Source organism: Sceloporus occidentalis, unplaced genomic scaffold, assembly GCF_023333645.1.
Source record: "Sceloporus occidentalis isolate IW3139 unplaced genomic scaffold, rSceOcc1.0.p SCAF_1, whole genome shotgun sequence".
Classification (NCBI taxonomy): domain Eukaryota; kingdom Metazoa; phylum Chordata; class Lepidosauria; order Squamata; family Phrynosomatidae; genus Sceloporus; species Sceloporus occidentalis.
This window is the reverse complement of record NW_028316981.1, coordinates 154,683,126-154,755,214: the sequence shown is the minus strand read 5'-3', so window position 1 is coordinate 154,755,214 and position 72,089 is coordinate 154,683,126. Positions and strand designations below refer to the sequence as shown.

At 42.1% G+C, this 72,089-nt stretch overlaps 2 protein-coding genes across 6 annotated transcripts in view; one reads left to right on the top strand and one right to left on the bottom strand.

Annotated features, from left to right (window-relative positions):
• Positions 1–4,883, bottom strand: part of TMEM100 (transmembrane protein 100) — a 16,754-nt gene extending 11,871 nt beyond the window's left edge. The window contains exons 1-3 of one of the 4 annotated variants that reach the window (XM_089478314.1): positions 4,863–4,880; positions 3,425–3,476; positions 2,774–2,881 (exon numbers count right to left, since the gene is read on the bottom strand). The gene's annotated coding sequence lies outside the window, so the exon portion shown is untranslated. Of the gene's footprint in view, positions 1–1,284; positions 2,296–2,773; positions 3,477–4,862 lie in introns of those variants that run through there. The other 3 variants (XM_089478304.1, XM_089478331.1, XM_089478321.1) reach the window with 3 other exon arrangements.
• Positions 4,884–17,780: 12,897 nt separating this feature from the next.
• On the top strand, positions 17,781–47,839 carry LOC149322473 (phosphatidylcholine transfer protein-like). 2 transcript variants are annotated; one of them, XM_089478289.1, is made up of 6 exons: positions 17,784–18,132; positions 30,185–30,302; positions 41,012–41,091; positions 41,380–41,551; positions 43,639–43,706; positions 47,612–47,839. In XM_089478289.1, exons 1-6 carry the CDS (start codon positions 17,833–17,835, stop codon positions 47,687–47,689), a joined length of 816 nt encoding a protein of 271 aa, XP_089334415.1. In that variant the 5' UTR covers positions 17,784–17,832; the 3' UTR covers positions 47,690–47,839. The 2 variants fall into 2 exon arrangements, with proteins under 2 accessions (XP_089334406.1, XP_089334415.1); XM_089478280.1 differs by lacking the exons at positions 41,012–41,091; positions 41,380–41,551 and having other exon boundaries at positions 17,781–18,132.
• Positions 47,840–72,089: the final 24,250 nt, after the last annotated feature.

The following is a 72,089-nucleotide window of genomic DNA, read 5'->3' as shown; positions in this document are numbered from 1 at the left end:
CAGCCAGCAGTGAAAGACGATGGAAGTGTAATGAAATCTGGAAAACCCAAATTGCCCATGCCTAGTATTTGGAATATAGCTGTGTCCTCACTTAAGAAGCCAGCTACATTCCTGACACATTCTTAAGGAATATTCAAATACTACTTCAGGATTTGATTTCTAGCTTCATAAACTGATTCCTGAATGAAGTGAACTTATGAGCAGTAAATTTTATGCCTGGCACACATGCACATGTATACTGCAACTTTGAGTCCTCACAACAAATGAGCAGCAGCTCAGAAAAGCTTGGCCCTGGTCAACCCGTATTTTACCACCAAGAGCAGGCATTTCTGCTCATCTGTGCCATTTAGGTTTAAATCCCTACTCAGCCATGCAATACATTAAGCTAACTACTTTGGGCCTGTCACTATCTTTCAGCTTAACATATGGCATGGGCCTATTTTAAAGACAAAGCCTGCATCTGCATTGCAGAAATAATGCAGCTTGACACCATTTTAACTGCCATAGCTCAATGGAATCGTGAGATGTGTAGTTTGTGGTGGGACCAGAACTCTCTGACAGAAAAGGCTAAGTATTTCACAGAACTACAAATACCAGAATTCCATAGCATTGAGCCATGGCAGTTAAACTGGATTATTTCTGCAGCCAAAGTGATAGGGAGGAGGTATTGCTCAGAAAGGAACCATGCACACCATTGAAGTGGAAAGGAGGAAGGGTGGGATTTTTAAAATATGTAAGAATAAATGTCTTGCAATATGGGGATAATAATAATAATTTCTTATCTGCCTTTCCCCATGGATCAAGGTGGGGAACAACAACAAATCAACAATGCAAACATCAGTTAAAACACATTAATTAAAACATGCAACAGTTTAAAAGGACAAATAAGACATTTTTGTATTTGACCATCAGCAATGTAATCTTCAGGCAGAGGTTCTTAATGCTGAGGGATCCATGGATGGGCTTCAGAGAGGTCTGTAAACCAGATGCAAAAAAAGCAAACAAAGCAAAGAAAAAGACTCTTTTTGATTGCTGGGGATACATAGCCATTACAGCGGAATCTCAAGTAAGGCTAGGCAAAGAATCCTGCCTCACGCTCTTCAGTTATTGCTGGCAGTCAGACTTGACCAGTGGTATGACTTCAGTATGCATAAGGCAGTTTCCTATGCTTCCATGAAACCAAACAGCTTAAACACAAAGTATGGAAATGCAAACGGACCATTTCATCTCACCAAGCAATCCAGAATACCCCAGCATAAGAGTGACTACACACACGAAACTTACATGAAACTTTCTTGCTGATGTGTGCCTTCAAGTCGTTTCCAACTTATGGCAACCCTATCAAGTTTCAGCAGAGAGGCTGTGCCATTGCCATCTTCTGGGAGAGAGGGTGACTTGCCCGAGGTCACTCAGTGGATTTACATAGCTCAGTTGGGATTTGAACCTTGGTCTCCAGAGTCGTAGTCCAATGCTCAAATCACTACACCATGGTGGCTCTCACATGCCCCCAAAGCTAAACTTTTACTCTAGTTGGGCCTAGAAGTGAATGGTCTCAGAGCAGGCACTGGTCTCTCACATTCCTTCCACTAAGTCAGGGAAGGTGACAGGGCATATGTTTAGCCTGGAAAAGGTCCCAGCTTCAATCCTCACCATCTCTAGGTAGAGCTAGAAAAGAGACCAAAGTGAAACACTGGAGAGTGCCTATGCCAGTCAGTGTAGGTCATACTGAGCTAGATTCAGGTGGGAATCATGCAGTTTTACACATGTTGCTCGGCTGCAGCTTCTATATGCCATATCCAGCATAGCCAATAGAGTGAAATGCTGGAAGCTGTAGTCCAGAAGTATTTGGAAGTCTACATAATTCCCATCCTGAGCTAGATGGTCAGGCTCAGGATAAGGAAGATAAGAATAAATCAAACTTTCATTAACAAGTGGATTTCGCTGACATGTTTTGTAGTATTTTAAAGACGTACTAGACTTCCTTAACTAGAGATGAGAGAGGAAAATGTCCCTGGGTCTTTCATACTATACCATTATGACTATGGAATCCTGGGATTTGTAGTTTGGTGAGAGGCACGAGAGGAATCTAAATGGCACTCTCTAAACTGCAAACTCTAGGATTCTATAGCATGTTGTCATGGCAGCTAAGGTGGAATCGTTGTGCTACAAGTGTGAAAGAGCCCCTAGTTAGGACACAGATCTTAATTACGTATGCTTGTCTATGCTGACTCTCCTTTGAACTTCCACAATGAAAAAAAATACTGTAGTCTTCAGCTCATTTCTAGATCTATCCAGTTTATTAATCTACTATTTCCTTGTTTTCTCTGACCCATCCTCAGATACTACACATTCAGTAACGTAAGTTATTGTATGTATACTGTGGTGAGCTATATTTTAAAAATCTTTTAATCTTTAAATGAATTAAACTGTAAATATGTTTTAAGGGTTTTTAATTGTTTACCCACATTTTTATAACACTGTTATTTAATTCTCTTTTAACTTCTCTAATCAATGTTTTAGCTGATACTGTTTTTTAAACTATCTATCGTAACTCTCCTTGGATCCCGTTCTGAGAGAAAGGCAGGATATAAGTGCAATAAATAAATAAATATTCACAAGTGCTCTCCTATTATGCTTCATTTATCTGCCTGAATTAAACTACAAATCTCCCAAGCTCTTATGTATCTCACACAATGTCTTTATGGGCCCAGAGCTAACAATGTTAAACAGTATGAATAAAAGCAATAGAGGCTTAACATGTGCTATGACTCACCAGGACTCAGTTCCAAAACTTTGTTTTCAGGCTTTCAGTATTGAAGTAGTGAGTACAACAAGAGTGCCACTGAACATATGGAGACTTAACAATGCTCTCCATAAGTAACTACAATGAGACAATGCAAAAGGGCTTTAAAAAGTGCATCGTGTGATTTCTGAACGTACTTCTGTCCTGGCCCTTCTTTAAAGACACTAGCTGTCAGCAGCAATACTGAGAAGTCAAGGTTTGGAAACCCTTGCTGGCTGCAAAGTTTGTCAGCAGTTATAAAAGGCTAATCTTTAGCATGCTACTCTGCTGTAATCCCCCTTTGGGTTTAACTGAACTGACTTCCAAGTCAACATGTAGAGGCTTGCAGCCTTAATTCTCAATAAGAATAATATTATTTGTGTACATGGGCATGGGAGGGAAGGACGGCAAATCGCTTGTCCACTGATCTCTCCATCCTGTCTGAATTAAAGATATAAAGTATATATCCACATAACTGAACATGTTATATTCAAAGCAGACCTTTTGTAATGGGCACACAGAAGCCAACCCATCATAATCATCCCCATGGTCACATACGCTTATCTGTTATCAAGAGACATGATCTTGTGTGCACATGACAAGGTAGAGGCGTTTTCTGCATCCTGAACACAAAACGTTCACCTGATGTCCTGTTGGACCGTTTTAGATTTGTAAGCCGCCTTGAGTCCCTGTACTGGGAGGAAGGCGGGATATAAATAAACATAAACATAAACATAATAATAATAATAATAATAATGATGATGATGCTTCTCTCCCCCTCAAATTCTTCTCAGTTTTGAAATATCTATATTCAGATATGTATTAGGTAAGAGTCCAGAACCTGATGAAAACTAGCAAACAGGCTCGCCTTTCACCTTCAGAGCAGGAAAACACTATCAGAACACTATTAGAATCTACTTACAGTGTTTCTCAAAGCAACAGACACTTGGGTTAAAGAATAATCAATCAATCAATGGATCGATTGATTGCGAACAAGATTTCTGTGGGAATCCGCCAGAAGTGGTGCCTTGCATTTGGCCATTTTTTCTGGAAGGAACAGGGATTTCTTAGAAGGGCCTCTCTGGACAATTACTGTCAGATCATTCCCTTGCGAAGTTAAGGAACAATATTTCCAACTGCAATAAAGGTTGCGGGCATATGTGTGCAGTCCAAGGCTATACTGGTATATTAAGAAGCAAGCCGAGTGCAGTGCAGTGCAGTGGTTTGAGTGCCGGATTCTGGTGACCAGGGTTCAAATTCCTACTTAGCCCTAGAAACCCATCAGGGGACCTTGGGCGAGTCACACTCTCTCAGCCTCAGAGGGATGGCAATGGCAAACCCCGTCTGAAGAAACCTGCCATGATAGGGTTGCTTTAGGGTCGTCATAAATCAAAAATGACTTGGAGACCCCCAACAAGAAAACCCCTTTAAGTTCAACGGGACTTGCTCTTAAGGAAATCCACAGAGAGAACTGGAGCCCAGTGAAAAGGCTTTGGGAATCAAGCTAATTCATAAGCAGGGATTGACAAGGTCCTCCCATTCAGGCTTGAAGCACACAGACCTCTGTCCCAAATGCTCTGCTTTCATTTAGAAAACATCCATTGAAATTTCCCCCCTCTTCCAAGGGTCAGAGTGCAGCTGATCGCAAAGGATCCTTTTAATGGAAAGGAATCCAAAAAAGCTATAGCCTGGAAAATCTGGTAAATTTCCCAAAGGTGGGACAAGATCCCTGCGCACCTTCATTCCAAGGAGCCCTGGGAAGCAGAGAAGATTTGGTACTTAAAAATAAAACAACAACAATAATAACAATAACAATAATCTAAACCAGGCTTGTCCTTTGTGCTCAACTCCTAGGGGAAAAAAAAGACCCACTTGGAAAGTTGGGGTTTCCCTGTTCCCATTGAGCACAGCAGGCTCAAAGAGTCCACTTTGGGGACTTTGGATCAATTGCTCCCTGATCAAAGCTCCCTATTCCTGTCTTTTCTTTTTCTTCCTATGTCTCTCTCTCTTTCTCTCTCCAAACCCCCGACCATCCCTCTCCGGGAAGCTTCCCCCCAGCTCTCCCTCTCGCCTTGCTTACCTCTCCTGGTCCAGAATGGGACTGAACTGAGCAGACACTTGCTGGGAGAAGCAAAAGCAGAAGCAGAGACCAAGGGGCCGTCTGCAAACTCCCCAACCATTCAGCTGCCGGTCAGGGACCGTGGGCAATTTCGCCACGTCCAAAGGGCGTTGTCGTTTGTTGGGCATCAGAGCTTTGCTCTGGCATCACACACACTAGAGATCCACAAGAAGGCTACTCTTTGGGGAGAGATGTTTGAGGCCACTTTGCAGCTCATGAAAAATCCAGTTCCTTGGAAGAAATGAGTGTGCAGACTGCTACATATGTTGTTGTTGTTGTTGTTGTTTGCGTCAAAGTCAAAATATTCTTTGTTGGATAAGTTGGATAAGTCTCCGGTCCAGACCATTTCAACATGGCCAAAGCAAGCAAATAATAAAATCCACCAGGACAAATGATCACAAAAAAGGTTGTTGTGGTGGTGGTGGTGTGCCTTGAGGTGGTTTCAGGGTGACCAGAGGTCTTCCTTTTCCAGTATTTTACCGTCTCTCCAGGAGGAATTCTAAAATGTCCTCCGTGACTAAGAAGTGTGGGTTAATATTTACAGTAATGTTTTAGCTTTTATTTTCATAATAATATGATTTATTTATATTCTGGTTTTCCCTAGAGGAATCAAGGCGGATTACAACAGAAATGATGATAAAACAATGAACAATATTACAACAAAGAATAAAAATACAAAATACAAAGTCATACATTGCTCTTGAATGTGCTATGTTTTATGGCGCCCTTGCGGTTGTGACGTCTGGTCACCCAGAGCCTCAGAGGGAGCCGATGGCAAACAACAAATCAGGCCAAGGAAACTTTGTAATAGGTTCACCAGACTGGAGTTTATCACACAAAGGAGATCAGGAGTTTATCCTGTGAAAGTGGTGTGTTTATGTGAAACGATTTCATACAACATTGCACAAAACCCGCCATTAAAGTGGTCACAAAGGAGCATTAACACACATCTTTTTACTTCCAGGATTTCAGTGACAATGCATTTCCAACATCACTTTATTTGTGCAATTGCCTGTGATAATTATTGGCACAATTACACGCCTTATTTGCGAGATGCTTTAAATGTGCTTTTATCTCTCTTTAATGCCAAAGTTATCCCCAGTGTGATAAACTCACCACGTCAGGAACAATATGAAAGCACACAATGAAACATGCAAAGGGATGAGCTAGAGTGCTCATTTCTTGTCCAGGGCTCTGAGCAGCTTCCATGGGTCTTCTAAGCAGGTACAGAGCCAGATTTTCCTTAAGTGTGTGGGGTGGGGGCAGCATTTTTTTCTGCCAAGAAACACCTTCCCTCAGACAATCTCTCCTGGCCCATGGACCTCAGGCTGGACAAGGCAGGGCCCAAAGGAGAAAGTGTCCACACCTTCCTCCCTCTTTCCCTCTTTCTTTCTGCTTCTCTATTTTCTCCTCCTCTTTCCCGGTTAGTCTCAGAAAGAGGGCTGCTTACATAAGTGTTGCATGGTGCTTGTACCCATGGCCTACAATGCTGGAAGGAGGGAACAGATCTATTTCTCACTGAGGAAGAATACCGCTTGCATATTTTCCCTTTTATCATCACTCCCTCTAATAGCAAACTCAGGTGGTGAGTGGTGACAGAAAGGGAGCCTAAAATAAGAGCGAGGTATCGGCAGGGCAAGGAGAAACATGGGCTTGGCAAAATTAAAAACAAAACCTGAAACAGAAAAAAAAAAAAAATCTGATAGTCCCACAAAATGGCTCAGTGAGGACTGACCAGGCACTGTGGCCACAGAACGATGATGCAGACTGCAAAAAGAAAGACGGGAACATGGCTGAACAGGAACACTCCTGTTCGGTGGTGGTGAGATTACACTTCACAGTGTATAGCATGTCCCACTTCCTAAGTAAATGGCTTAGAGCCCTGAGGGTTCTTCTTTATTTTTGTTTTCTTTCTTTTTAAATAAAAACCATGAGTAAAAGGAGGGAACTCTGAGGGGACCAGACACCTTCTCCTTCTCTCTGCCTTGGTACAAGTTTCTTCTCTTTGGTGACAGGTGAAATGGCACCTAACTCATGGCAATTAACAACTGCATGCAGAAACAATGAAACATCTTTAAAATACCATATAGACCATAGGGTCTAAACACTCTAAGGCATCTGATCCTATCTGATCTTGGAAGCTAAGCGGGGTCAGAGCTGATTAGCACTTAGATGGGACACCACCAATGAACGGCAGGTACTTTCGGCTATATTTCAGAGGGGAGAACTGGCAAACCCACCTCTGAGTCTTCCTTGCCTAAGAAAACCCTTTGAAAGTCATGGGGTGACCATAAGTCCACAGGTGACTTGAAGGCATATACATACACAAAGTCACAAGTCTAAAATATGAATGCAAAGAGATCTTGTAGCACCTTTGAGATTAAATGAAAGATCGTGGTAGCATAAGCTTCTGTAGCCCTAAGTCTGATTTTATTGTACTTTGCTATATGGCAAACACAAATATCCCTGGATATGCTTCCTGAATAAAAGCAGTAGCCAGTAGTAGTTTGGCATTCTCACAATCGAGCAGTGACACCAGAGATGCTTCAATCTGAGAAAGAACCACTTCCTCACAGCAACACATGTGAATTCCAATAGCACAGACACTCCTCATTTCAGCCATAATATCATCCTCTGAGGGAGAGTCCCATCTCCAAAGTGCAGCAGGTTTCTGAATCATAGAATCATAGAATCATAGAGTTGGAAGAGACCACTAGGGCCATCCAGTCCAACCCCCTGCCATGCAGGAAATCCAAATCAAAGCAACCCTGACAGATGGCCATCCAGCCTCTGTTTAAAGACCTCCAAGGAAGGAGACTCTATCACCTTCCGAGGAAGTGCATTCCACTGTCGAACAGCCCTTACTGTCAGGAAGTTCCTCCTAATGTTCAGGTGGAATCTCTTTTCCTGTAGCTTGCATCCATTGTTCCGGGTCCTGTTCTCTGGAGCAGCAGAAAACAAGCTTGCTCCCTCCTCAATATGACATCCTTTCAAATATTTAAACAGGGCTATCATATCACCTCTTAACCTTCTTTTCTCCAGGCTAAACATCCCCAGCTCCCTAAGTCGTTCCTCATAGGGCATGGTTTCCAGACCCTTCACCATTTTTGTCGCCCTCCTTTGGACACGCTCCAGTTTCTCAATGTCCTTTCTGAATTGTGGCGCCCAGAACTGGACACAATATTCTAGGTGGGGCCTGACCAAAGCAGAATACAGTGGCACTATTACTTCTCTTGATCTAGACACTATACTTCTATTGATGCAGCCTAAAATAGCATTGGCCTTTTTAGCTGCCGCATCACACTGTTCACTCATGTTCAACTTGTGGTCTACTTGGACTCCTAGATCCCTTTCACACGTAGTTTCATTCAGCCAGGTGTCACCCATCCTATATCTGTGCATTTTATTTTTCCGCCCTAAGTGTAATACCTTACATTTCTCTGTGTTGAATTTCATTTTGTTAGCTTTGGCCCAGCTTTCTAGTCTATCAAAATGAAATTCAACACAGAGAAGTTAATATCATGTTCTCTATGGCTTTTAGCTTGACAATAACAGCAGTAATCTAAATACCATGGAAAGGAATTGGCCAGGTAGCAGGATTAGCTATGCAAGTTAATGTTGTTGTTGTTGTTATCTGCCTTTGACTTGGCTTTGACACATGGCGACCCTGTGAATGAGGCACCTCCTCCAAGACCCCTGTCCTCAACTGCTTGGCTCTGCTCAGATCCTGCAGGTTCTGGCCTACGACCTTCCTGATTGAGTCCAGCCATCTGGCTTGAGGTCTTCCTCTCTATCTACTACCTTCTTTCTTTCCCACCATTATTGCCTTTTCTCATAAGTTGTGCCTTCTCATGATGTGGACAACAGCCTCAATTTAGTCATCTTGGTTTCCAGAAGGAGTTCAGGCTTGATCTGTTCTAGAACCAATTTGTCTTCATGGCAATCCATGGTATCCTCATCACTTTTATCCAGCACGTCTCAAGAGTTGATTTTCATTTTATCTCCTTTCTTCACTGTCCAGCTCTCACATCTGTACATGGTGATGGGGAATACCATGGCTTGTAAATGTAAGCTAATGACTGGTTTACAAGTTTAGGAAAAGATGCCCTCTTGCTAGATGGACTCATGTGTGCCCTTTCTGTGCTCCTGGTAGTAAAGTGTAAAACATACCTTTGTGTACAAATATAGGAGTTTTACTTTATGACCAGAAAATGAAGGAAAATGTCTTGGAAAGTGTAGGTATAGGAGAAAATAGCCAGTCCTCATTTTTGCTTCTCTTCCTCAAATTTTTGGTTGGATAGTATTCATTGAAAACAAAATACTAAGTGATGGGACATTTTATTCTCACTCAGGATGACAGTTCTTTTATTCTCACTCAGGATGACAGATGATAGCATTCATTGGAGACAAAATACTAAATGAAGGGACATTTTATTCTCATTCAGGATGACAAGATAGTTTATTAGCTCATGGTAGAAGTAAATCAAGAGATTTTTTTCGTGTTGATCCAGTCAGTGGTGGCACTACCCACCCACTAACCAATTTGTCTGTGGCAATAATGGTGGGGAGAATTCCAGAAAAATAGGAGTAAACACTGTGGACTTGGGGGTAGGACTTTGTGATCCTCTGTGGCTGCATCTACACTGCAGAATTAATGTGGCTTGACAACTCATTAACTGCCATGGCTCAGTGCTACAGAATTCTGGGATCCGCAGTTTTGTGAGAGATTTAGCCTTCTCTGTCAGAGCGCTCTGGTGCCACCATAAACTATAAATGCCAGGATTCTATAGGATGGAGCCATGGCAGTTAAAGTAATATCCAACTTCATTAATTCTGCACTGTAGCAGTAGCCAGTGTGACTTGCAGCCATTTTTATTTTCCAAAAATCCTGTAGGTAGATTTTTACCTTGTAGCAATTTATTGTCACTCCCACAGGACTTGTCTGCTACACAACAAACTGCAGTCTCAGACTTACAAAGATCTGGAGTCAATTTGGGAAGACCTTTCTCCCTGTCCCTGCCTCTCTTTTTTTAAAAAAATCCAAGCTAAAACATCATGATAATGTTTGGTTCAGTTAAGAAGGTTCTTTCAGACAGGGCACCTTCATTGGGCCCCTTTAAAAGATGGGCTAGGCTATATGAGAAATCATCAAACAGTGCCTCTAGACTTTTTTTGGCTTCAATGAGAATGGTGGAGATTTTGAGACAACAGCCACTTTGCTGGTTTGGAGCCCCTGGCAATTACCTGACCTTGCTAAAATCTCAAGCTGACCCTACATATTATGTGGCTTCTGGACCAGCGAAGACTGATCAGCACTTTTGTGAAGGGTGCTTCTGTCGGCAGGGCTGGAGGGATCATGACTCCACAAAACGGATGAGCAAATCCTTATAGCAACCAACCTGGAAAAGGGAAGTATTTGTTCTTCCACAAGCAGCATAGTGATGTTCAGAGTGGGAAACTAACAGCAGGGTCCAAGAGGCAGAATAAGGAGGTCTCTGTGTAAAAGCAGGGAGCAAGTCTTTAATTTCTCAAGACACTGTTTGCCAGATCTAATAAAGTCAGTGCCTGGATTTAATAAACTCCCTTTTCTTTAAAAAAGAGCTCTTTTCCTGGAGAACTGACTACTCCGAAAAGAGGGTGTAACTTTTCATAATTATGATTTGTTTTGAGTTTGTATGCCAAAAAGAAAAGACCTTTCAAACTCCAAATATGTTCTAATTATGCAGATGTAAAGAGAATGGAACCAACAAGCTGACACTGCATTGAAATGGTACTTTTGAATTCTTTTTAATCTTTTGCTTAATCTGTTTTTATGAAATTGAATCTTTTTGTTTTAAACAGTATGTCCAGGCTTTTTTCCACAGCAGTTTCATACACAGTAGAAAGCCCCAGAGAAGGAATCAAACTGCCACTCTAGTTATGGCAGAAGCAGAGTCCCTGCAGATACTGCTAGTTAGCGCAAATCAATACCAACATCTCAATCCCAGATTTCACTTCTTCCACTGTTCTTACTCCATTGGTGCCCCATAGTCTATGGGCTCCACACCAGAGGGCATCATAGTGTACATAATTGAAAAATTGTCACCTATTTATATCTTTACTCTCAAAGTGAGAAAAAAAAATAAGAAGTTTCTTCCCTCAGATGCAGATATTCCTCCACAAGTTGGGTAGGGAAAGAAATTGGAACTGACTGACTTGAAAGGTGATCAGACATCCCCTTCCCACACACACACCTGTGGTTTCACAGGTTCTATTAAGGATAAATTTTTAATAATAAACCCTGAGTAGTATTTTACTCCTGGAGTAAAGCTATACAGAAGAGCACTAAAGTTAGAATCGTTCAGTCCATTTATTCCTCATTACCATGTATGGATATGAGAGCTGGACAGAGAAGGAAGCTAATAGAAAAAAAATCATTTGAGATGTGGTGCTGGAAAAGAGTGTTGAGGATACCATGGATAGTCAAAAAGATGTGGCCACATTTAGTCCCAGAGCAGGCACTGGTCTCTCACATTCCTGCCACTAAGTCAGGGATGGTGACAGAGCACATGCTTAGCCTGGAAAAGGTCCCAGGTTCAATCCTCACCATCAATCAAGACAATCAAATGTGTCCTTGAACAAACCAAACCTGAACTCTCTGAAAGCCAAGAGATCATACTGAGGCTGTTGTACTTTGGCCCCATAATGAGAAGGCTTGAATCACTGGAAAACATAATAAATGCTGGGAAGGATGCAGAGAAGTAGAAAAAGAGGAAGACCGCATGCCAGATGGACAGACTCAATCAGGAAGGTCACAGGCCTGAATCTACAGGACCTAAGCAAAGATGTTGACAATAGGAGGTCTTGGAGATGTCTCACCCATAGGGTCACTATGAGTTAGGATCAGCTTGAGGGCAGTTAACAAGTATTTTAATGTCTTTATTTGTACTTTGCCAAGAAACCTTTTTGAAAATATGAAGGTAGGATATACCACACTAGAGCAGTTCGATCTGATCTGAGCACATACAATGACAAATTATGAGGCATTTTGTAGGTCTTTACGTTAAATGTTTTGGAAAAGGCTATGGCTGGGTGGAACCAGAGCTTAGAAAAGATTATTGGACTCATTGTCCCCCCACAAAGTAACCTAGCTCTGGCTGAAACATTAAACTACTGCATTCATACTGCAGCACTTAGATGGTGTTCCCAACTGTATTATATTATTATATACAGTACTCTGTAAGTATTTAGGTGACCAATACAAGGAGAAACCATGTTCCTTCCAGTAACTACTAGAGAAATTTTCTGCTTCCCAGAAAGTTCTGGTAAAGTTTTAAGGAATTACTGGTGCATGTGCACAAAAGAAAGACTAGCAGAAATATTTAATTTCAGTATTGGTTCCATGCATTTAATAGGTATACATTTTCAAATGTATGTGGTAGAGGATGCTGCATGACTGAAGATTTTGGAGTATACCTCCATATCTGTATCAGAATCCTATTTAATTACAAATCAGTCTGTTTTCACTGTTTCAGTAACCAATTAGTATGAATGCTTGTTCAGGAAATTAGTGCATCACAACATTCTGGTAATCCAAGTTTCCACACTAGTCAACGTGCCAATTTCATCATAAAAAGTACAGAATGATAGAATCATTGAGTTGGGAGAAACCACAAGGGCCATCCAGTCCAACCCCGTCATGCAGGAAGGCACAATCGAAGCATTCCTGACAGATGGCCATCCAGCCTGTTTTAAAAAGTCCAAAGAGACTCCACCACACTTTGAGGCAGCATGTTCCCTTCAAACAGCTGTTACTGTCAGCAAATTCTTCCTAATGTATAAGGCTGAATCTTTTTCCCCCTGTAGTTTAAATCCATTGTTCCATGTCCTACTCTCTGGAGCAGCAGAAAACAAGCTTGCTCCATCTTCAATGACATCCTTTCCAATATTTAAACAAGGCTATCATGTCACCTCTTAACATTCTCTTCCCTGGGCAAGCTTGCTCTTCCTTAAGATGCTCTTGTTGAAATTGATTTTGTTAGTTTTAGCCCAGTTTTCTAATCCTTTAAGGTTATTCTGAAATCTGATATTGTCCTCTGGGGTACTGGCTACCCCTCCTAAATTGGTGTCATCTGCAAATTTGATAAGGTAGCCTTGTGTTCTACCATCCAAGTCACTGATAAAGATGTTGAATAGCACTGGTCCCAGGACAAGACCCTGTGGCATTCCCACTAATCGGTACTCTTCAGGATGAAAAGGAGCCACTATGGGTTCAGTCAACCAACCACAAATTCACCCAACAATAGCAGTTAGTCCACATTTAACTAACTTGTATTCAAGAATATCATGGAAAACCTGTCAAAGGCTTCTCCACCCCCCCACCCCCCTCCCGAAGATGGGGACAACATTTGCCCTCCTCCAGTCTGCTGGGACTTCTCCTGTTCTCCAGGAATTTTCAAAGATTATTGCCAGTGGTATTGAGAATATTTCTTCCCATTCTTTTCATACCTCTGGATAGAGTTCATCTGTACCTGGACACATGAATTTATTTAGAACAGCCAGATATTCTTGTACTACATTTTAACCTATTCTGCATTTTTCCTATTGCATCATCTGCTCCATTTTTCCCAGGTTGAGTTTTACTTTTGGGAGAAGACTGAGGCAAAGGTCGTCGAGTAGTGCTTTTTCTCTGTCCCGTTAGCATTTTGTCATCTTCATGCAGTCACCCTACCATTTCCTTCTTCTTCCTTTTTCTACAGAAATAACCAAAAAAGCCCTTTTCAAAATTGTTTTTAACCTCTCTAGGAACTCTGAGCTGGTTCTCTGCTTTAGCATTTTTTTTACTTTCTCCCTACACAAGCTGGTTATTTGTTTAAATTCCTCTTTGGTGATTTTCTCCCATTTTCCATTTCTTTTGCATGTTGCCTTTGAGTCTTAGTTCAGTTGAAAGTTCTTCAGTTATCATAGGGCCTGAACAGACAGGCCAAAATAAAGCTGCTTCGGGTCACTTTGGAGGTATGCTGTTTAAATGATGCATGTGTCCTTAGAGTCTGAAAGCTGTGCCAAAGCCATGCTGCAGTCTTAAGAATTGGAGCACAGCTTTGGTGGAGCTTTTGGCCTCTTAAGACACACATGTCATTTAAATAGCATACCTCCGTGATCCGAAGCAGCTTTATTTTGGCCTGCCTGTTTGGGTCCTTAGTTTGTTTAGACATCTCCCATTTTTCATCCTTGTTGGAACTGGTTGAAATTATGTCTTCAATATTCCACCTTTAAGAAACTCTCACCCATCTTTAATTCTCCTTTCCTTTAGTATTCCTGACCACAGGAATCACATCCAGTATTGAAATCAGCTTTCTTAAAGTCTAGAATGCATGTCTGACTATACTTGGCTTCACTTCTGCTGAATAATAAACTCATGGAGAACATGGTCACTCCCGCCTAAGGATCCTGCCACTAGCACCCCATTGTTGGTTAGGATCACATCTAAAATAGCTGATTTCCTTGTTGCCTCTTCCATCTTCTGGACAATTAAACTGTCTGCAAGGCATGTGAGAAATTTGTTGGACCTTATATTCTTGGCAGAGTTTGACTTCCAACTAATATCAAGATAGCCGAAATCTGCCAGTACTACTACATCCTCAGTCTGGCTTTGAGGTCTGTAGCAGATCCCCACAATGACATCATTGTTATACTCTCCTTTTCATTTTTATCCAGATGCTCTTGATGTGTGGCTTCCAGGATTTAAGTCATGTATCTCTTCACAGGTGTAAACATAACTGACATATAACACTAGTCCTGTTTGGTTTATTTCTTTGACATAGGCATACCCCTCTATTACTACATTCCAGTCATGAGACTCATCTAATCAGATTTCAGTTATGCCTATTATATCGTATTTGCTTTTCTGATGTCCAAAACACACGGCAGAAATAATCCAGTTTGAGAACACATTAACTGCCCTGGCTCAATGCTAGGGAATTCTGGGAACTGTAGCTTTGTGAGATTTACTGGAATTGGAATTTATGGACAAAGTGGGAATTCCAATTCACCCAAAAGCTGTTGAGAACAGAGAACAAGATGGTGGCATTCAATTCTTAATTTTAATCAGTATGCAGTTAAACAGCCAATGTAGTGTAGTGGTTTGGGTGTTGCCCTAGCACTCTGGAGAACAGGGTTCAAATCCTCACTTGGCCATGGAAATCCACTGGGTGATCTTGGGCAATCACACTCACTCACTGTCTTGCCAAGAAAACTTCACGACAGGTTTGCCTTAGGGTTGTCATAAATCACAGCTTTAAGGCACACAATAATAACAATGTGATTCAATTTTGTTACACATAAGGAATAAAAATGAATGGTGGATATGGGAGTGGGTTGTGAAAAATCTTCCAGCAATGAGAGAAAAGGCACTCCTGAAATTATCATGGACACTTTCTTCTGTATTGGATTGCTCTGTCTGGAAATCACTTTTTTAAAAAAGCCCTGAGGCTAATACATAGGTCAAACGATGCCCAAACATAGCGTGAAAGAAAGCACTCAACATACTTTTTCCTTTTAAAAAAAATCTTCCGCAACATGTATTATTTATTTTTATTTATGTAAGATCCTTAGCTTTCAAAAATAGGTAATGTGACTAATGTCCCTGGTTTAAATTAAAATAGACCTCATCTCCTGCAGAAGTAACAGGCAGCTGCGTTATGTTCAGTGGCATTCTAATTTGATTACATTTTGGAGGAAAAAAGATGAAAAATGTAATGAAATCAGAATATGCCACTGAAGAAAAGCAGATATCATCTCTCTTCTCCCACCTGTTTTAATGGTAGTAGTTGAAGTCTAGTTTTAATTTAATTGGGTTCTCAACCCTCCACTGTTTTGTGCTTACACTAGCACCTCTCCCCCATGCGGGTTTAACTTGGGGTACCATGGCCTGAAGATTAAGGAGGAAAGTGCCAAAGTAGGCTTACTACTGAGCGTTAAGAAAAGAAAAATGACTGTGGAAGAGCTGCAAGAATTCATCCTAGATAACCACTCAGAGTTCCCATACCTTTGATCAAAAATTGATCAGAATGCACACTGCAATCAAGCTATCAGGAGACTAGGACTGGGAAGGGAAGCTATGAAAGAACTGGACAAGATCCTAAAGTGTAAAGATGCAACTTGGAACAATAATGTTTTAACTTTTGTATATTTTTATATGATTTTATATTTTATGTAGATTTTAATTGTTCTGAATTTTACTGAAGTTTTAGTTTGTGAGCCTCCTTGAGTCCCTACGGGGAGAAAGGTAGCATACAAATGAAATAAATAAAACAAAAGTAAGGATAGTCCAAGCCATTGTATTCCCCATCACCATGTTCAGATGCTAGAACTGGAGAGTGAAAAAAGCTGACAGGAAGAAAATCAACTCATTTGGGATGTGGTGCTTGAGAAGAGTGATGAGGATGCTATGGATGGCAAGTCAAATAAATGGGTCCTTGAACAGGCCTGAACTCTCCATCAGAGCCAGGATTACTAAACTGAGGCTGTTGTACTTTGGCCACATCAGAAGAAGACATGACTCATTAGAAAAGGCAATGATGCTGGGAAGGATGGAGGGTAGTAGAAAGAGAGGAAGACCACACATTAGATGGTTAGACTCAATCAGGAAGGTCAGCAGGCTGAGCCTGTAGGATCTGAGCAGAACAGTTGAGGACAGGAGGTCTTGGAGGTGTCTCATCTAGAGTTGTAGACGCTGACTAGAGGGCAATTAACAGCAGCAGCAACAAACCATGGCCTCAGAAAACCCTATGAAGTTCATGGGGTCGCTGTGCAAATTGATAGGCAAGTTGAAGCCATGCACACGCACACACACACATACAGCAGGGCTGAGTGTAGAGCCTAAATACTCTAGGCACCAGATCCTGTTTGATCTTGGAAACTAAGCAGGGTCATCCCTGGTTAGTCCTTAGATGGGAGACTGCCAATGAATCCTTGGTGCTGCAGGTAGGGAGATCAGATCAGGACACACCCTACATTTCAACCTTCTGCCCAGGAGGGCATTCCAAAATATCCTCCATTTTGAGCACGACTAAGACATATGGATTTATATTCCTATGAGTGTTTGTAGCTTTCATTTGGTCACGGTTTCCATTTTGCTTGGATGTGCTACATTTTGTGGTGCCTTGTCCTCCTAGCATTTAGGGCATTTGGTCATCCTGGCAATAGGCTCTATTTCAGAGGAACTGACAAAACCGCCTCTTGAGTCTTCTTTGTCTAAGAAAGCCAAATGAAATCAAAGTCTTTCATGGCCGGTATCCATAATTTTTTGTGGGTTTTTGGGGGGCTATGTGACCATGTTCTATAAGAGTTTATTCCTGACGTTTTGCCTGCATCTGTGGCTGGCATCTTCAGAGAAGGCCTCTTTCTCTGAAGATGCCAGCCACAACTGCTGGTGAAACACCAGGAACAAAGGGCCCGAACAGACAGGCCAAAATGAAGCTGCTTCTGGTCACTTTGGAGGCATGCTGTTTAAATGACGCGTGAGTCCTAAGAGGCCGGAAGCCGCGGCTAAGCCACACTCCTAGAGCGCAACTTTGGCGCAGCTTCCGGACTCAGGATGCATGTGCCATGTAAACAGCATACCTCCAAAGTGACCAGAAGCAGCTTTATCTTGGCCTGTCTCCCAGAACACAGCCTCATAGCCTGAAAAACCCACAGAGAACCCTAAGCCCTATAAAGCCCATACTTGGCAACCGTGGCCCCTGAGTGTCTTGAAGGCACATAGACCCGCACAGGGGACGGCTGCGCCCGGCCCTGGCCACTGCGCCTGAGGGGCCTGCTGCTGACGGCTGAGGCAGGCGCTGGCGCTCCAGCCGCCCTTCCTGGCGTTGCTCGGGCGTTCCACGGCGGCGGCAGCGGCGGCGGCTCCTGGCCCCTCCTCGTCCCCGCATCCCCGAGGCCCGGTCTATGCATGTGCGCCCCGGAGGCCCTCCGCGAGCTCTTCCGCAGGCTCCCGGAGCTCCAGCTGTGGGCCAGGGCGGGGGCGGCGGGGGGAAGGCGCCTGGCCTGGGCCGTGCTCGGCATGCTCCCTTCCACCGCCTCCGCCCACCGCCCGGAGCAGCAGCCGCCGCCGCCTCCGCCGAAGGCCTTCCCCGAGGAGCAGTTTGTGGCCGTTTGCCAGGAGTTGGGCCGCTCCAGCGAGGGCCCCGAGGCCTCCTGGCAGCTCATGGCCGAGTCCCTGGGCTTCAGCATCTACCGCCTCCGAGACGAGGTGCGCCCCGGCACCCTTCCGCCCGCAATGGAGGCTGGCCTTGGCCTAGTTGCGAGGGAGGGAAGGAGGCCGCCTCAGGAACAAAATGGAGGCCGCCCTCTCTCCCTCGCTGCCTGGTTGCCATGGCGACCGCTGCCCTAGAGAGGGCCTTGTTTTGGTTGAGTGCCTTCAAGTCGTTCCTTGAGCCTATCCCCTGGGCTGCATCCACACTGGAGAAATAACCCGGTTTGGCACCGCTTTAACTGCATTAATGGCGCAAGGCTATGGAATTCTGGGAGTTGGAGTTTGTTGTGGGCCCCACAACAAACTCCAAATCCCAGAATTCCATAGCCTTGCGCCATTAATGCAGTTAAAGCGGTGCCAAACTGGGTTATTTCTCCAGTGTGGATGCAGCCCAGGTTTCCTTGGCATTTTTCCTCAGAGGGGGCTTGCCACGGCCCTCCTCTGAGGCTGAGAGAGTGTGACTCATTCAACCCATTGGGCTTCCACAGCCAAGGAAGGATTCAAACCCAGAGCTGTAGTCCACAACACTCCAACCACTAAGGTCCAAAACACACACTGCAGAAATAATCCAGTTCCAGCCTGCTTTAGTGCTAGGGAAGCCTGGGGGAACTGTAGTTTATGGTGGCACCAGAGCTATCTCTGACAGAGAAGGCTAAATGTCTCACAAAACTACAGTTCCCAGAGTTCCATAGCATTTACCAAGGACAGACAAAGTGATCTCAAACTGGATTGTTTCTGCAGTGTGTTCAGACCTAAGCCATGCTGGCTCCCCTTGGTTTGTTGTAGGACCCATTTATTTGTAGCTGCTCACTCACACACACCACCACAAAGTTGTGAGTTCAATTCCAGGCAGGGGCTCCAGGATCGACTCAGCCTGGCGTCCTTTCGTAGGACGCTAAAATGATTACCCAGCTTTTTTGGGACAATTAGCTTACACATTGTAAACTGCTTAGGGAGTGCTTAAAGTGCACTGATAAGCAGTATAGAAATGTACTTGATATTATTATTGCTATTGCAATTTTTAATTGTCCACAGAGGTAGGATTCAGCCATGTTAGTCTGTAGAATCAATACATCGAGAGGTCTTGTAGCACATTTGAGACTAACCGAAATAAAGAAATTGCATGAGCTTTCATAGACTTCAGTCTACTTCCTCAGATGCATCTAAGGAACTCAAATTCTACTTCCCAAATGCATCTGTGGAAGTAGACTGAAGTCTACAAAAGCTCATGCTGCCAATTTCTTTCTTTCAGTTAGTCTCAGGTGTTACAAGAGCTCTGTACTTTAGTTGTCCAGAGTATCTGCAGAACTCTTACAGTATTTGTTTCTTACTGTCCAGCTTTAGCAGCCATAATTAGACAGGCTTTGATTGGGTCTTCCTGCAAGGCAAGGGGTTGGACTGGATGGCCCCTGTGAGCTATTTCAGCTCCATGACTGTTATGAGGCACGGCCCCACTTTTTTGCTCCAAGGAACTCAGGGGTGTAACCTCCCTGATTCCTCATACTGACAATCCTGTAAGGTGATTGCCCCAAGACGTCACCCACAATGACAGCTTTGTGGGTCAGAGGAGCATTTGATACCCAAGTCTTCCTCAGATTCAAGTCCAGTACTTTAGCCACTTTTGTACAGAGATCTCATAGCACCTTTGAGACTAACTATGGACCCGAACAGACAGGCCAAAATAAAGCTGCTTTGGGTCACTTTGGAGGTATGCTTTTTAAATGATGCATGTGTCATAAGAGGCTGGAAGCCATGCCCAAGCCATGGTCCAATCCTAAGGACTGGAGCACAGCTTTGGTGCAGCTTCTGGCCTCTTAAGATGCAGGTGTCATTTAAACAGCATACTTCCAAAGTGCTCCGAAGCAGCTTTATTTTGGCTCATCTGTTCGGGCCCTAAATAAAGAAGTTGGCAGCATGAGGTTTCCTAGACTTCAGTCTACTTCCTCAGAAACCAAGGTCTCTCTAGATACTGATTCTACAGACTAACATGGCTATATCTTGAATTAGCCACTTTTATCGTTTATGAGATAAGATGGAGATAGAATAAGGTTGCCAACAACTTCTGCCAAAGATGTAGTCTATGTTGAAAAAATGGTCCTGCAGGCACTTTTGATGGGTAACTCCATCACATACAGTGGGACCTTTGTTTTTGCTGGGATTTGGTTCCAGGACACCCCCCTCCCCCGTGGATAACAAAATCCGTAGATGCTCAAGACCCATTAAATAGAATGACATTAGTAAAATAGTATCCCTTATCTAAAATGGCAAAATCAAGGTTTACTTTTTGGAATATACTGTATATACCTTTAAAAATTTTCAAACTGGATGCTTGAATCCATGGATAAAAAAAAATCAGTGGATACAGTGGACTGACTGTACAACTTTTAAAAAGAAAATTCTTTTACAGGTACACCTGTAGCACTAGAAACACAAGGCACAATTCCAGACACTACACATTCCTTGTCTGTTCTCCTAGGAAGGTTCCTGTGTGTGAAAGGAGGAGACTCAACAGTTTTCCCTGACTGATAAGGCAGTGATAAGGGACCCTTTCTAGGAAAACAGAGTCTTGGCAAAGGGCCATGAGATGGGCTTAAGTTGCCAAAGAGAGAGGCATACCCTCTTGTAACTTCAGACTATTAGATATGATGTTAACCTGGGGCAATAGAGAATAAGCCTATGCTCTCCTCTCTTTGCCAAATGTGGTGTATTTAAAGAATGTCTTTTCTTCACCAAGCTGAACATGCCCAGCTCCTTCAACCTCTCCTCACATGTTTTATTCTCCATACCTCTTATCATCCTTGTTGTCATTCTCTGAATTTGCTCCAACCTGTCTATATCCTTAAAATAAGGCACCCAGAACTGAATGCAGTACTCCAGATCAGGGCTGACCAACACAGAATATAGTGGGACTATTACTTCCTTCAGTTTGGAAACCAGGCTAAAATAGAACTCCCCCACTTTCTTTGTTGCAGCATAAAATTGCTGGTTCATATTCAATTTATGATCAGTAGTAATCCCAAGGTCTTTTTTGTGTGTAAGACTGTTCCAATCCTAGAAGTGTGCATTTGGGTTTTTTTGGCCTAAATGCAGAATTTTGCAATTTTTTCTATGTGGGCTTGAGTGAATAGCCTCCTATCTCATGAACATTCTGCTTCTGTCCTCCCGTCTTTGAAGACCTTGGGGACCCTGTGAACTTGCAGTTTCTATTTTCCTTTACTTTTCCGCTTCCCAGACCTGAGATGAGATGAGATGAGAGAGCGCTCTAACAGCTGCACTTTGTCTTGCCTCATGGGGATGCACAACAGATGTCTGTTTTTCTTTCCACTTCTCTCTACTTTTAGGGAAGTTCACTAGGGTGTTTATCACACAGACAAAGTTTAAGAACCTGAGTAGATGGCAAATTGAATCCTTGTTTCAAGGTTTGGCTTTTTTTTGTAAGAGAGGAGGTCGGGAGAGCAGGATGTCCAGAGAGTAGCCATAGGGATTTTTTTTTTCTGTTTCTTGCTGTGCTGTAAGTTTTTTTAAAAAAACTTTCATTCGGTCCTCTCTTTAATGGCTCACATAGCCTATTGAAAAAGTGCAGGGAGTGGTGTGGACTTGAGAGTAAGAAGATTCAAAATACCCATTCTTAAAAAACCTCTCTTCCCCTCTGCCAAAGGGGCTTTGGTTGCTTGAAAACAAAATCTCAGAAACATGAAAAGCTTTTGCCTTTTTGTAAACAAAGCACAGAAAACCAAGACCAACATTCTTCACAAAACTCTTTTACTTTTGCACCAACCATCTCAGTCTCTCTAGGCTCTCTCCCACCTAGATATTTTCATTCCAGTTACTCTTTTAACTCTGTGCCATATCAGACAAATTTTATCTGCAGTCCAGTCTTCTCTCAGGGATAGCTTTACACAAGCCCATTCACTAGTCCAAAGTGGGAATCAAGGGGGTCTTTCATGTTGCTGAACTGCAAGTCCCAGCAGCAAACGTTAGCTTAGCTGATGACAAGGAATGCTGGGAGCTCAACAACATCTGGAGGGCTACATGGTTCCCACCCCAGTACTAGTATCTGGCAAACAGTAGTGTCCATGGTCATCCCCATTCTGTTGAATCATTGCATGCTCTCCTCTGACTTCATAGAATCATAGAATCATAGAGTTGGAAGAGACCGCAAGGGCCATCCAGTCCAACCCCCTGCCATGCAGGAAATCCAAATCAAAGCATCCCCAGCAGACAGCCATCTAGCCTCTGCTTAAAGACCTCCAGGGAAGGAGACTCCACTACACTCCGAGGGAGTGTGTTCCACTGTCGAACAGCCCTTACTGTCAGGAAGTTCTTCCTAATGTTGAGGTGGAATCTCTTTTCCTGTAGCTTGCATCCATTGTTCCGGGTCCTGTTCTCTGGAGCAGCAGAAAACAAGCTTGCTCCCTCCTCAATATGACATCCTTTCAAATATTTAAACAGGGCTATCATATCACCTCTTAACCTTCTCTTCTCCAGGCTAAACATCCCCAGCTCCCTGAGTCGTTCCTCATAGGGCAAGGTTTCCAGACCTTTCACCATTTTAGTCTCCCTCCTCTGGACACTCTCCAGTTTCTCAATGTCATTTTTGAATTCTGGTGCCCAGAACTGGACACAATATTCCAGGTGGGGCCTGACCAGAGCAGAATACAGTGGCACTATTACTTCTCTTGATCTAGACACTATACTTTTATTGATGCAGCCTAAAATTGCATTGGCCTTGTTAGCTGCCGCATCGCACTGTTCACTCATATTCAACTTGTGGTCTACTTGGACTCCCAGATCACTTTCACATGTAGTTTCATTCAGCCAGGTGTCCCCCATCCTATATCTGTGCATTTCATTTTTCCGCCCTAAGTGCAGTACCTCTGTGTTGAATTTCATTTTGTTAGCTTTGGCCCAGCTTTCTAGTCTATTCAGATCATTTTGAATGTTGATTCTGTCCTCTGGAGTATTAGCTATTCCTCCTAATTTGTTGTCATCTGCAAATCTGATAAGTATGCTCCCAATTCTGTCATCCAGGTCATTGAAAAAGATGTTGAATAACATTGGGCCCAGGACAGAGCCCCGTGGGTCCCCACTGGTCACTTCTCTCCAGGCTGAAAAAGAGCCATTGTTGAGCACCCTTTGGGTTCCGCCGGTCAGAACCCTCTTCTCAAATAAAATCAGCCCATAGGTCTATGCCTCCGACTCTCATTAAAAAGTGTTTCTATCTTATTTCTGATGGATTTTATCAGGTATCTTTGATCCTTATCTTTATTCAGCTCTGCCTTTTGCATATTTAGTTATATTTAATGGCACTTACTCCCTGAAAGCTGTGTTTAGATTTCAGGCTTCATTGCTGCACTTCCCTGCAAAATGAAGGTGTCAGTAAAAAGTCACTGCTGATGACTTTAAAATCAGAATTGTCTTCACTTGGCTGGCCATGGTTTTAGCATTTGCTGGTATTATCATAAATATTTGTAGTTGGGGCTTAAGCCATCATGTCCGGGATGGGAATCCTGCGGCTTTCCAGATGCTGTTGGAGTGCAGATGTCAGCAGCCCTAGCCAATATAGCCAAAGGTTACAAATGGTAGGGTAGGTATAGTTTAACCTCAGGAAGGCTATATGATATCCACCTTTACATTATGGTGTAAGCCATTATGGTGTAAGCTTAATTTGATAAGCCATTTAACTGTGAGCAGCTTTCTGTTACGTTATTCAGTTTCTCTTGTTTTTGAAAAGATCGCTATCCAAAGTAAAGGTCCCAATGTCCTTCCTAATCTTAGGGTGTCAGAAAGTCCCTCCTCTGGCCACCACTATTACTGTGGTAGGAATAATTCATTTATGCTTTATAGGTTTATTGCCTTGTACCAAAGGACAGCATTCTGGTACCTTGTTCTTGAGAAACAGAACTGAGTTAAGGGAAATAAGCTCATCTTACATTTCTTCTACTACTAGAAAAAATAATTGAGTGCGAAGACTTTGGGAAGTCCATCATCACATTTCAGAAATCTCAGGGGGCTCTCCTCTCCCAGTTCTCTGGAGTTAATGGGCAATGAGACTCTTTTTGATGGTGAAATGGGTCTGCCTATTTGCTCCTAAATGGCTCTCAAGAGAAAGGGGGATGGGTTTCAAGAACAAGCATACTCTAATCTCAGGCTCTGCCATTTCCTCATAAATTTTCATGGATTTAGAGTACTGGTGGTGTAGTGGTTTGAGTATTGGATTAGGACTCAGGGAGACCAGGGTTCAAATCTCAGTTCAACCATGGAAACCCACTTGATGACTTTGGGCAAGTCACACTCTCAGCCTCAGAGGATAGCAATGACAAACAAAGAAACTTGCCATGAAAACCCCCATGATAGGTTCATTGCCTTAGAGTCGCCACAAGTCAGAAACAACTTGAAGACATACAACAACAGAGAAAGAGTACTAAATATTACTTATCCTCCACCCAAAGACCAAGAAACAAAGACAATTCTGTATAATGAACGGGTGAGCAATCATGGCAGGTCCAAGGGTCAACATCAGCCCCTGGGCTCTTCTTGGAGTCTCACAGACTGCCAAAAGTGCAGAAAAAAGGAAAACAAACTCAAAACCTGGAAGTGACTAACAATCTCTTCCTCATTTTGAAAAGAAAGCCTTTAAAAATACTAAACAGTGGAGTGAAAGGTGCAACCCATTGTCTTTCCTGGAGACTTCCAAGCAAGGCAATTCACCCCTTTTAGCCAGACAAAGGGGCGAAACAGCGGGTAAGGAGCGGCTTTGCCGCAGCAGTGGTGTTCACAGACAAAAGGCTAGCAATATGCTCCCCACCTCCGAACCAAGCACCGTTATCCAGAACCTCTTCCGTTACAAAATATTTGCAATTAATAAGGGGAGATATTTTGAACAGTATGAATGAGACAGTTTCCTTCTTTCACAGGCTTTCCTTTATCTTGGATGGCTGCATTTTATTCAAATGTTTCCAAAACTGGTGCCTCCCCAGTGTTTTGGACTACCACTCTTCCAGGCCCAAACAATATGGCCAACATTCAGGGAAGATGTAGTGTAAAACATCTGGGAAGGTACTCCTTAGAGCAATCTGTGGCCCGGTACAGATGGGCTCTTTGCGGCGCGCCCATGACGTTCTCGGGTTGCTCGGGGGCGGGGCGTGCACACGCCCTGCAACCCTAGCACGTCATGGGTGTGCCGCAGCTGCACAACACCATCCAGATGGTACATGCAGCGATGACGTGCCAGCAGCGCAGCCTCCAAACAGGGCTGCGCCTCTGGCACGTTTCCGCACTGTTGTTGGCACTTTGAGGTGGCGGAAGTGCACTGCAAAAAAGGAGCTGCTTCTGCACACTCCTTTCTTGCTGTGCAGCACCGCTGCGCAATTTGGTTGCTGTGGTGCTGCTGTGGAGCAATGAGTGGTGCTGGGGAGGTGCCTCTTTTTGTCGCTCTGTACCGTGCCTGTGACTCCTTAGTGCCCAAGTGGGGGCATGTAGTTCCTGAGTCTTCACGTTACCATCTTTGCTACCCTTAACAATTATTCTGTCTTATTCCAGAAACCCATATTCCCATCACTGGCATCAGGCTTCATTTTCACAATGAGAGGAGAATAGGTGAATAACATCACCGAAGCAGAAAAACTATCCAGGGTGACAACAGGCTGACATTAAATAGATGAGGCTGTTGCTACAGTATCTACTATCTCTTTCTTATTTAACATCCTATCAGTGGCCAGGTTGCCAGGATAATAGTAGGGATGTTAAAAATATTTGTTAATATTCATGTTGTTAGGGAAAGGGACAGCAACCATGAGCTTCTTTGCATTTCAGAACTTGATTAGAGAAAATTTATTTGTGCAAAAAGACATGAGGTTTTCCTGGGCAGAAAACATATTTTATGGCAGAAAAGTGTGTATTTTGTACAAAATCCACGCATACCTGTTCAAAATTATTAATTTAATTTATTTTTTGTGCAGAATACATGTATGGGAAAATTATGTGTTGTTTTTCCTATGCAGGAATCTGTTTATTTGTAAAAACCATGAAATTTGCACAAATACACAGATTCCTTTGCAGAAAAAAACATGTATTATTTTTACAAGTAGTACCAGGGGTGTATCTATACTGTAGAAATAATGGAGTTGAAGCCATGTTTAAGTGCTGTAGCACCATCCTATGGAATCCTGGGATTTATAGTTTTACAAGGTCTTTTAGCCTTCACTGACAAAGAGTGCTGGTGCATCATCAAACTACAAATCCTGCAGGATGGAATCATGGCAGTTAAAGTTGTGTCAAACAGCATTATTTCTACACCCATATTTAGATGCACCCAGGTAAAAGTTTGCTATCACAGGGCTCAGAGGGCTTCCCATGGCTACTCCATCTCTCTGCTCGTAGAATCCATTGTCCTACTGGAAGTAGCTTGTGGTGAGGCAATGTTCGAACTGGGGTGTGATGTCTTCTGGAAAAAATTGTTGAATGAGTGGAATGGTGTCCATTGTGGGGACTTTGGTGAACAAGGAGACTACATCAAAGCTGATAAGTATGTCTCTGGGTTTGAGTTCAAGGTTTTTGAATTTTTCTATGAAGTGAGCTGAGTCCTTGATGTATTAGGAGTGGGGGGGTTGCCCTATATGGGTTTGTAATTGTGTGGCCAGAAACTTGGTCGAGCCATATGTGGGGGATCCAGTGGCACTCACTATGGGTCGGAGTGGAATGGAATCCTTGTGGATCTTGGGAAGTACACACAGTCTTGGTGGAAGAGCATCAGATTTACATAAATTTTGGTGTATGGTTGGCGGAATTGAGGAGTTTTTCATCAAGGTGTTCATTTTCCTGGTGATTTTGTTGGTCGGGTCTTGTTTCAGTTTTTGTATATTGCAGGATCCAGGAGTTGGAGGTACTGTTTCACAGTGGCCGCATTCCTTCCAGCAAACGCAGAAGATTGTGTTGGGGACACCTGTTCAGCCCCTGGCCATTGACCTGTGGGTTCCTTTTAGTTCCCCATGCTATTTAACATATACATGAAGCTGCTGAGAGAGGCCATCTGGAGTTGTGGGGTGCAATGCGACCAATATGCTGATGAGACCCTACTCTGCTATTCCTTTCCACCACAATCCAAGGAGGCTGCCCTGATCCTTCATCTGCATTTGTCCTCAATAATGGACTGGATGAGGGCAAACAAATTGAAACTTAATTCAGACAACACAGGTTCGCCTGGTCAGTTGGAAGGCAGATCAGGGAATAGGGGTTCATTCTGTGTTAGATGAGGTCACACTCCCCCTGAAGACACAGGTTCACAGTTTGGGTGTACTACTGGACTTAGCTTTGACCCTGGAGACCCAGGTTTCTGTAGTGGCCAGGGGTGCTTTTGCACATTTAAAGCTTGTACGCCAACTATGCCCATTCCTTGAGATGACGGATTTAGGCATGGTGCTACATGTCTTAGTTACATCCTGTTAGTATTGTAATACTCTTTGTTGGGCTGCCTTTGAAGGGTGTTCAGAAACTTCAGCTGGTCCAAAGAGCCGCAGCCATGCTGTTAACTGGAGCAGGTTACAGTGAACATACAATACCTCTGTTGAAACAGTTCTATTGGCTGCCAGTTTGTTTCCAGGCTCAATTCGAAGTCCTAAGCCCTTATCAGATGAGTCTGGAACTGGGGGTCTTCAGCACTGGGCGGTTCGAATTCACGTTATTTCGCACAATACCATCATACCAGCATTCGAATGGCCCAATCCGAACTCACGTGAATGCGCGAGATGCCGAACTGAATGCGTACTGGCTCCTCTTTTTGGAGCGTGTTGGCCAGTGCGCTGATAAGGGGATTGGCAATATCCTGGATTGGGGCTCTGTTCGATCTCAGTGCGAATGGCTCTGGTGTGACTACCCAATCCTGAATTCCATCGCAAGACCCCCGTTCCGGCAGCCTCCTCCTCCTCCTCCTGGCTTGGGAGCCAGCATAGGCTGCATCCCAAGAAGGGAAGAGGCGCGGGGGCCGCTGGAATGGCGGCGATCGCCGCGATTCTAGCGGCCCCGCGCCTGTTCCCTTCTTGGGATGCAGCTTATGCTGGCTCCCAAGCCGGGAGGAGGAGGAGGAAAAAAGCATCCCCATTTACTTAGATGGCCATCCAGCCTCTTTGACAGCCGCTGGAACTGGTCCTCCCCCCCCCCCCCCCCCCCAGAATACATATTCACACACTCACACACACACACGTAGAACCGGGCATTGCTAATTTGTTGCAAGGGAAGGTCATGGTAACGTTAAAACCAAGCAGGAATGTAGAGAGGAAACAGAGAGGAATGTAGAGAGGGCACGTTGTATCGCGATTGTTAATGTGCATGAGCCGGCTCTCCAGCTGTTTACCGGGCTGTCATGACGGGACCTCCCCTTTCACCCCGGAAGCGTTTAAGGTCGCAACCCATGCAGGGCACCACTGAGCATGTGCGAGGGGGCCGATACGAATCGGCCAATCCTCATGTTGAGCACCGGTGTGACCAAACATTCTGCACTGAACGCACTTCGTGCGAATGCGTATTGGCCAATTTGAATCCTGCCAATTCGGAGGGGCTCCAAGGTATGATGGTATTGTGCGAAATAACGTGAATTCGAACCGCCCAGTGCTGAAGACCCCCAGTTCCAGACTCATCTGATAAGGGCCCTAGTTATAACCTATAAAGCCCTATATGGCTCAAGTCCAAACTGTTTGACAGATCTCGCCCTCCATGAGCTGGGCCAAGCTTTGAGATCATCATCAGAGGCCTTCTCTCAGTCTCACCACCATCACATGCATGGTTGGGGACATGAGAGAGGGCCTCCTTGGTTTCTGTCCCTAGTCTATGGAACTCCCCAGAATGGCCTCCTCCTTGTTCTTCTGTCAGCAGGCTAAAACCTTTTTATTCAGAGAGTCTTTTTCATACAAAAGTTTTTTAAAGAATGGATTATGGGTGCTGTATCCTTTTATCTGTACTGTACTGTACTATTTTTAACAGAATTTTATCTTTTTAACTGTATTTTATTTCTTTAAACTAGAGTGTGAATTGTTTTAATATTATAAAGAGTTTAATGCTATTTTAAGGTGCATTTTTGTATGTTTTTAATTGTATTGTGAAGTTGAAGGCTTTCTTGACCGGCATCCATAGTTTTTTGTGGGGTTTTCGGACTATGGCCACATAGCCCGAAAAACCCACAAAAAACTTTAATTGTATTGTTCTTTTAAATTGTGAGCTGCTTTGAACATTTATGGGGGATTTAGAGGGAAGAGTGGGATATAAATATTTGATGATGATGATGATGGGGATGTGTGTTGATTGTATCCACTCTTCCATCTGCCAGTATAATAGACATCACTTAAGGAATTAATTCCTTATGCAGAAGCTTGCATATCTCTGCCTTCTTTGTTTCTTTCTTTAGAAATTGAATAAAACCTCATATTTTTTAAAGGAGAGTTATTTCACAAACCTGCAGTCAAGTTCTTTATGCAATGGGCTAATATACTTCTGTAGGATAAACATCACAATCACTTTTTATATTTTTGAGCTTATTGTTGATAGAAACATATTTTAAGTGGCACGAATGCAGAATGGTATAAAGAAACAATGGTGCTTTACAGAGCGCCCAAAAAGGGCGCTCTGCTGGCGCCCATGATTGCTGCGCGAAGGAGCCGCAGCAAATGAACCTCACGGCTCCTTTGCGCAGCAAAAAGAAGCCGCAAAAAGTGGCTTCTTTTTGCGGCATGGAAATGGTGCCGCAAAGCGCCAATGGTGCACTCATGGCATCATTTCCGCCATGCAACGCGCGGACGCTAGGCGTCCGTGACATCAAAATGGCGGCACCTGTGTAGAACGGGTGTCACCATTTTGTACACCCTCGGCGCGTACTAGGGTTAGGGGCGTCCGGAAAGGACGGCCCTTTCTAACCCTAGTACATGCATGGCACGTACTTTCCACCCATGCGGAACAGGCCTATGTTAGCCATTGTTAGTGTTCACAAGCATTTGAAGAAAAGCACTGCACTTCTGATTCTCCCACTGTTTCTTTCTGCCTTCTCTGTTTCATTCTCCAGAAATCTGGACTATATGAATATAAAGTCTATGGAACGCTTGATGATTGTCCCCCAGAGTTATGCGCTGATGTTTACATGGATTTAGACTACAGAATAAATTGGGACCAGTTTCTTAAAGGTTAGTAAATAACTCAAAGGTGTCATTAGAAAGGATAAATACCATTTTCATTGTTCACATTTTTCTCTTGTTCCTCCACCAACCATAATAATTTCTAAGATTCTTGCACAGAATTAGTTCTGGTGCATTCCCCCTCAAAATAAAATGAACAGACCAGGAGGATCTGCTTCAGAACTGCATATCTTGTTTATGGAGTATCTGAAAGAATTGCCATTTATTTGTGTCAGGTGTCTTGAAAGACTGATATGAAACTATAGATGTGTTTGCAAAGCATGGAAAACCAGGGATCCATGAAAGCCGAGTCTTGTCATGAACAAGCAAAATGCTGTTGCATGCTGCTTGATCCCTGGACTTTACTCCACATTTGTTTTATAATGTCATCTGGCAGCAGGCTGCTTTCATTCTTTGGTTTATTCTTTCTCCAAATCAAAACAAAAGATTTTGTTTTGACTTGTTTTTCAATGATTAAGCAGTATACACCAGCATGCTGCTTACTCACAATGAACCTGAGTTCCCATGAATCCTTCACTTGCTGTATCTTCCAAATTACTCCCTGTGTGTGTCAGTTTTTCTGAACAGCCACTTCTTGTTTCAGCACTGTCCTTGTTGGTTTATAAAGAAATCAGACATCAGCACTTGAAGTACTTTCTTCTCCATAGATGTTACATCCAGGGAATGGCAGACCTAGTGTTTATACTCTCATATTTTTAGTTTATTAGATTGCTAGATAATGTCTAGCTGTTAACCATATTATCAAGGATCTTTTCTCATTTTTGTCCAGTTGAATTAACGTAATTAGAGTACGTTGCAGTACTGTATAAGGAAGGCAACAAATACCAGGTGGTGTAGGCTGTATTTTAGAGGAAGGAACTGGCAAAATCACCTCTGAGTAGGCTTGCCATTTCACGGCTCCAGGCGGGACCTGCCTGGTTTTTTGACCTTGGGGAAGGTCCCATCCCATCTCTGCATTCTGTCCCGGGGACAGCTGGACTCCTGGTTCTTGCCTCTCTGTCTCAGCCTCCCCTTCCCAAAGCAGCCTCCATTTGTGTTGGAGAGGCTGCAGCCAGGCTCCCAGCTCCTGCATCCCTATTGGCCAGGCAGGGAGGAGGAGGAGCTTTTCAGAGCAGAGACTACAGAGAGCTGAGGAGGCAGGCAGAAGGCATGGTTTTTGCAAGGCCCGGTAGGCTTCTCTCTGGAGGGGGAGCACAGGGGAAGGAAGGGATTCCCCAGGGCTTTGCAAAGATTTCTTCAGAGAGGGGGTGCCATTGCATCCTCTGAGGTTGAGAGAGGCTGATTTTCCCCAGGGGTTTTGCAAGGTTTCTTCAGAGAGGGGTTGCCATTGCCATCCCCAGAGGCTGAGAAAGTATGATTTAGTCCAGTGAGGTATTTCTATACCCAAGCAACAGATTGAACCCTGGTCCTTCTCTACCACTGCCTCCTAATGTCCCTTAATTCTGTTGTTGTTGTTGTTGTTGTTGTTGTTGTTATTATTATTATTATTAACTGAAAGAGTCTGCATTTTCAGATGTATTTAGTCTCAGAGGTGCTCCAAAATCTACATGTCCCTTAATTCTATTATTATTAGTATTATTGGCACATTCCAGACGCGCCAATAGTATGTGCTCGGCATGTACTAGGGTTATGAAAGGGCGTCCTTTCCGGACGCCCTAACCCTAGTACGTGCTGAGCATGTACAAAATGGTGGTGCCCATTCTACATGGGCACCGCCATTGTGACGTAGAGGACGCTTAGTGTCCACATGTTACAGCGTGGAAATGATGCCGCAAGTGCACCATTAGCACCTCGTGGTGTCATTACCGTGCCGCAAAAAGAACCCGCTTTTTGCGGGTTCTTTTTGCTGCGCCAAGGAATCGCACGGTTTGTCCGCTGCGGTTCCCTGGCGCAGCAAACATCGGCGCTGGCAGACCACCCTTTTGGGTGGTCTGTAAAGCGCTGTTATTATTTGAGTCTGCTTCCTCAAATGCATTTAGTCTCAGAGATGCTCCAAAATCTACATGTCCCTTAATTCTATTATTATTATTATTATTATTACTATTATTATTAACTGAAAGAGTCTGCTTCTTCACATGCATTTGGTCTCAGAGGTGCAACAAGATCTCTATGATATAAGGATTTATATTAATGTGTTTTTAATAGGGTTGCGTCCTCCATTTTTTGAATGTCCTACATTTTGGGCTAAATTTTGTCCTACAATTTGTCCTACATTTTATCTTTGATTTTGTCCTACATTTTTCTATGTTTTGTCCCAGTTTGCTGGTAGTTAATTATGGCAACCCTATCTCCGAGTATTCCTTGCCTAAGAAAATTCTGGTCCAAAACACACTGCAGAAACCATCCAGTTTGTAACCACTTTAATTGCCCTGGCTCAATGGTAGGGAATTCTGGTAACTGTAGTTTTGTGAGACATTTAGCCTTCTCTGTCAGAGAGTTCTGGTGCCACAATATACTACAAATCGCAGCATCCCCTAGCATTGAGACAGGCAGTTAAAGAAATCTCAAACTGGATTATTTCTGCAGTGTGTTTTGGACCTCTATGAAATCAGTGCGGTCACTGTAAATCAACAGGCAACTTGAAGGCCCACACAAACAAGGGAATGAAGTTCATCCAAATTACGGATTTAGGAGCACTAAGACCCACCAAATTCAAATTCTTCCAATTCTTGTCAGAATTCTCCATGTGTTTTGCTTGATCTCAAGCCCAGTATCATTTTAGGTGAAATTAAATGGCAATTTAGATGTGTGAAATGGAGAAATATATCAAATTCTTCTGGAACTTACTTTGGTTCTGTTGGAATTCCTCCATGGTTTAAATGAGCAGGAGTTGGTTATTTGCCTCATTACATTTTAGATTAAATTAACCTAAAACTGATAAGGATAAAGGTTCACTGCTGTTATGCCACAGTTTTTGTGTGTGTCAGGGGTGGGAGTTAGGAGGCCCTCCAGATGTTGTTTGACTGCAAATCCCAACAGCCTTAGTCAGCATAGTAAATGATGAACAATGCTGAGAGATGCATTCAACGCTATTTAGAAGTCCCCATGAATCCCATTTTAGCTGTGCATGTTGAAGTTATGGTTCTTTGAGGAGTCACTGCACACTTCATTTGGTCCAGAACACAGCTGTAAGAATGTTGGTGGTGTGTACTCATGGGATCATAAGCTGCTTCGGGTCACTTTGGAGGTATGCTGTTTAAATGATGCATGCGTCCTAAGAGTCCAGAAGCCGCGCCAAAGCCATGCCCCAGTCCTAAGCACCGAAGCAGCTTTATTTTGGCCTGTCTGTATGGGCCCATGGTTAGCTTTAGAGTCTTAAATGGTCTGTCCCCAGGCTTCTTGACAATATGCCTCCTACCTTACTCACTCCCTAAGAGGCCCTCCCTAAGAAGCCCCTTCTCTGTGTCACACCTTGAATGGAGACATTTTGATGGCAATGAGATTGGGCCTTCTCAGTGGCTGCTAGTGTTACAGAGCACATTATTCATCAAACATGAATGAGCTGCTTCCTGGTGGACTTTTTCAGTTGATCAAGATATCTTTTTCTTCCAGCAGACCTTAGTGTTGTAAATATTATGTTAAAATTATTTATGCTTTTGTTGTGCTTTTAATAGTCCTTCATTGTAATTTATGATATCATGATTTTAAAGCATAATAAGCTTCTGAGGATGGTACATACATATCAGAAGGACGGAATCTTATTTTAATAGAAATTATTGCCTATATAGTTATCCTGAATTTTGTAGAAATGGTCTATCCCACGCTTTCAGCTTTTTTAAAAGTGCCAACTTACTCCGTATAAATAGCACTACAGTTGGAACCACACCCATTTATTCAGTGTTTCGTGGGTACATATGCATTGATGTAATACAGAAGGCTCAGGTATTACACAAGGGATGTTCCACAACTCTTCACATAATATGATTTTCACATAAATCTGGAACCCTATTTCTGGAACCTGAAATAAATTATACAGTGTTCTTTCTAGGTATTTTCTATGTCCACCAGCATGATTCTATGGTAACCTTCTGCCAGACATTGACCATAGAATTGTGTTGGAGGACTGACAAATACCTAGAGAAATGTTCTCTCTAGAAATCTGTAGCTCCTCCAGCACGACTTTCAAACCACTATTCCACACTGGCTCCCTACAATAGTATATATCAAAATAAATATTTTTTGGTGTATTTGCGGGATGTCACACAGATTTTGAAATATGGTAAGATCAAGCAAGGAACATTTGTTCTGTTTCAGATTATTTGTATTGGGAGGCCATTCTCACACCTGTATTTACCACTGTTTCAGTGTGTATTATGTGTCCATTGTTGTTTAAGCAAGACCTTTTTAGAAAGGTAAATACTGACATGTTTCCAGTGTACATCTTAATTCCAAAGACTGGACTTTTTCATAAAACAACAAAATATTTATTTTGATATATACTATTATAGGGAGCCAGCATGGCTTAGTGGTTTGAGTGTGGGACTACGATTCGATAGACCAGGGCTTGAATCCCCACTTGGCCATGAAATCTATTGAGTGACCTTGGGCAAGTCACATACTCTCAGCCTTGGGGAAGGCAATGGCATACTTGCCGAGAAAACCCTATGATAACTAGAGACTAAATTAGTGACAATATTACATACATTGTTGCATTCATTATTTAAAGAAAATTGGTAAAAGTGTACTTTTTCCAATCTGAACATTTCCATGATTGCTAGTGTTACAGACTGAACAGGTAGTTTGTTCTAGCACCTTTAGCTATTACTGAAATTTCAGTCTGTATACCACAATTTATGGGCAGGATTCCAGTGTATGTTCCTAGCCCTATTGAGTGCATGTTCAGACTTTTCTTTCTCAGAGACACGAAATGTCAGTCTTTCACTAGGTTTTGATTTTCATTGGGGGGGTGTGTTCTGTAAAATCACCTACCTTCAAGTCACCTGTCAACTTACAGAAACCAAACAAACTTCATAGGTCAAGAATTACTCAGAGGAAGCTTTGCCAGTTCCTTCCTCTGAAATATAGCCTACAGTATCTCATATTCTTTGACAGTCTACCATCCAAGTGCTAACCAGGGATGATCCTGCTTAGCTTCCAAGATCAGAAGGGATATGGTGCTTTTAGGATATTTAGATCCTTCTCATTGGTACTTCACCCAGAGTTCCCTAGCCAGTTGATGTTTATGGGAGAACAGAAGGTAGCCTCTGGAAAAGCAGAGCTGTAATGCCTTCATATGCAAACAAGAACATTTGTGCATTACAACATAAATAACTGTAGCTTGCTGTTTCACTTTTGTAAAAATGTTTTTAATTTATGATGATAAAAAGTGAATAAAGCTATTAGATACATCAGTAATCATGTGACTGGAAGCTTGTTGTACAATGAAAAACATTACAGGTATCTGACATATTAACCAGCAACTTTATTTCAATCCTTAGTTCCTTAAAGTATCATATCTTATCAAATGGTATGGTATAGGTTTCCTATGCGCAAAACAATCATCTATTAAAATGAAAAATGAACTCCCTCTGTTATTTGAAGAGATGCTTCTCTATTGTCCATTAAATTGGATATATCAGACATTACTTTCCCCCTAACGCCTTCACATTTGAATTTGATTTCTTTCACAGCTTATGAAAGAAACTGAGTAGGGTGTTCATTGGCACCAAGTTAATAATACACCAGTGACCTCTGGTGGAAAATGTGATATTCCTATGTTTTCTTTTTGCATTCTGGGAATGCTTCTTTCTTCCATGACATAGCTCACATTACATATATAAATTATATGGGAAGAAAAGGTATTCCAAGGAAACAACTTGTCATTTTGTCAAGAGGTTCCTTATAGATGTTCGGGAGAAGCACATTGGCCTTCTCACAGGTGTATCAGTGGCAAAATAGTTCTGTATGCTGTATGCACATTACATGAAAAAAGCAAATGAAATTGTTTTTATGACTCTATTATGTCTGCCTGACATAATCACTCGGGAGAGAATTCTCTTTTAGAAGGAAAGAAAAATATCTTTTGGAGTACCTTTTCCCATCCTGTAGGAATATCTCTGACTTTTTAAATGTATGCATTAAGACTTCCAACTTAAGAAATAACATCTCTGGATGCCTAGAGTAACTCTTTTTTGGAATGCCACTGCAATTTTAGAACATGTCCTCAAGGAGGCCTGATATCTACCTATTTTCAGTAATTCAAACATTTGTTCTCTTTCACTGTTATGAACCTCATATTTTATAAAAGAATCATTTGCCTGTTTTTAGTCTTTGGGTGTTGTTGTGTGCCTTCAAGTCATTTCTGATTTACAGTGACCCTAAGGTGAAATTATCACAGATATTTTGTGACAAGATTTGTTCAGAGGAGGTTTGCCTTTGCCTTCCTCTGCATCTGAAACAGTGTGATTGCCCAGGTCACCCAGGGATTTACCATGGCCAAACAAGGATTCAAACTGTGGCTTCCAGCACTGTAGTCCAATGCTCAAACCACTACACCATGCTAGTTGCACTTGAATATTATTGCCTAATCCTTTCTGATTAATTATTTTAAACGTTGTGCCATGCCTTGGTCCAGCATGTGAAAAATGAGTTAGAATCATGGAGTTGGAAGATACCACAAGTGCCATCCAGTCCAGCTCCTTATCATGCAGGAATGTACAATCAATGAACCCCCAATTGATGGCCATTGATCCTCTGTTTAAAAATCACCAAAGAAGTAGTCACCACTACACTCCAAGGCAGTGTATCCCACTGTCAAACAGCTCTTACCACCAAGAAGTTATTCCTAATGTTTAGGTGAAATTTCTTTTTCTGTAGTTCGAATCCACTGCTCCGTGTCCTAGTCTCTGGAGCAGCAGAAAACAAGCCTGTTCCATCCTCAATATGACATCCTTTCAAATATTTAAACATGACTATCATGTCATGTTTAATTCTCTTCTCCAGGCTAAGCATACTGAGCTTCCTAAGCTGCTCTTTTATTAGTCATGGTTTCCAGACTTTTCCCCATTTTGGTGGCCCTCTGGACATATTTCAACTTGTCAATATCCTCCTTAAATTGTGGTTCCCAGAGCTGGACACTGTATTCTAGGTGAAGTCTGGCCAAAGCAGAGTAGAGTGGTGTGTTACTTCCTTTGACTTAGACACTACACTCCTCTTGATGCAGATGAGGATCATGTTGGATTTTTTTAGCTGATATGTCACACTATGACTCATGTTCAGCTTGTGGTCCATTAAGACTACAGTGGACCCTTGTTATACACTGGGGTTTGGTTCCAAGATCCCCCATGGGTAACAAAATCCATGGATGCTCAAGTCCCATTAAATATAATGACATAGAAAAATGGTGTCCCTTATAAAAAATGGAAAATCAAGGTTTGATATTTGAAATTTATACTTTTTTTGAATATTTTCAAACTGTGGATGTTTGAATCTGTGTATAAAAAATCCATGTATAAGAAGGGCCAACTGTACTAGATCCTTTTCACATGTACTGTTATCAAGCCAGGTGACATCCACCCTATATCAGTGCATTTCATTTTTTTTTTGTCTTACATTTCTTGCTGTCGAAATTCATTTTGTTTCAAAATTCATTTTGCTCTCTATTCTGGTAAAGTCATTTTAAATTAAGATCCTGTCCCCTCCTAATTTGGTGTAATCTACAAATTTGATAACCATACCCTCTATTCCATCATCCAACTCATTGATAAAGATGTTGAATAGTATTGGGTCCAGGACAGAACATTATGGTAGCCCAATAGTCAGTTTTCTCCAGGATGAAGAGGAACCCTTTGGGTTCGGTCTGTCAAGCATCTGTAGATCCACCTAACCATAGCATTGGCTAGCCCACATTTTACTACCTTGTATACAAGAGTATCATTGGGGACCTTGTCAAGGGCCTTACTAAAATCAAGATACATTCACAGCATCCCTTTTATTTACTAATCTAAGCCAATAATGGATTAATAATCTTTTTACTGTTTTTAAAAGCCAGCTTTTTCAAACGTTATGTTAATTATGCCATATTTGTGAAGAAACAGCAATTTCTTGCGTTGTATAAGACACTCTCCAAAGAATTGGGCCATTAAGCAAAGAGCTCCAGAAATTTCCATTTCAAGTGTAGCCCCTGAAAGAGACCAATTTTGACAGAGGCTGAAATGCCCTGGTTTTTTTTTAAAGTAATAAGAAAAGAAAGAAGCAACAATCTATCAGTATATAGGACCTTTCTCCCATTTTGCTTGTTCTTTTCAGCAGCCACCCCATGTTTCCCATAACATTTAGTTCTGCCTAAGAATGACAGTTATTTAAAGGCAGTATGAGTGGATGTGTACATGTTTATGTCTTAAATCAAGGTCTTACCCCCTTTATCCCCAACATTTTGTTTCTGGTTGAGAACCAGTATGTGTAGTGGTTTGAGCATTGGACTGTGACTTGAGACCAGGGTTTGAATCTCCACACTGCCATAAAAACCTTCTGAGTGACCTTGGGCAAGTCACACTCTCTCAGCCTCGGGGAGGGTAAACAAATTTTGTCTTGAAAACCCTATGATAGGTCACCTTAGGGTTGCCACAAGTCAGAAATGACTTGAAGGCACACGACAGCAACAACAAACCAGCCTAGGCATTTGAGCTTTGCCTCAAGGGCACACACTTATGTACTTTGCCAGCCAGCCTGAGAACCTAGAAAGACTCCAGGGAGCAGTTGCTATACATAAACACCCCAGAAACCTTAGACTCACAATGTAGCCTGAGCAGTTTGCCTCTGGTTAGGGTTGCCATAAGTCAGGACTTCAAACCGGGACAAATGTAGGGCAAGATTTTCAAATGTAGGACACATTTTTATAAAAATGGAGGACACACGAAAAAAATGATGATTTTTAAAAAATGTTCATATAAATGCATATTTCTTAGGCATGATCAAAATGGAGGACATTTTGGCATTATTCCTAGGCAGATGGCAGAAATGTACTTCCCTTTCTGGCCAAACCACCCTCCCCCCATTCCAAACAGCACATTTGGGCATTTCACATGACTTTTCTTAACATGGCCTCTTGCATATTTCAGAGGCTTATTCCATAACCAAACCCCTTGGGTTTAACACTTAGCATGGTTTAACATGGCTATGCATATTGAACATGTCAAGGTGGTTTCACAAGAAGTGGATTTGCCGTTTCAGGTTTCTTCCACCAACTGTACTTCTCAGAAGTGTCTACTTGGTCAAGGGAAAGCACAAAAAATACACCAAAAACACACCTTGGAAGGTGACACTGTCTTGCCTTCAGAAACAGTGTGTGCATGCCTCAGAAGCTGATTGATATCAATATCACCATCTTCATCATCATCACTATCACTGTCCAAGCAAGCCAGGCTTGTTGGCATTCAAAGCACCCACTTGCATTTTGGATAGTCACACCATCTCGACTTCAGAAGCGCATGCCTCAGAAGCTGATTGATATCAATATCACCATCTTCATCATCATCACTATCACTGTCCAAGCAAGCCAGGCTTGTTGGCATTCAAAGCACCCACTTGCATTTTGGATAGTCACACCATCTCGACTTCAGAAGCGCATGCCTCAGAAGCTGATTGATATCAATATCACCATCTATATCAATATCACCACCAGAAGGCTGGGTTGTATATATTTAATAACAAAAATAAAATAAAATAAAATAAAAAACCAAGGCTGGGTTGTATATATTTAATAACAAAAATAAAAAACCAAGGCTGGGTTGTATATTTTTAATAATATAAATATGTATTGAGACTATTAGCCGCTCTGATTGCCTTTTTGGCCGAAGGGTGGGGAATAAATACCATAAATAAATAAAAATAATTAATAAATATTTTTTTTAAAAAAAAAACAAAGACCGACCTGAACTGGCCACTCGCCTCCCCGCCTCCTCTCTTTCCTCCTCCTCCTTGTCATCAGTGGTTGAATTTCACACCAGGAAATGGTGCTTTTCCCTCCCCCTGGCCCAGAGGCCTATCCTCCTCCTCCTCCAAAGCTCCTGACACTGGCCAATGGCAGACTGGGGCTGGAAAAAGGCCAGCCCGTGCGCTTCTGCCATTGGACAGAAGGCTTAGGGGATGAGCGCTGCCCTTTAAGCCCTGTGCGCGGGCACGCAAGAGGGGCGAGCACGCGCTGCTGCCAGCCATGGCCCAGGCAAGTGCCGCGGGTGGTGCAGCAGCTGCGCTAGGGGAGGTGGAGGAGGAGTGGAGGAGGCGGAGGGCGGTGCTGCCATGGAGGAGGAGGAGGTGGGTGTCCGGCCAGTTGCGTTAGTGGCCACGGCAATGGCCGCGTGAGCGGGCCCAGCCTGGAGGCCGGGCCCAAAGCCGGGATTTGAGGTGAACCGGGGCGGGGCGGGCCCGGTTCCCCCAAAAACAGGATTGTCCCAGGGGCCGCCGAGATATGGCATCCCTACCTCTGGTAGAACTCTTCCTCAGTTCTTGTCCTGTTCCTTGGTGGCTGCCCCAGATGTAGACCTATGCCTGGTTTTAACTACACATCATCTTCTGCTCCATTATGACTGTCAGCCATCTGCCATGGGTTTGACCTCACCTGAGTTCTGACCTGAGTTATGGGTTCAGTGTGATTCTATTGCTCTTTTAATCAGCCAAATGCTCTGTAATCCTGAAGTCTGGCACATAAATTCAATAAAATAAAACATGGTCTAACATGTTTCCCCTCTTATTTGTAGAACTGTGTGAGAAAACGCAGGATGGCAGAACAGTGATCTACTGGGAAGTGAAGTTTCCTTTCCCCTTGACAAATAGAGATGTATCCTTTCAAATTTTGAATTAGAATTTTACTTTTAACATTTATAGCAATCAAACCTGATGCAAATCCTAATTGTTCACAGCACATTCAGAACGTTTAAATGGGGGACAAATTAAGCCTTACAGGAAAATTAAAAGGAGGATCTTGATTTATCTTCTTGAGCAAAATACTCCCTCTTATATCATAATTTAATATAGGCATGCTCTCTATATCTGCATTAATACATATGCTGCTTTTATAATATGTAATATTTTAAAAATCCTGATTAGTTCTTCAACTTCAGCCCAGTACGTTTTTATTCGTGAACGTCAAGATATGGAAGTTGATGGAAAGATGATCTATGTTGTATTGGCTAAAAGTGTGAATTCTTCTAAATTCCCAGAAAAGCCTGGGATTGTTAGAGTAAAGAATTATAGACAAAGTGTGGCCTTTCAAAGTGATGGCAAGAAAGGGTCCAAAGGTAAGAGGCCAATAAATAGCTTTTTAGAAATATCTACTTATAGCAGACAATTTACATTTCTTAAGTGGGATTAGATGGTGTAATGGAGGCTTCAGCTAATTCCCTTTAAGAATTTGTTGTGGGATCAATTATTTTTAACATATTCATGGATGTTCTGGAGGTCAGGATTAGCAGGAAAGTTACCAAAAAGTAACATAAAGGGGGTAGGACAGACAGAAGAGTTCTGCTGAGTATCTCCAGGCCCGGAAAGGTTCATATGGGAAGATAGGGTCTGTTAGATATTTGTATATATATGATTAAATAGACTGTACATCCTCCACCATGAAATTAATCTGTGTGGAATCAGCACAAGAGATTTTTCCAGTAAGATCAGTGACCCAATGAGATAAATGTCCATTCATGCTTTGGGGCAGGGAAGCTAAAGAGGCATTTTGAGTGGTTGGGTCTCCATATTTCCTTCTAATTGTATGCACAGCATGGCAGTGGTGGATAGGGAAAAACCTCTGAAGCTGAATGCTAGGAGATTCAGGACAGATAAAAGGAACTACTTAAACACACTGGATAGTCAAACAGTGGAACTAACTATCATGAAATATGGTGATGGCTGCAAATGTGTATCAGGTGGGCACAGAGCCACTGGGTTCTCCTACTGTCTCGTGGTGTGGCATGTGCTCTGGCCTCTCAGCTTGGCTGAGGCCCACTGCTGCTGCCATACCCCAGTCTCATTAAGAGGACCCCCCTTCAACCTGGCAGGGGGGAGCAGCAAATACCGTGACTCCATGCATTGGAACCAGTCCTCATGCCACACTACTTAAGTTCTAATTGAATACAATCAACAAAGCATGCAATTAACAATTCCTGACACATCAATAAAACTAGGCTGGGTTGGTTGGTGGGCAGGCAGCTGAAATAGGACTGGCTGGGAACTAAGCAGGCAGCTAATTAAGTATCCTCTTGGGGGACCAGAGGGAAAGCTCTGGCTCCTTTTTCTCCTGGTAAAACTCCTGCCCCCATCCTGTGTCCTGATTGGCTGCAAAACCCTGAAAATTCCTGCAAAGCTCATGGGTCTCTGGGATGAAGGCAGCTGTGCTGCAAAGGAAAAATGGCGGATCCCACTGTCTCTATCCCCACTGAGCTGCAAAGCCATCCCCTCCAACCCATAAGTGAGAGGGCTATTTATTTTCTTATGGCCCTAAGACTAGAAACATTTATCATTTTAGACATAAATCCCACAGTAATTTTCCAGGTTGACCTCTAAGGCAGATAATGCAGTTTTCCTAATGGGGACAAGTCTTCCACACCCTTATTCTGCCAGATTCTTTTGAAATCAGTTTCTGTTGGAGGGAAATGCATGGACTGCTGCATGCTCAGTAACTTGCCCATACTGCATGATGGAGAAGAAAATGGGATTGGCTAGACAGTAACATGCAGGGAATCATGAGCATTGCTGCAAACAGCCGTAGTGAATCCCACCTAGAAACATTTCTTCTTTCTTTGCTGCAATGAATTCTTTCACACTTGGGATAGAATTTATGAAGATTTTAAAACTATTCTCAATCCTACTTGTACAGTGTAGGAACATAAGAATTTTCTGGAGATGTGGCAGTGGGGAAAAGCTTTTCAGTTTCACATTGGCTTTTTGCAACATTTGCCCTGGGAACAGATAATGTGCAATTAATTGTGAACTTACTTGGATCAGCATCTGGGTGTGTAAAATATTGTGCCAGTGAAAAAGGAGAAAGGGTTTTTGCAGAGGATGTTCAGAAATAATGTAGTGTTTCAGTAGATAACTGTTACTACTGGGATAGAATAGTAGAAAAGTTTGTAGCAATAAGGAGACAAGTTCCCTGATATCCCTGGTTGTTAAAAGCAATCTAGAAACCTAGAATGGTTCCAAATGAAGCTTTCATGAAATCATTGCCTTCTTCCTTCACTGAATTTTACAGGTGATTCAGATAATATCTGGAAATGTCCTTAGTCTGAAAACAATACTACTAAGATGCCCACCAAATGCAAAATAACATCCATTTTTAAACGAAAGATCATTGACTGTATTTTGTTTATTTCTCTCTCTTTTTGTTTTAAAGTTTTCATGTCCTACTTTGATGATCCTGGTGGCAAGCTTCCTTCCTGGATGGTCAACTGGACAACCAAGGTAAGCAGGGTATTGGAATATGTGGGAAAGCAACTCAGTGGGCTATACCAATGATTCATTTTTCTGTTGGGAAAATTACATACTGGAAGTGGAAGAGTAGAGCCTAGAGCAAGAGTCCACATTTCTTTATTTCTGTTCCATTCCCCACTGCCATCTGTTTGCTAGTGTGAGCCACTGATTCCAAAATCTTTTTAACATTGAAGTCAATTACTGTAATGATATTCTTTGTCTACTTGCCTGTCGTGTTGCCTGCTTTGTATTTCCTACATATCAGTTGCATTTTCTCCCAACAGTGTTTATTTGCAGTAACCTCTTACTAAATTACTCAACCCACATTAGGCACTCAATTCTGTACACAGGCACAGAAATTTTTGTCGAACATTTGATTTAACTTTCATCTTTGAATTTCTGATCCTAACCAGTAGGGATGACCTGGTTAATGAGGTGCATGTGGTGGAATTCTTAGGTGGGAGTGACCGTGTTCGCCTGGAGTTTGTAATACAGTGGAAAGGAGAAGCCAGGCATAGTCAGAAACGAATACTAGACTTTAGAAGAGCTGATTTATGTAAATTTAGAGAAATACTGGGGATGATCCCATGGTCAGGAATACTAAAAGAGAAGGGAGCACAAGATGGATGGGAGTTTCTCAAAAGGGAGATACTGAAGGCACAAATTAAAACAGTTCCAGTGAGGAAGAAAAATGGGAGATGTCTCAAGAAACCAGCATGGATGACTAAGGAACTTTCATCTGAGCTAGGTTTTAAACGGAACATGTATAAGAAATGGAAAAATGGGGAAATCACCAAAGAGGAAATTCAAACAAATAGTGAGCACATGTAGGATTAAAGTCAGAAAAGCTAAAGTGCAAAATGAACTCAGGCTTGCCAAAGAGGTTAGGAACAATAAAAAGGACTTTTTGGAGTATGTCCACAGCAAAAGGAAAAAGAAGGAAATGGTCGAGCCACTGTGTGGAGAAGATGGCAAAATGCTAACAAAGGACAGAGAAAAGGTAGAATTACTCAACACCTTCTTATCTTAAGTCTTCTCAGAAAAGGCAAAGGGTACTCAACCTGAGGATAATGTAGCAGAGGACAGAATAGGGGAATTTCAGCATAGAATAAGTAAAGAGATAATACAGGAATAGCTTGTTAATCTAAATGAATATAAGTCTGCAGGACCAGATGAACTACATCCAAGGGTATTAAAAGAGCTGGCAAATGTAATATTGGAACCATCGGCAAAAATCTTTGAGAACTCCTGGAGAACAGGAGAAGTCCCAGCAGACTGGAGGAGGGCAAACATTGTCCCTATCTTCAAAAAGGGGAAAAAAGAGGATTCCAACAATTATCGTCCAGTTAGTCTGACATCAGTACCAGGAAAGATTCTGGAGCAGATCATTAAACAGAAAGTCTGTGAACATCTAGAAGGCAATTCCATAATCACAAAAAGTCAATATGGGTTTCAGAGAAACAAGTCATGCCAGAATAATCTGATCTCTCTTTTTTGATAAAATTACCAGCTTGGTAGATGAAGGGAATGCTGTGGATATAGTATATCTTGATTTCAGTAAGGCCTTTGACAAGGTTCCCCATGACATTCTTGCACTCAAGCTTGTAAAATGTGGGCTAGACAATGTAACTGTTACATAGATCTGTAATTGGTTGACTGGCCAAACTCAAAGAGTGCTCAACAATGGCTCCTTTTCATCCTGGAGAGAAGTGACCACTGGGGTCCCACATGGTTTTGTCCTGGGCCCAGTGCTATTCATCATGTTTATCAATGACTTGGATGACAGAATTAGGGGAATACTTATCAAATTTGCAGATGACCAAATTAGGAGGAATAGCTAATACCCCAGAGGACAGGATCAGAATTCAAAATGACCTGAATAGACTAGAAAACTGGGCCAAAGCTAACAAAATGAACTTCAACAGGGAGAAATGTAAGGTACTGCACTTAGGGCGGAAAAATTAAATGCACAGATGCAGATGAGGGACACCTGGCTGAATGAAACTACATGTGAAAGGGATCCACAAATGGAACATGAGTCAACAATGTGATGCAGCAGCTAGAAAGGCCAATGCAATTTTAGGCTACATCAATAAAAGTATAGATCAAGGGAAGTAATAGTGTCACTCTATTCTTCTTTGGTCAGACCCCGCCTGGAATATTGTGTCCAGTTCTGGGCACCACAATTCAAAAAGGATGTTGAGAAACTGGAGCATGACCAAAGGAGGGTGACTAAAATGGTGAAAGGTCTGGGAACCATGCCCTATGAGGAACGATTTAGGGAGCTGGGGATGTTTAGGCTGGAGAAGAGAAGGTTAAGAGGTGATATGATAGCCCTGTTTAAATATTGAGGAGGGAGCAAACTTGTTTTCTGCTGCTCCAGAGAATAGGACCTGGAACAATGGATGCAAGATACAGAAAAAGAGATTCCACCTAAACATTAGGAGGAACCTCGTGACAGTAAGAGCTGTTAGACAGTGGAACACACTCCTTTCGAGAGTGGTGGAGTCTCCCTTCTTGGAGATCTTTAAACAGAGGCTGGATGGCCACCTGTCAGGTATGCTGTGATTGAGAGTTCTTGCATGGCAGGGGGTTGGACTGGATGGCCCTTGTGGTCTCTTCCAACTCTAGCATTCTATTATGTTTTGCACATCATCATTATTCCTTGAGTTATCCACCTCTTCAACCACTGCCAAAAAACATGAAGACCTCTACATTCCACACTGGCACCAAGTGTAGAGACCTTCAATCTAGTTGCTCTCATGGTTCCTGTGTGAGAAACTTTATTTGTCTAATCACACCACTGGACATCACCATTCTTGAATCATGGCTTGCACCACAGACATCCTGTGTCTGAACTTATCCACCCTCAATAACACCATTGTAGTGGCTTTAGATGCAAAAAGGTATAATAACAAAAATTAATTTATTAAACAAAAGTTCAACATACAGCCAAATATTACCTAATTAACACATCTAAATCATGACCAACCCTAACTATGTAACTCTAGCTTGCATTTCTCTCTCATATTTCAAACTTGACAGACTTAGACTTGTACCTGTCACTTTCTGGCATAAATCCTAGCCTTTAAAATTCCCTCCAGACATTCAGCCAATCAGCTATCTTCAAATTTTCAGCAGGGGCTATGTAGCCTTCCTTTATTGTTGACTTTCATGATGGTCCCAAGAAGAATCTTGGGCAACGGAGGGACCTCTGGCCCATTCAGAGGGGGACAAGCAGCATGGTGAGGGGAAAAACTCCAAGAGCTTGCCCTCAGCAGGGGTTGGCAGTACAGGGAAAATTGATTGCTAGAGAAGGGAGCACTCAGGTATGAGCAGAGCACCAAATAGAGGACAGGCACCCAGTGATGGGAAAAAGCTACCCCAATCTACGGACTGAGTGAGCCTGTTGAAATTTGTCTACTTGTTGACCTGATGAATGAACATCATGTCTCATGAACCTCCCTCCCACTGCCTCAGAGATGCAGTTCCTAAACCCTAAGTGGGTTTTCCTTGATCTAAATCACTAATCTAAGACATTTATGTCTCTTTGGGCTTAGATGTGCTTAGAACAAAAGACAGTGCTTCAGTGCTGACCCCTATGTTAAATCTATGTATTTTGAATTATGTCAATGATTGTGGCTGTTGCACTGCAAGAGATTACAGTGTTTCACCGAGTATTTTTAAAAAAGGTTTAAGAAAGAATAGTGTGCATTATGCATTGCCACTCCATACACATAATGCTTGTTTAAGCCAGCAATGAGGTTGTATGTTTGGGGTTTTATTGTATGGGGTGGAGGTGAGGAATAGGTGAACACAGCAAAAATAATAAAAGCTATTAAAAAAATTAGTCATTACTTCCTAGAGGGATAAATGCTATGCCATTCTTCTTACAGACTGGTGTGCCGAACTTCTTGAAAGACATGCAAAAAGCTTGCCATACCTATCAGAAGAGAAAAAAGTCAAAGGTTTAAAAGTGTACTTTCCAAAGTTGGGCACTTGAATGGATCATCGGCTATGACACATCACTGACTAACATCTGCATTCTGGGATGGTAATCATGAGCCATGTACGTTCCCGGGCATATGAAATGGAACATATTAAACTTTTTTTTTCATTTTCCATCTGTTTGATGTACTGCCCCCTTATTATTAATAATAATAATCATCTTTTAATGGCTTTCAGAGACGACATATGAAGGATGCTGTTTGTGAATCCCACCCCTATTCTTATGATTGTCTTTGAAAATTAGGGTTCTGAAGTGCATACACAATTCCTCTCTCCCCAGGGACTTCTGGAGCCATTGCAGTGGGGGGAATAGTTCTATGTCCAATAGAGTTCTGCATGCACAGCTACTCCCTCCCTTGGAATTAATAAGGAAACCCACATTGCGTCAAGTTTCTGCTTTTGATTTCTTCCCAGCATCAGCTGTAGTTACAATAAGTGGAGGTGCAGCCACAGACAGAACTGTAAAATAAAATCCTTTTATTTGTCCTATTCAGTAGGAGTTATTCATCTAGTGTCTAATTGGTCAAACAAAAGGTATTATCTTGATTGTTCAATTAAAATCTTTCAGCTTTCAAGGAACTATTTTATGAGATTCTTCCTTTAAAAAAATTAAAAGTAGGCAATATTTTGATGGAGCAGTCAAGATAATATCTTCTATTGGATATCCATTGGTCGCAGTCCAATGGAAGTTATAGAAGTTCCATTAAAATCAGTTATTAGTGACTGAATCCCATTAATTTTAGTAGAAATTATCAGTGTTCTCTGGATTGGCCACACTGTGGGAAGAATTTCAAATGTCCTGTTTTTATCTGAACAGATTAAAAATACTTAGCAGTTTGGAAGAAATACTATACAGTGGTCTTGAAATCCCGAAAGTAAAAACATGCGCTTTAATGCTTCTTTGGACCTCTCCAGACAGGCCTAAAGTGCGCCCTTGACATATGCTAAGGGTTGGCAAGGGTGCACCACCCATACGTGCCTCACCCCTAGCACGTGACAAGGGCATCAAAATGGTGGCGCCCTGTACACATGGGTGCTGCCATTTTCACGCGATGGATTCTGCACGTCCCGGCATCATTGTGCGCACTGCAGTGTCACAATCGTGCCACAAGAAGAATCCGCTTTTTGCGGGGGTTTTTTGCTGCGTGAGGGAGTCGCACGGTTTGTCTGCTGCAGCTCCCTCGCACACCAAAACAAGGCGTCAGTAGCCCGCCCTTTTTGGGTGGTCTGGATCACGCCTTTGTGACCACTTTAATGCTGGGTTTTGTGTGACATGGTGTGAAATCATTTCACGTAATGAGGCAATTTTTCCAGGATATTCACGAGATAAACTACTGATCTCCTTCGTGTGATAAACTCTTAGTTCTGAAGACCTGCAGACTCACAAAAATAGCTAATACCATGTGCTCACCTTCCCCAACCTGATGTCCATCATATGCTTCGAACTTCCTTGCCTATTAGCCAGGATTAGCATGGCCAGTGGACAGGGAAGATGGCAATTACAGTTGAACAAGTCTGTTTGGGAAGACCATCCTAGGTACGTATCATTTTATTTTACTTTTGCTCTAAATATCTTCTTCGTACAAAGATGACTGTGCCAAATAACCATGAATAATTAATTGTATCAGAAGATTCTTCTATATAATCATAAAACTCTTTTTTGCCCAGTGTTCCAACTGAAGGTTGGTGGTAGTCCTTACCTTTTTTTAATTTTTTAAAATTCATTTAAAAAAAAGATATAAAAACAGACATACATTCCATTTCCATACAAACACAAACTTACATTACACTGGTTACAAAGACATGTCTTACTACATCCATTCATTACTTCCTACTGCTGGATTGGAGATGCTTTCATCTCTCCCTTATCTGGTTTAATGGTTATATTTAATTAAATAAAATAGTCCTTCTTTCCTTATTTAAATACATCAGGCTTTCCCATTTACCCTAAAATTTATTCTCGGATCCACTTTAATTAAAGATATTTTTGAATTTATCTGCTTTAGTCTAACTCAACTCCCAGGGTTGCTATTTTTCCCCAGTTTGATCAGAGATAGTCTGTTATTTCTTCCCATTCTTCTTTATACTTGTTGGAGTTCTCATTTCTTAGTCCTTTAGACAGTTTGTCCATCTTAAGTAGATCAAGGAGTTTAAATGCCCATTCTTCAGTCATTGGGATCTCATTCATTTTCCACTTCTTCACATAAATTATTCTCACTGCTGATAACATATAAAATAAGATTTACCCATCTTTCTTTCTATTGCTTCTTCCAACATATTTAACAAAAAACTTCTGGGGTGAGTTCAAATCAATTTTTATAATTTTTTTTGATTTCAAAAAAATATTTGCTTCCAATATTTTCTTGCCTTCTCACATGTCCACCACATGTGGAAGATTATACCCTTTTCTTTCCCACATTTCCAACATAAATTACTGCCATTCCTATACATTTTACATACTTTGGCATCAAATACCATCTAAAATATATTTTGTAATAACTTTCTTTGACGTTTTGACAACTAGTATACCCCAATCTCTTTTTCCACGTTAATTCCCATCGATCTAGCTCAAGTGTATATCCAAAATTTTGCAACCATTTGATCATGTTTTCCTTCACAATTTCCTCCTCTGTGTAGATTTTCAGAAGACGTTTATATAATCTAGATAGTAGAGCTTTCTCATTGGAAAATAATTCTTCCTCCAAATCAGTATTGTTTTCCCCAATTCCTTCATTTTTTTTGTCAGTGCTATATCTTTCCCTTAACTGCCTGTAAAAAAATCAGGAACAATCCAATCCTTCCTCTCTAAGGACTTCCAGTTGTTTTATTTTATAGTTCATACCATTGCCTGTTATAATATCTTTATATTTAATCCAGTTTCCCCCAGTTGGTTGATTGTATTTGAAAAGTGCTTCGTGGGGGGATGGCCATAAGGGTATCGTAGGGCAAATTCTTTGCTTATATCTTTTCCACACTCTCAATAGAGACCTCCATACAAAATGGTTATTGAAGTCTTGGTTTGCTCATTCTTTATTATAAAACAAAAAGGCATGCCAACCAAATCTTAAATTCACGCTTTCTAAATTCAAAAGTTCTTTATCCCCAAATGGAGCCAGTTTTTCACCCATATCAAGCTTGATGCCTCATAATACAATTTGAGATTTGGTAGGGTGAACCCACCCCTTTCTTTCGCATCTTGAAGATATTTTAATTTTAATCTAGTTTTTCCCCCAATTCCAGATAAATTTAGTTATTTCTTTTTGCCACTCTTTAAAGGGGACATCATTTTTAACACAGGTAAGGTCTGAAACAAAAAAAAGAAATTTTGATAGAACACTCATCTTAATGGTTGCCACTTTCCCCAAAAGAGATAAATTCAGTTTTGTCCATCTCCTTAACTCTCCTTTTGTAGTTCCCCACATTCTTTTATAATTATTTGCAAACAGATCAGAATTTTTGGTGGAGATCCTTATCCCCAAATATTTTAACATTTTACTTGTTTTTAAACCCGTCGTCCTGTTAATCTCCTCCTGATTCAAATTTTTTGTCAATATTGTGGGTTTTTTCTTTATTAAGTTTTAACCCTGATATTAATTCATTTTTTTTAATTCTCCCATCAATTCTTTAGTGTCATGTAGTGGGTTACTAACAGAGACTATGAGGTCATCTGCGAATGCTCTGGTCTTGTATTCCATACCTTTAATCTTTATTCCCTTTATATTATGGTTACCCCTTATATCTTGCAACAATGCTTCCATAACAATCACAAATAAGAGAGGTGAGAGGGGACATCCCTGCCTTGTCCCTTTACATATCTTTATCCCATTTATCCTTTCTCCATTTATATTTATTTGGGCATATTGCTCTGAATAAATTGTTCTAACCCAATTGATAAATTCATTCCCCATTTCCATCTTAACTAACATTTCAAATAATAATCTTCTATGAGCCACAGATATGATAACAACATTAAATAGCTTTGGAAGAGCCATTTCTTTACAAGTCTTGTAGGGATTTGCTCTCTATTAATCTTGCAGTGAAATCTGAGGTGTTATAGGAAACACTCAAGACGCAAAATTAGGACCGCATGTTAGAGTTTGTAAGCAAATCCCCACAAAAGCAGCCAGCAAGAAGAGATTTTCTCATACCTTCTAAAGATCTGTAGTTGACTGCTAAACTGTATGATACTGGAAAGCTCTGCCTCCATCTTCCCACACTTTTCTGTTCCATTAGTTCTGAAACTAGCCAATGACCTGCTTGAGAATTAAAAGGTTGGCCAGATGTTTCCTGATCACAACCCAGCTTCCCAGTTTCCCTTTGCACATCTTCTTGCAAGAGGCAGGGCTCTGATGAGTGCATATCTGACATCATTTCAAAAAACTGACAGTTGGGTTGGTGGGAATCTTTTCCTTACTGTATATGTTCTTCTTCCTCTGATGCTTCAGACAGTATAAAAGTGAAAACAAACCCTAACACAAAGAGAGGCTTACGTTGAAAATCTCTGGCTTGTCAGCATGAAGGTTGTTTTCACAACTGATGCTTCTTTGGTTTGGGGTTCAATAACAAATGTGCATATAGTATAAAAAGAAATGCTTCCTATTTTCTGTACTTCATCAACATTAAAAATGACACACTGAGCCAATTAATATGCTACATAGTAAACAAATGTAGGCTTCTTAAACTATAGAGTCAACATGGAGCCACAACCAGTTCTTGAAAATCGTATCTGGATGATACATGCATAATTTAGAGGTGCATTGGTACATTTACCTTTTAAAATTTTCGTTAAAAGACATAAATATACTCACCCATGTGAAATTGTCCATGTTACCAATTCATCTTTTTCTCTTGCTCTTGTAAGCTTATCAATCTGTATCATTATGGCTTTGGGAAGGGCATTGTTCCAGCTGTTGGCACCTTGTGGAATTTTTTTAGCCTAATAATGTGATGGAAATGAGAATATGCTTCCCTATAGTATAATTAAACAACATATGCTTCCTTATACTATAATTAAATAAAATCAAGAGCTCTTTTTGGTTCAATTGTGCTTACTTCCTCCAGCACCTTTGGGATTAGTCTCTTGAGTTTGTTGGGCCTGTTACAGACAGCCAAAATAAAACTGCTTTGAGTCACAGTGGAGGTATGGTGTTTCAATGATGCATGTGTCCTAAGAGTCTAGAGGTCGCACCAAAGCCACGCTCCAGCCCTAAGGACTGGAGTGTGGCTTTGGTGTGGCTTCTGGACTCTTAGGACGCATGCATCATTGAAACACCATACCTCCACTGTGACTCGAAGCAGCTTTATTTTGGCAGCTTGGTTTGGTATTTTGCTTCAGCTGTTGTTTCTTCTCAGTGTTTCAACACTTGTCCAAGTAGCTGACCCTCTACTTCTATGATCATGAAGATTTTTGCCAGCTGTTGTGAGTTCTAATCAGCTGTAAAGATTAAGTATTCAGAAGAGGGATTCAACTGTAAATGTGCACAGTGCTACTTATACCATTGTTCCTTAGTCACGTTTTAATAAATTGCTGAATGATGGGTATTGGTACTTCCACTTTATGAACAGTTGAAAGGTCTACCCATGACCTTTCTTTGCTCTGTGAAAATAGTGTATGAATTGGTTCTCAGATCCCAAATAATTATCTTACTTAAACAAACTTAAGGTCCATTTCCAGCACTAGCCAGCACCGATACTTCTGCATCCTTACCATTGGGGCATAAGCCAAACGACCTTTTCTGTTGTTTACTCTCTGGTATTTAGAGGTAAAGTGTCACTGTATAGAGTTTCCATTTACTAATCATGGCCATTCTGATAGGTTTAACTTCCACAAATCCTTTCAATATTTTAAAGTTATCTGTGCCACTGATGAGTAATCACATCTATCTGAAAAATATTTAAAGAGGCACTTTTCTTTGTCAGTCTGCAACTTCTCTACTGTCAGCTTCCTTTTATGACCCTGCATGAAAGAGACAAATCCCTCTGTTCTGGTCATGCTGTTGATTATTACATTGTCCTCCCTTGATCAAGATAGTTACAGTTATTTGGGTCTAGAACTGCTGCCAAAAATGATGAGTTAGAAACAATACCTCTTTCCTCAGGTATGTGCTCAAGCTAAACTAAGAGCCTAGCCAATGCATAGGTACAGAAAGAGCCAACTTTACACTGTTTGGTGGACTACAAACCCTTGATACATTTTATCTAAATACAAAGGGAAGCAGAAGTAACGAACCCATGGGTCTCCATCCCCCCATAAGCATAGGGAAAAGTAAAAACTACAACAACTACTAATATCAGATATGATTCCCCAAGAATGTGCTGTGAATAAGGCCACGGACTTTTCATTCTGGCAGACCTGGATTCAAAGTCGGTTGTTTTAGCTACATCTTTTGATCAGCCAGTGCAATACGTCTTGAGGGAGTTATTTGTGTACTTCACTCTCTACTTGGTTTGTGTGTAGTCAAGAATTCTCTACTGTTTTTGAGGGTGCAAAATGGGTCAAGATGGTACCACACATCCAAACAATGTAAATTGCCACAATAGTATTGTTTCTTGTTTCTTCCTGCCTTCAAGTCATGATCAGAGTACGCTTTACTTCTCAAGGACATAGGCCTGGTTTTCATTTGTACAAAACATCTTTTTTCCCTTAATGTGTAAGGACATTATGTTCTTGGTTGTTTCTTTAAACAAAATTATATAAACTAGACTTAAAAAGCCCCCAAACTATAAACACATCCTTTCCCAAAGATTCTGTTAACTTGCACGCATGCCTATGCAGCTGTTGAACAGAAAAGTGAAATTACAAATTATGACAGGATACTGGGACTATTGGGTTGAATTTGTCCTAACAAGGCCTAGTTTGAGATGGGTCTGATTTAACACATTAAATTTAGGTCCAGTTCAAACCGAATACGGTTGCTGTTCAATAAACATAAATAAATAAATAAATAAATAAACTGAGGGAAGCAGCACCTGGACAGAGGCTGCACAATAGAGTGGCCATGACAGAAACCTAGAGGAAGCTGTTGGGTGCTGGAATCTAGTAGGCCAGGAAAGAAGATCAAAGCCTTAGGAAAGAGACTCAGGTAGAGTGTAGGATCCAAGGGCACTGGGATCTCTTCACCACTTCCAGAGCACAATAGTCTAGAATGACAGGCAATTTGGGAAATGAAAGCAGTGGGGACACAACAAATTGCTTTTATCTGAGAAGTCACATCAGCATTTGGTTTCCTTTTTCCTGATATTATGCAAAAGGAGAGAGAGAGAATGAGAGCAAGAGGCAGATGATTTGCCTGAAAATTAAGTTACTGCATTTCTGCTAAATCATCCTATTGGTAGAGGAGAATGACAATCGGCAAAAGGAAGTCTGAGGTAATGAGTGAAATGAACAACTCAGTGCAATTAATTGAGTGTGCTGATGTCGTTGATGAGGAAAAAAGTTTGGGGACTAGGAGAGAATCTTGTTCATATCTCAGATAAGGATGGGATGGGAATGGCCTTATCCTTGCTGGTTGACCTCATAGCATGCTAGGAAAAGGAAAGCAACCTTTTTAAAAAACCCATAATGCAGCCAGCTTGGCCTGATAAGCTTTTCAACGACAGTCACCATTATCTCAAGTTCAATAGGACTCGTGTTATGTGAAGATCTACTGGTGTTGATATCGGGGTATATACCACATTTAAAATGATTGTGTGTATAATAATAATAATAATAATAATAATAATAATAGTGATAAAATTTATTTATATACCGCTTTTCCAAAACTGATCAAAGCGGTGCACAACAAAGAATACAAAATACAATAATCAAAAATAACAACATGATATATACATAACATTAAAACTTGACAATAAAAATTCAATCACAATTTAAAACCATAAAAACCATATCAAAGCCAGCTGAGTTGATAATCAATGGTACAAGATACATATCAGGGGGGAACCACACATATCAAGGCACATGAGGGAAAGCTTGACGGAAAAAGAAGGTCTTGAGTCTCTTTTTAAAGAGATCCAGGGAGGTGATGGAGCGGAGCTCATTGGGAAGGGTGTTCCAAATTTGTGGGGCCGAGATGGAAAAGGCCCTTTGCGAGGTCGACGCATATCTCGCAGTTGGCACCCTCAGCAAATTCTTCCCGGCTGACCTGAGTGTGCGGGGCGGATTATATGGGGAGAGGTGGTCCTCCAAGAAACCTGGGCCCAAGCCATTTAGCGCTTTATAGGTAATTACCAACACCTTGTATTGCGCCCGGAAGCGAATGGGCAGCCAATGAAGATCTTGTAAGATGGGCGTTATATGGTCAGCTCTAGAACAATCGGCGACCAATCTTGCTGCCATATTCTGCACTAATTGAAGCTTCCGGGATTGGTACAAAGGTTGCCCCATGTAGAGTGCATTACAGAAATCCAATCAAGAGGTTACCAGAGCGTGTACCACAGTTTCAAGGTCCCCCAGCCCAGATAGGGTCGCAGCTGGCGTATTAGCCAAAGCTGATAACAGGCGCTTCTGACCGTCGCATCCACTTGAGATGTCAATTGGAGCTACGGGTCCAGAAGCACTCCCAAGCTGCGAACTGAGTCCTTCAGGGGGAGCGTGACCCCATTCAGGACAGGTGGAGAAATTTCACTACCCAGGCCCGGGGAGCCCATCACTAGTACTTTCATTTTCTCTGGATTCAGACTGAGTTTGTTTTACCTCATCCAGCCCATTACCGACTCCAAGCAGGCATTTAGAGGAGAGATGCCATCCCTAATCACTGCATCAGTCGGAGACACAGAGAAACATATTTGGGTTTCATCAGCATATTGATAACACTGCGCTCCATGTCTCCGGATGATCTCTCCCAGCGGTTTCATGTAAATGTTAAATAGCATGGGGGACAAAATAGCTTCTTGAGGGACACCAGATGTAAGTTCCCTCTTATCGGAGCACTCGTCCCCCAGCTGCACCATCTGGAATCTGCCCGAGAGGTAGGAACGGAGCCACTGCAGCGCAGTGCACCCGATACCCAACTCCCTCAGGCATTCCAGAAGGATACCATGGTCGATGGTATCAAAAGCCACTGAGATGTCCAAAAGCACTAACAGGGACACACTTCCCCTGTCCATGCCCAGACAGAGATCATCAACTAAGGCGACCATGGCAGTCTCAACTCCATAGCCCGCCCAGAAGCCAGTTTGAAATGGGTCTAGAAAATTTGTTTCATCCAAGATCGCTTGAAGCTGGAAGGCAATGTGTGTGTGTGTGTGTGTGTGTGTGTGTGTGTGTTTAACAGCAGTAACAGTTCTGGGAGGACAAACATTCCCACCCACCCCTGCTCAGCTCATACTTTCCTCCTCTGTTTCTCGTCTCCTGAACTTATTTGAAGAAAAGGCATTTTCCCAATACCCAAAGGCACTCATATATTATCATCTGTATAGTGCAAGAATGAGCAGAGTGGACTACAGTCGTCCTTCCTGATTCATGGTCTTGCCATTCACATCCCTCAATGTTTCACGGATGGAGAGCAAGAGAAATAATGGTGTGCAATGTTGAGGGGCACGCACAGCCCTGTATGCAGGAGCACCCCCCCCCCCAATGTAATAAGTGAGGCTCCAATATTAGCTATATTCCCGATTCACGGGTGGTCCACAATGAGTCCCCCATGAATCGGAAGGGACGACTGTACTTATGTCCACCAAACCCATTTGTGCAGCAGCCCAACTGATTTTATTTTTTAACACTTGACATCTCATTTTCCTGCTGATCTGACAATGACACCTAACACACTTAGAAATACATTTACCCTTTTCTATGTCCCTGACTCAGTTTTGTTCTAATGCCTCCAGTGACAGAAGAGGGAGACTGGAGGGGCAGGATCAGGATGGATCCCACCAGCATTTCTTGCCTCATTCACATTTTCAAGCCCCCCCCAAAAAATAAATTAAAAAAATCACATCCACTTATGTCACTCTAGCAGCACATGTGAAAAATTATCTTATCAAAACCTGGAAGCTACTTCATGGCATGCAACAACAAGAAATACTGTCTTCTACACGCACACCACAGACATGTATGTTAATAATATATTCATCACAGTTAAAGGAAATGAAATTCAGAATGATGTTTCCTGCCCCTTGAGGCCTGAGAGACACTAACTGCAGCCATATCTCAGCAGTTCTGTCTGCAGGATTAATGTTTCAGAACCATCTGTAGGCTACCATGTGTGCTGATTGCAGATGTCAGTCAATGAAACTGATGTCATATAGAGAATGGTCTGCCACTTTTATTTTATTTTTATTTTTTTTAAAATGCTGAGATTTGGCCAGCTGCTCAAGGCAATTTGTAAAGTGCAACAATATGGTAAAGATTTTTGAAAAAAAACTTGAATGTCAGTCATCTGGTTGACATTTTGGAACTGCTTCTGAGAATACTTGGTCGTGGATGTGGGAGGAAATTGTAAAAGTTATAGTTCCCCAAGGTACGATAGAGACCAGGGCTACCAGTGGCTTGTTTTTCAGTCACAATTGTTTTCCATTGTTGTAGTATAAAGAACAGGATTCACAGGAATTCTTAAAGGATACTCAAAGTCAAAAGAAATTCTTCTACCAGCTAGAGGCATGGATTGCTATTTAGCAGGGGCAACCTTCAAGCTGTTGCTGGAGTGCAGCTGCCATCAACCCCATCCAGCATAGCCAAGGAGGAATGAGGGAACTGCAGTCCAACATTTGGAAGGCCACATGTACCCCATCTCAGTTGTAGACTAAAAGTATATTTCTACATTTATCATATGCAGATACTCGTTTTTTTTAAAAAAATGGGTTAACAGTAGGGATCTAATTCATGACTAATTTTCTTCGCAAAGGAAGCAACAAGTAATATTAGCAATTCTCATCTGCAGGAAAGGCTTCAAATGCACAAAGTTTTTGAAGGCTATTTGGCTTCAAGACTGCTTATGGGACAGAGACAGTTTGGGTTGCCTTCATGGTTGTTCTATGCAGGGAACTGAGAAGTGGGAGTGTATCCCTGTAGGTTGTGCTGGACTTCTCAGTGTCTTTCAACGCCATCAACCATGGTATCCTTCTGGGCCACCTCTGTGGGGTGGGACTTGGCAGCACTGTTCTGCAGTGGTTCTGATTCTTCCTGGAGGGGCTCCCATTTGATGACCTGGCCATTGGCCTGTGTGGTCCCTTAGGGTTCAGGTTTGTCCCCCATGCTGTTTAATTTCTACATAAAACTACTGGGGGAGGTAGTTTTGGGGTTCAGTGTCACTGATATGTTGATAACACCCAACTGTATCCTTTTGATGTGATTCCAAGAAAGCTGTCTCAGTAGTGAACCAATATATGTTAGTAATGGACTGGATGAGGACAAACAAATTGAAACTTAATCCATACAAGAAGTGTTCCTGGTCAGCCAAAAGACAGAACAGGAAATAGGGACTAAACCTGTGCTGGATGAGATTATACTCCAGCTGAAATCTAAGGCTTGCAGCTTGGGTGTCCTCCTGGACTCAACTCTGAGCCTGGTTGCCCAGTTATCAGCAGTAGACAGGACTGCATTTGCATAAATAAAACTAGTGTGCCAGCTGCACACTAGTCTTGGAATATAACAGGCTGAAAATGTGATATTAGCAGAGAGGCAAACTTGTACAACTCTTCTAACCAATCTCATGACTCAGACAGGTCATGAAGACTGCTTGTTGGTGACTTAATCACTGCCTGAGTGTCACATCAGAAGCAAAACTTCTTGTCTCTGAAATGGTCACCAGATGGTGACAGCTACCAGAATTGGGAATAATTCAAGGAAGGTTGAATTATTGGTTCAAGGAAGGTTGATCCTGGGTGATGTTACCATCCCACCAGCCAACAGCCACCACTGTACACACTAATGCCCATGGAAGAAGAACCCAAACCTGATGCTAACTGTTACATAAGAATGCACTTAGAGCCCTGCCCCCAGATCCTATGGTGCCAGCTTGTCCTGTGGGAGATAGAACAACCTCTTTATGGAATCCAGAAGGGTGCCCAAATAAACGAAAGAAGAGGTGGGCTCTTTGGTTTTTTCCAGTGCTAAACTAATACTGAATTCTGCTGCCAGCCTTTGGAAAACTTCCAGCAGCTGGTTGCATTCCCCAGTGTTTGACTTCCCCATCATGATGTAATCATCCAAGCAGTATGAGATGAAGGGGAATCCCACCCTGGATTTTGCCACTCATTTCAGGAATGTGCTGAAGGCCTCAAACAACTGATTGAACATGCCATTCACATGGCTTTATCATAATACTACTGGCCTGCAAACATGAAACCCAAAAGGCAAAAATCATCTCGATACACTGGGAGGAGCCAAAACACTGACTGGATGTTGTATTTCATCATGAGCACCCTGGGGCCATGTGCTCAGAACAGCCAGACTGCTTGATCAAAAGATGCATAACATGGAGCATAATCGACTGATGCTCCCTTGGGGTAAAAAGGTGGTGGATGAATCAACATTCCCCATGGGCCTCCTTGGGAACCACTTTCAGTGAGACACTCTTAGGTTGAAAAAGGTGGCTCTGGGAAAGGCCTTACCAACTGCTCAGTTCTGCACTCCTTCTTTATCTTTTGCACCACCACGTCTGACAGTTCCTGCAGATTTGAAGTTTCCTGAATCAAAAGCTACACAGGCCCAGTGCAGGAATTGTGAAACAATGGGAGAACCCTTCCCTGGTGAAATTATTGGGGTGGTCTTCTAGTAACAAGAGCAAACCTGCCAGCTGCACTGGTTTGCATGCAAGCCCACCAGCCCTGCCCTCGTCCTCTGCTATTTTATCTTGCACTGCCTCTCCTGCTGGGGCCTTCTTGAATGCTTCCTCCCCCCATTTTCCCATTGGCAACCAGTTGGGGGCATCCTTACTGAAAGGGCTGCTGCCCCCCCAGAGAAGTAGAGGCATGTTGACTTGGGGTGAGGTCCAACACAAAGCTCATAGCTATGCTCAAACTTACATTGGACATGGTGGTATTTCCCATGATTGAATTCCCAACAAACCAAATGCCTGGCATACTTCTCACCTGCCCAGCAAAAAGACTTGCTTGGATGCCTTCCTCTTTATGTGAGGACCAACCAGCACAAACCACAGTTTGTCACTGATTAAGTCGCATGTAGCTCTGTCACTTTGAGAAGCCTTTTCCTGAATGTGATGTGGTATTCAATGGCAGTGGCATCCCCTACAAAGGTGTGTGCCTTGAGTATATTGCTTAAGTGGCTGGAGAGATGCCATCCTCTATTAGGGTCTGCTGCCTGCACTCCTCCATAAAAAGTATGTAGCTTCCCAACCAATTGTTGAACAAGTGTTCAACTACCTCTCCCTTTCCCTTCTTTTCCCTGTCTGCCTTGGGTGAACATCCTTCATCAGCCTCTGGCTTTAGCAAGAAGAAAATGGCTCAGTGTATGCCTGGGGGTGGTCCTCATGGTTACTGAAAGGGGTCAATGAGGTCTGGGCAGTGGTGCCATCCCATACTCTTCTTGGCCCTGATGTGATCTGAGCCTGCTATTTCCTAACATGAATCGCCTAAGAAGGGAGACCAGGGATCTGTGCTGCTGTCCTCCAGCAATTGCCCCTATACTGGCTATCACCTTCTGACCACTCACCTAATAATCCAACATGACTCCAGTTGGCCCACTTTTTCCACCACCCTCTTGATGGTTTGAGACAGGCCAGACAGCACCAAAGTGCTATAGGACTGGGCCATGGTAGAAGTGTCACTGGTGGTGGCCACCCTGCCACAGCCTCTTGTTGGAGCTAATTCTACCCAGGACCTGGGAGTCCAACCAGCCAGTCCCCTGATCTGAGGCAAGGAGGATGCAGCCCACTATTTCTTGGGTGGCATGCTAAATGAGGCTAAACAACAAACACAAAACAATGGCTCAAGGACTGACTACCCAAGCTTGTGGTAGTGCAGCCTAATGTCATCTGAAACTCAGGCACTGTTGCCATGGCCTTCCACACACTGTCCTTCCTCTCACCTGCAGGCTGCTCCACTGCCCACTCATGCACCAATCCTCTTCATGCTGAGCTATCTTGCACTGTTTGCCTGCTCACTAGCTTGTAGCTTAATGCTTCGCCTCATCTTTGCTCCATTGCTCTTTCTCTTTGCTCTACCGCTTTGATGATGTTGCTCTGAAGAGAACTGCCCCAGGATATCAAGGCAGCAGCATATATACCCTGGGACCCAACCAATGGGATTCAAACAGCATCTTGGATCCTGTTGGTTGATGTCCCTGGCTCTCTCCTAGTGGTTGGACTGTGATGCTTATTGGAGGAAAGAAAGTGGAAGGAGCCATCCCAGAGTTGTTGTGCCACCCACCCTGGACTGCAACCTGTGCAGAAAATATTGTTTTTGGTGCAAATCAACCACCTGTGAATTTCAGATGGAGTGTCCTCAATGGAACAGAAAGCAGCAAATATTTATATTTCTGCATAGAAATGTTATTTTCTGTGGAGATGATGCTGTTTTTTACTCAGAACAACCATGTGTGAATTTTGTGCAGAATAGGTTCCAAACTGTGAAGATTCTTGTCTGTCGAGGATTGTTCTCATCAGGGTTTCTTGATGTTGAGAAACATTGTTCAATCATTTTTCAAATATTTTCAGATATTTTTTCCATCCCTACTTAACAGCCATGGCTTTTCTAAAGAATCTTGGGAGCTACTTTGACAAGGATGCTGCAGTCCCATGTTGATGCAAAATGACTGTAAACCAGTAAAGGTCTGTGGTAGAGATGTGCACAGAGAAGTAAGAGAGAGAGACAGAGAGAGAGACAGACAAAGACAGAGAACATATTTCTTGGAGGAACAATCTTCATTTAGCACTTCACCGACTGAAGGTACTTTATGGCAACAATGTAATCCATTTATTTTTAATGATACACTGGCACATCCTCCAAACAAGCTAACCAAAGTGAATCACAAAACTGTTTAAATACATGAAACATATAAAATATAAAATACTAGGTTGCAATAATTTAGAATCAAATAACAGCAGTTTATAGCCTGGCGTAACAGATGTATGTATGTATGTATTCCAGATTGTTGGTCCAGAAGTGCAATGTCACATTGCCCACATTGCCAGGCTATTTTTCAGTAGAGTCCTCCATGCTCAAGTAGCTGACTTGCTTACTGATGTGTACATACTTTGCTGTTTTTAAGCTTTTCTCATTGCCCTTAAGCTTAAATGGACATCTTATAGATCACTATGCAAAGAGATCCTGTAGCACCTTTGAGACTAACAGTGAAAGAAGTTGTAACATAAGCTTTTGTAGGCTTGGGTCCAAAACAAACTGCATAAATAATCCAGTTTGAGACCACTTTAACTGCCCTGGCTTAGTGCTAGGGAATCCTGGGAAGTGCGGTTTATTGTGGCACCAGAGAAGGCTAAATGTCTCACAAAACTGTAGTTCTCAGAATTCCCTAGCATTGAGCCAGGGCAGTTAAAGTGGTCTCAAACACGATTAGTTCTGTAGTGTGTTTTGGACCATTGTCAACTTCCCCAGAGGATATGAGGAAGTAGACAAAACCTGGGAAAGTTTATGCTACAACTGCTTTTGCACAGTTAGTCTCAAAGGTGCTACAAGATCCCTTTGCATACTGATATTCCAGATTAACACAGCCATGTCTCTTAATTCTAAATCTTGATCTATAGATCAAGTCATCCATTCTAGAAGTTCTTTCTAAAAACTAGATATCTAAAAGAGTCAACATTTTGATGACCCTGATTTCCACAGAAGCAAGATGCCAGACAGGCCTCTGTGGGAGATCATTCTGGAGCTGTGGAGCCCGTAGGACTGGCCCTAACATTAGGCAAGGTAGTGGCTACCTCTAGAAGTTGATTTGGGACAATATGAAAGGGAAGCAAACTGTTTATTATTTATTTATTACTGTATTTTAGCAAGCATGAGATTACCAGCTTTTCTGCCTTGGGAGAGAAACCTGATCAGCTTCTGACTTGGAGTGGCTAGTGCCATTTGTTGGCTTTGCATGTCAGCCAAGTAAATGTCTGCTATGGTCCAAAGAACAAGAGCAGAGCAGAGGAGCAATTGCCTCGTGGCTGACTCCTACAGTAGGAATACAAGATTTTGCTTTAGAGGTACAACAGTGAACATGCCAAGCAGGTAGAAGGCCTGTTTTTGTCACCAACAAGGAAGGCTGGGAAAAAGTAAAGGCAGACAAGCTAGTAAGCTGATCTTCCTTGGAGGTCTTTAAGCAGAGGCTGGATGGCCATCTGTTGGGTATGCTTTGATTGTTCCTGCATGGCAGGGGATTGGACTGGAATGCCCTTGTGGTCTCTTCCAACTCTAGGATTCTATGATGCTATGATTCTATGATCTAGCAAGCAGGTCTGGGGAGAGGGATACCAGCCTGGTAAACTGCTCAGAGAAGCAGGAGCTAGGTCAGAATCTGAGGCTACAGAGGAGGGGGTATCGTAGGCCCAGCAGATGGAGTTAGAATCCAATTCCCATCAGCCCTTGCCAGCACACACAATGATATATGCAGTCCAACAACATTTGGAGGGCTGCATATTAATCTCCTCTCTGGTTAGGGAAAAATTTCTAGTGATCCCTTGTGCCGCTTGACAGCTACTGGTCAATAACCTGGAATACATCCTGGCCAGTTGCTACAGCAGAGGGCAGGCCAACAGCTCCCTCTTCTGACAAGCTGTCAGAGCACCACTGACAGGAAAAAGTGTGGGTGAGAGCTGGCTGCTGTGAACCATTTCGGAGATTTTGAAATTGTACTTTAGGTAAGTACTCTTAGTACTAGTATCTCAGCCTCCTGGCATCTAAAAAGAACAGAATCTCATTAGCATCAGCCATACTCATTCAGTTTGCTTTTTGTCTGCAGACCAGATGGGTCTTGTGATATTCATTGTGGCATATTTCCCCCTAAAAACTCAGAGAATTTCACATGACAAGCACTCTCTATGGGACTCCTCCATCTGCTCTGATTGGACTTTTTCTCTGGCCTCCTGTTGAGGCTCACAGAGATCTGCAACTACAAATTAGTTTTTCCTAGCAGCAGGATTTCAAAACAAAGCAGTCCTGCACTCTGGCATCTCATTCTGACATCTGAACAGGAGGGCAGCATATGATTCAGAATGAGCGTACAAATGACTAGCTACTCAGAGGCAAGATTAATAAACTCTGACATTCCTGGAAGCAGTTCTGACATTGACAGAAGATGGGACTCAAAATGTGTTGAATTCAGACAATTTTTAACCCCCACGATGGTAGAATGCCTGTGCATAAATGAGAAGTGCCATTTTTGAGAAGAGTCTGATTCATTCTATATTGCATATTTTAAACTACTAAACTGGAGGAATCAACTGAGGAATATTGAAGGAACTTAAATGTGTGACAAATCTCTGGCCCGTTAAAAGTGCTGGGTCACTGACATGGGATGGGCAGCTTGAAACAGGTATATTTCACTTTTATTTAATTTTATATCTGAATTGGACAATGAAAAAATAGAAATAGTAAAAGAATGTTCATACCTGGGATCAAACATTGATAGAAATGGAGACTGCAGCCAGGAGATAGGAAGAGGATTAAGGACAACTATGAAAGAATTAGAGAAGTTCTGAAAACACAAGGATATACAACTGAGCACAAAATTTAGAATCATACAAGCCATTGTATTCCCTATTGCCATGTATGAATCTGAGAGGTGGACAGTTAAGAAGGAGGATCGGAGTAAAATCAACTCATTTGAAATATGGTCCTGGAGAAGAGTGCTAAGGATTCCATGGACAGCCAAAAAGACCAACAAATAGGTCCTGGAGCACATCAAGCCAGAAATCTCAGTAGAATCCAAGATGACAAAACTCAGGTTGTTGTTCTTTGTACACATCATGAGAAGGAATGAATCATTGGAAAAAACAGTAATGCTAGGGAAGGTAGAGGAAAGTAGAAAGAGAGGAAAGCCACATGCAAGATGGATGGACTCTACTAAAGAGACCATGAGTATGAGTTTGCAGGAGTTGAGCAGAGCAGTGGAGGACAAAGGTCTTGTCTTATCAGCAGGGTTGCCATGAGTCGAGATCAACATGAAGGGTGTTAACAACAACAAAAATATCACCTTTAATATTGTTTCATGATTACATGATGGTGGTGGTGTGACTGAGGGTAGATTCCAAATGAATAGAGCCCTGAATAATCCTTATATTTGCCTAAGAGGACAAAATCACTAGCACAGTGATCTTTCATTGGAGATACGGAGATTACACTCATTCTTTTCCTTTCCAAAGAAAAAGTTGCATGAAGCATGGGAAGTAGTTTCTTAAAGTCAATTTAAATCAACTGAAGGCCATGAGATAAATGTACTTTACATCTGTGTCACTATTTTGGTTTTGATTTTTCTCTTTGGTTATGATTCCTGTTACAAATCGGTTAGAGAAATGATGAAGGGGGTGGGGTGGGGAGAATCTAATATTCTACTGCCATCTAGTGCTTAGTTAAAACGTCAGGCTGAGAAAGAAAAGTGATTGAAGTAGTTTATGGCCTGTGGAGAATTTCTCCAACACCAGAAAAATATATCTGAATGTATACACAGTTAAGTAATAAAATGCCTGTAATAAAAATTCTCATTTCGAGAAGGAAAAGAAAATGTGACTGCTATTTTACGTGAGTTCAAGGGAAAGGAGTCACTCCACATGTTTAATCCCAACTTTCGTTATAATCACCATCCATAATGTGGCTCCTGTGCGTAGTCTAATCTGCTGGTGTCTTAATCTGTCTGGTAATTTCACAGTTTCTGCTGTTGTAGACCTAGCATGGTCCAGGTGCTATGTGGCTTTAGCCAAGAGACCTGCAGCCTGGCAGGAATTTCCTGGGGTCCATGCTAGCAGGGCTGCTGTGAGTCATTCAAGCTTGGGGCACCAGAACCACAACCCACAAATCTTTTGGTTGTAGAATCTGGGTAACCCTTTGTTGTCTTCCCTCAGTTTGGACTGTTATTTCCTGAGGAAATCAACCTAGCTAGATAGTTTACAGTCTAGCTGCCCCCATGCCAATCGTCATTAGTCTTTGAACTTGAACTACTAACAACAGGAGACCACAAGAGAAAAGACAAGGATGGGAAGAATGCCTTGCAGAACCTAAAATATGGAATTTCAAGACAGAATCTAATGCCATAACAATAAACTACCTGTGCACAGTTGGCCCTCCATATCCACTGATTTTTTTATCCATGGATTCAACCATCCATGCAGGGACATAGCCAGGATTTCGAGAAGGGGGGTTGGGCATGGCGGCGTGGTGGCACGCGCATGCCATGGGTGTGCACTCCATTCATTATATTAATGGATGGGGGGGGGGGGTCAGAGGTTTGGGCACACCATTCATTATATTAACAGAAGGGGGTCTGGACCCACGGACCCCCCCCCTTTGGCTACGTCCCTGATCCATGGATTGAAAATACTCCAAAATATATATAAATTTTAAAAAGCAAACTTTGATTTTGTCGTTTTATATAAGGGACACCATTTTACTATGCCATTGTATTTAATGGGATGTGAGCATCTACAGACAGAAGACTCAGTTGTTGTTTATAAACAAATATTTGCTGATGCTACAGCAGATTTATGCTATAGAGCAAACTAGCTCTGCTTGTTGAACATGGTTGCTCCACTACAAGAAAAATCAGAGCAAGAGAATCAGGAAGTGGGAATGGCAATAAACACCCTAAACCCCTCTCACCTTGGTAAGGTATATATTCCTGAATCTTCCAATAAGTGGTAGAGTTCAAAGGGATCATTGTGCTCCAGGCTGGAACAGGAGAAGACACTTTCAAGAGGGCTTTTTGTGGCAGTGCCACAGTTCACAGTATGCATCCTTTGGGAGCAATAAGTCTTGTTATTATGTATGGGTCTTGTTTGTTCTTTTAAAGTGATCTGCGTTTTTATCTGATATTGTGTATTTGTTTGTTGTTATTCCCTGCTTTGATCCATAGTGAAAGACAGGTAAGAAATAATAATAATAATAATTAATAATAATAATGCAAAAACAGCTGGAGAGGACTGTAAGTGACCCTGTCTCTGTCTGATGGTGAGTCATATGTTGGGCCAACCAAAGGCTGCAAAATACATCATGCTCATTTTGAAGCTTCACAAGCTTCTTGATTAGGCAAAGATGGTAAAATATACAAGGGAAATAAAATGATGGTGCTGTGATCACAGTGTCTTCATTTTGCTTTTGGATATTTTAGGGAGCGTGTAACTCCTTCCCAGCCATGGTCGCAAGTTGTTTGGGAACGATGACAATAACACAGAGGTAATAATGTTTGGATTTTTCTTTTCAAATTGCAGAGCAGCCCCTACTGCTGAGAACTGTAGCTGTATCTACCCAGTATGAGGCCATGGTATGAGGCCACAGGTAACTGAGGACTTTATCACACACCTTTTAAACTATGATTAGAGCCGGGGGGGGGGGGTAACTTTGGTGATACTTATTCCCCAATGCCACCTCTGACCTGTAGCTACTATGTACCTAAAGCATGGTTAAGGTGACTCTTTTCACTGATAGGGGAAACCCTTAATTAGTCCCTAGTTGCAAAACATCACTGCTAGGGCAGTTGCAATATTGGCAGTCTCTTTGTGACATAGTCTCCTCCTCTCCCTCTCCCCTTGCTATTCCCAAGCAAGCTGATTGCTTTTATTATTATTATTTCCTATTTCTTGTCCTTTTAAAAAACATAAATCACAGAGATCTGGAATTGCATGAAAAAGTGAAAATAATAATTAAAAATAATGGCTCCCCACAGGTACAATTCAGTTTTCTTTAACAAGCATGACAGCAGCAAGAACAAGGCTCATGCAGTAACGTCCTGAGAGACTATTGCAGCTAGTATTTTGAAAAGTCACTGTTCTCTTAGGTTTGAAGACAAAAATAAGCATGCATATCAGATAAGGCCAAATCAAGATGCTTTACCTTATGATCCTCAGAAAACACACTTCTCAGCACATGATGGCACAAAATCTTCAAGTATAAGATTACCATGTTTGTGGCCATATCTAGTTTCCTCAGGTTGAATAACATTGTAAGGGGAGTTATATTGGCCAAATATGTAGCCTCTTCCTGATCACAATAAGCAAGCTCTTGTCAGATCCAATTAGAATCAATTCCATATTTATAGACTTTTTCAGAGAACTTAGACTTCTCTCTTGGCTTCCCAAATTAGCATATGCATACTGATGGTACCATATACCAGCAATTTGTCTATTTTATTCTGGAAATTGTAGTATTCAACCCCACCCCACTCCCATCCTGTGCAAACTAAAAACCCAGCAGCAAAAGAGGATTTTAGATCTTCCCCTTTGGGGAAAGAACATAAATCAGTGGCAAAAACAGGTTCAAATAGAGAAGATACAAGGGTTGGTTGGTTGGATGGTTAGTTTATGGACATTCAGAACCATCAATAGACCAAACATATCCATATGTGCAGTGAGAAACATAACAAGAATTCCATCAAGAATTTCACTCTCAAGGCTTGGCAATGAATAACATCTTCAGATACAACTTACTTTATAGTTCACATAACTTCAGAAAAATCAATTATTTTCATCGAGAATAATGGGCTAGTATCAAAAGAATGTTTGCCTGTACACCTGCAATGCAGCCTAGCCAGCTTAAACAGTGATGTACATATGAAAAAACATGTTTTATTTCTGAACTTAAAAAAGAGGGAAATTCTTAGTGATTGCACTTGATTTATAAAACTGCTGGATGGACAAGTGAGTATTCTTACCCAGGTAACTAAACAACTTCACTAATTATAAGTAGATAGAACAAAGTGTGGTTTGAGGAAAGTGCTTGTTAAGGAAGGATCTAATTAGGGGAATTTCTGAATTTAGCTCAATTACTGAGAGGGAGGGTCCTAACAACACCCTCACAAGACCGTGTCCCATGGTGTATATGAGAGGTCCACAAGAATCCCTTGAGAAACGACGCTGAGACAGACTGCTCCAATTAAGTCCAAATATTTATTAAAAAGGGAAAACCAAACACACAGCAAAAGTAGCACACAGATTTCACGCACATGTGCAATTCTCAATCAAAGTAAAAGAGGGAAATCGGGAGAGAGTTGAGAGAGGTAAATCTACGGGACATACTTCTGAAGGCTTCTCTGGGAACCAAATGTGGATGTAGATGATGACTGGACACGGCTGCTGAAATGTGGGGGAAAATGGCCAAGGGAGCTAAAATCAGAGTCCGGTCTGACGTGAAGCCAGGCTGTATTCTGAATGTAGCACACCGGTGTGCATTTATACTGAGGCTCATAATGACAATTTGTAGCCCCTGGCTATGAACTTGATGGCTTAACTGCAGCCAAGACAAAGGCTATGAAGACCTGGGCTTTTGTTAAACCAAGGTGAAGTACAGACTTAGCCAAGGCACTTGGATCTGAACACAATCAAGGAAGGCAAATGGATGAATAGACTTAAGTCATTGACTTAATCACTGGGCCATCAGGTGTGAGGCAGAAATCAAACAGCTGGTATTGTACTGGTTTTTGGAGGAGATGATTTTTCTTGTCTAGCAACTCCCAAACTTCCTGTGGGGATTTTCCAATCTTATCTCTAGGGCTCCTACCCCCTCCTTTGCAAGCTCCCTACATGACATCTCTGCTTTGGAGAAATGGCAGTGCCTCTAGGAGGTCAGCTTGGGGTCAAAGTGAATTCCACACACACTCCAAAATTTAATATAAATTGATATGCTCTAACATGTTGCATTCACACCTTTCCTGCATAAATGGTTGGTTTTTTTTTTGGGGGGGGGGGGGAGGGTGGTGGTGGTAAAGTGCTATGTAATGCCAGTGGAATAAGTACCATGAGGTCTATTTGAGTGGAGCATGTAGGCTTTCCCCCTTGCTAATTCTATGCATGTTTGGGGGATAATTTGGAGTGAGGGTCTCTTTCCTGTGTTCTGTTCCCTCTGGTGAAACAGAACTTATAAACATTTCTTATAGAAATCATAGGAAACTGTGTAAACAAGTGAAGGGCAGCTGCAGTGGTTCCAAAGCCCATTCTCCTGATCTGAGATACTTCTGGAGCCACATGGACTGCCACAAATATACCAAACAAACAAACAAAAAATGGAAGTGTGCAGGATTCCACCTCTGCTCCTGAAGGGGGTCTGGGACCTGTTTAAAATATCAGTTGCTGCTATCCAGGAGAGAGACTTCACTCTTTATTTTTGATTATAAAAAGGGACATTGAGAGTAGGAACATCCTGTGTTGAGCTAACCATTCTCACAAGGAAGAATGAGTAATTTAAACATACCCCCCCAACACAGACACAGTCACAATGTCAGGAACCATGGAAAACTGTGAAGTTTTTGAAGAGGTCTTGAAGGGAAGAAAGTCTTTGGCAACAGGAGGGTGGCAATCCTATCTATTGTTATCCAAGATAACCTCCAAGAAGACAATTTCTTTGGGGGGAGGGGTTCTTTCAGCATTTCCGTGTTCTTTCCATCCTTAGCTAAAGAAATCTGAAGGAGTTGAGGGACTCCTAAAAAGCTTTGAGGGCCCCACATCCGGTTCCAGGGCTGCATATTACGCACCCTGGTGTAAATAAATATATTATAGCAATTTAGCAACTTTGGGTAGAGTCAGCCCAAATATTCTGCTAACATTGTGACACGGCTGAGACCAGACTGGTGGTGTGTACGTTGATGGTGGGATGTGAAGCATTTTCCTCCATGAGCCATCTGTTGCATACTCAGTTTTCTCCAAGAAAACAATTGTGCTAGGCACAATGCACACAAAAAGGGAGGGAGGGAGCAGATTGTAGCCTGGGGAGCTGGCATAAAACCTACTGAAGCAAAGCGGGCGGCTTGTATCTTCAAAAGGCAATTCTGAGGTGAGCCCTGTGAAAAGAAATGAACCTTATGGGGCCGTTATACTTATTACCATTGTAATGATTCATGAGTCACCTCTCTTTCTTTGGCCATTTTCTTCTGCCTTTAAGAGGAGATTGCTTGTCTTGGGAGAAGTGTAGATTGTATTGCTCTTTGGATGCTGGAAAGAGAGCCACAAGACCAAGTCCCTGACATCTGCAAGCAAAGGGGTGAAGGGAATTAAGGTTGCATTAGTGGGGTGAGGGAGGACTGAAACTTGAAGGATGAAATTGGGAGTCTAGTGACCCAAAAGCACTCATCGGGGACACCTCTCATAAGAACTTGGGAAAGTTATTGCTTTACAACTACATTTGCTGAGTGGGGGATTTTTGGAGTTGTAGTACAAAAAACTAAGTTTCCCAAGCTGTACTATCTGATTTGGTCTAGCTAACTGGTTATAGCTTAGCTCAGTGCTGACAGTATTTCCTGACTACTTTGTCATTTCCAGATTTTTTTTG

Bases quoted from the DNA above. Each gene is read 5' to 3' on its own strand.
- LOC149322473 (XM_089478289.1), top strand. From the start codon at position 17,833: ATGTGCGCCCCGGAGGCCCTCCGCGAGCTCTTCCGCAGGCTCCCGGAG. The intron at 30,303-41,011 runs GTTAGTAAATAA...TCTTATTTGTAG, and splicing joins TTGGGACCAGTTTCTTAAAG to AACTGTGTGAGAAAACGCAG. The intron at 43,707-47,611 runs GTAAGCAGGGTA...TTCTTCTTACAG, and splicing joins TGGTCAACTGGACAACCAAG to ACTGGTGTGCCGAACTTCTT.